Here is a 72,089-nt window from a genome sequence, read left to right on the forward strand (position 1 = left end):
AAGTAACCACTTATATTTTCTGTTTTGCATATTTACATAGTTTTATGTATTTTATAAATATATTTTTACACAGTTTTGCATCTTCCAGAATTTCATGTTGTTAGACTCATACATTATATGGCCTTTTCAGATTGGCTCCTTTTTTTTTTTTTCTTTTTTTTGAGGGAATAGCTGAATTTATTTATTTATTTATTTATTTATTTATTTATTATTTTTTAAATTTTATTATATTTTTAAATATATGAAATTTATTGTCAAATTGGTTTCCATACAACACCCAGTGCTCATCCCAACAGGTGCTCTCCTCAATACCCATCACCCACCCTCCCCTCCCACCCACCCACCCACCCCCCCCCATCAGCCCTCAGTTTGTTCTCAGTTTTTTTTTTTTTTTTTTTAAAGATATACAATTTAAATTTTTTTTTTCAACGTTTATTTATTTTTGGGACAGAGAGAGACAGAGCATGAACGGGCGAGGGGCAGAGAGAGAGGGAGACACAGAATCGGAAACAGGCTCCAGGCTCTGAGCTGTCAGCACAGAGCCCGACGCGGGGCTCGAACTCAAGGACCGCGAGATCGTGACCTGGCTGAAGTCGGACGCTTAACCGACTGCGCCACCCAGGCGCCCCTGTTCTCAGTTTTTAAGAGTCTCTTATGCTTTGGCTGTCTCCCAATCTAACCTCTTTTTTTTTTCTTCCCCTCCGCCATGGGTTTCTGTTAAGTTTCTCAGGATCCACATAAGAGTGAACACATATGGAATTTGTCTTTCTCTGTATGGCTTATTTCACTTAGCATAATACTTTCCACTTCCATCCATGTTGCTACAAAGGCAGATTGGCTCCTTTCACTTAGCAGTATGTGTTTAAGGCTCTCCTCCGTGTACTTTTGTGACTTGATAGCTCATTTGTTTTTACTGCTGAAAAATATTTCATTTTATGGATACCGATTGAGGGGCATCTTGAATTCTTACAGAAATTGGCAATTTTGAATAAAACTGCTGTAAATATTCTTACTAAGGTTTTTGTGAGGACATAAGCTTTTCACTCCTTTGGGTAAATACCTGACTGTGATGGTTGAATTGTATAGTAAGTCTAGCTTTGTATGTTCAGCTTTGGAAGAAACTGCCAGACTTTCTCCCCAAGTGGCTCTAGCATTTTGCATTCCAACCAGCAATGGATGAAAGTTCCTGCTGCCCCACATCCTCTACCAGCACTTGGTGCTCGTGTATTTCCAAATTAAAGTTCTGCCCTCCAATTTCCAAATGTTTGTATGACGATCTTTATTGCATTTTTTGAGTATAATATAGTTTTCTCAGCATCAAGTGGTCTTTTTGGGGAGGAAGGGAGACATTTCACCAGCTGGAATGCTTTGATTCATCTTTCCTGTTTCTATTTCTGTAGCTTTATGTGGATATGGTCAGATTATTTTGCTGTTTCTATTTATTTTTTAAACGTTGTTCCTAGTTTGGGAATTCTGTGTCTTCTCTTTTGTCCTCTCCTCTGCTACTTCTTCTATGAATGGGGCTGGTGTGATAGTTGGAAGGAGGGGTTGATCAGCTTTCGTTTTCTTTTGTTTGTACAATCCTTAATTCCACCCCCTCCACTTTGTTCCTTATTTCCTCTCACTACCTCATTGCTAAACAAGAGTACTCATCTTCTATATATCTGAACATCACCCCAAAGCAGTACTTCTACATGGTCACCACTACCTGCTAAGCTCCTTCACTGTAGCCAGTGCTGTGAACCCCCAAGTTCTAACTTGTGTTCACGATATTGGCATTTCATATTGAACTTTCACTTTCTCAGGTGATTTTGTGCTTTTTGTGTGTCCTTCACCCTCTTATTTTCTTCATTAAATCCCTAAAGCCTCTTGTATTCTGTTCTCTACATCTACAGGCTTACATTAAAGGGGAGAAGCTCATCTGGAAGTTTTAAATCTACTTACACTTAATTTAAAGGTGGTGCTACTTTTTATCTTCTGGTTCTGGTAAACGCATATTATTTTCATTGCTGTTATGAGTTTTACAGGAGGTTGTTGGGAAGATTGGAAATCTGGCAGTTCCTATTGTCTTCAAACCACTAGTTTTGAATTAAAAGTAGAAATTTCAAAACTTCAGAAATGATTTGTCCTGGATACAGCTCTGTGAGAAGGTAATATCCTTAGCTTTCAAAGACTGAGGCTGTGAGCTCCATATTGCCGTACAACAGATGGAAAAGTGAAACATTTGAGATAAGAAAAAAATAGATAGGTTGAATGGATGGGTAAAGAGAAGCATTTGGATAGATAGACATACATTGTGAATATATATATTAGAGGCAGAGGGATGGTGGAGAATTTTCCTGCTTTGTGAAGGATTACTTGGTCCTGTCTATTAACCATAGAGTAGGGGGTTTAAAGAGGAGAAAATTTCCTGTCAAAGAGAAACTGATTCATGGTGTCTCTCTGTCTGCATGTTGCAGCAAGCCAAATATGATTGGCAACTATTTCCAACAAAAGGAAAACAATTAGCAGAAAGTCTAAGAAAGAAGTTATTTTCTTAGGGAAAGAAAAACATTTTAGAGCATTTGTCCCTCTATGGGTGGTATGTCGTAAGTAAGGGGGTAAAGGTCTTAGATCTGACCTGTGCCCTAGCTCTGGAGGACATTCATACCTTGTCTAAAAGTTTCTGGGCAACTAAATTGGTAGACTTCCCTGGCATTGCTGGTGATTGGCGATAAGTGCATCAGGGGTGGGTGGGGAGAGCCAGAAAGAGGGAAAGAGAAGTATAAATAAGGCAAAAGGGGGCCGCCTGGGTGGCTCAGTTGGTTAAGCACTGGACTTCAGCTCAGGTCATGATCTCACAGTTCCTGGGTTTGAGCCCCCCATTGGGCTCTGTGTTGGCAGCTCAGAGCCTGGAGCCTGCTTTGGATTCTGTGTCTCCCTCTTTCTGCCCCTCCCCTACTCTCACTCTGTCTGTCTGTCTGTCTCTCTCTCTCAAAAATAAATAAACATTAAAAAATTAAAAAAAAAATAAGGCAAAAGGAACTGGGACAGTCTGCATTTCCACTACTTGTCAAAGACACAGGAATTTTCCCTGAATGGAAAGGACACTGTGAAAGGCAGCAGAGCTGAAGGCACCTCGTGAGTCCCCTAAATGAGCACCCATACCAGAACAGGAGAATTTAGGCAAAAAATGGAGCAGACCCTCTGTGGCATGGAGAGAAAGAGGAATCATTTCTTTGTTGGTCACCAAAGTTAGGGATCTACTCTAAGAGAAGCTTCCATGAACCCCTAAATAGTCCAAATATGTGTTCCCAAAGATTCCAGCATTTTTTTTGCCAGCAGCTTAGAGAGTCAGAAGGCAGCTAATGCTAGATGAGGAATTTGGGTAGGGAGGATGGAGAAGCAAACAATAAATTTGTCAACTTGTCTGGGTTGTTAATCTCAAGAGCAGACATTGTTTCCACAGGACAAGGGAAAGAGTTCAGGGCCCATCTCTCCATTTGCCATCTCTGTAACATGCACACACACACACACACACACACACACACACACAGAGGCACACATGCACACATGCATGCACACACACTTCTGCAGGTAAGTCTTTGGAAAGTTCTGGTAGTAGACAATTGGAGTATAGAAGGTAACAAGGATATCCAAGGTTGACTACCCAAAATAAAACCATTTTAAACAAGAAGGGAAGAGTTGGAATTGATAATTATCTGAAGAGACCAATGTCCGGTCAGTGCTTTTCTTTCCCACTCTCTTCCCATGTAGTTTGTAGACAACAGAGGCAAAAAAAAGGAGTTAATACCTATTATTAATAGATAAATAAAGTTCCTTGTTATTAAACCTAAAATCCTGCCACTGAAAATTCATTTCCTTTAGATCGTAAAATTGACCAAAACTGTCCTGTGTACCCTCCCATGTTTGTTGAGAAGGATGAAGACAATTGATGTGATTACCATCGTAAGCTGTAAAACACCGGTATCACTATCAAATAATAATAATAGAAATAAATTATAGTGTGTAATTATCAACTAAACCCTGATGTCTCTGTTAAGAGATGTCTTATATAGATTTCTACAAGACATTTTCCTTTCTGTTTTAGCTACTTGGTTTCTAACCCCTCTGACAAATGTGGAACTAATGTGGAGGTCTTAGAGCCAGAGGATGAGGAGAAAAAATAAATTTGATTAAGACTGGATTATAGGTTGAAGAACATTTCAAAGCATATATGTGACACGAGTAACAAAGAAACCCTACGGCCGTTGGAAAAAACAAAACAACTGATATCTTTCCATTTTAATCCAACAAGAAACAAATCCTTTATTATCTGATCCCTATGGCTATGATCCTTCCTGAAACCAGTTTGCCTACCTATGTTGGGTATATTTGAGGGGTCCTTAAACTTCTTTGCACTAAATTTTTGGGGTTTTTTTTGAATACTTAGTGTGTGCTAGGCACTATTTTAAGAATTTCTTGCGTGTCATATTATTTTAATACCTACAGTGAGTAGGTACAACTTTTTTTTAACTTTAGGGAAAAGAAACGGAGGCACAGAGGGATTAAATAACTTGTTTGTCACAGCTAATAAGTAGTACATGTAAGATTTAAAGTCAAGAAGAAGTCTGACTCCAGGCAATGCTCAATTACTGACTTAAACTGCTAATTTTGGGGGTCCACTTTCCTGTTTCTGCGAGAGGCATTTGCAAACCATCGTATTTAGGTGATAATCCAATTGCCTCTAAAATGAAAATTTGTTTTTGTTCTTGCTTATCTGTTTACCCACATACATACTCACTCACTTAAGCATTACCAAGTTCTTTTGATTTGAAAAATGACTAGGTCTTTTGTTGCTTTAATCCTTCTGTGCTTAGTGAATTATGTGTGTTATAACCCTGGGTTTATTTTATCTTTAGAAATTACACAACTAGGGGTGCCTGGGTGGCTCAGTCGGTTAAGCATCCGACTTCGGCTCAGGTCATGATCTTAAGGTTTGTGAGTTTGAGCCCCGCATCGGGCTCTGTGCTGACAGCTGAGAGCCTGGGGCCTGCTTCGGATTCTGTGTCTCATTCTCTCTCTGCCCCTTCCCCACTTGTGCTCTGTCTGTCTCTGTCTCTCAAAAATAAATAAAAATGTAAAAAAAATTTTTTTTAATTACACAACTAAAAGACTCTGATTGTGATACATATGAGAGCACTGTAAAGTAGAATTAGTCCATGCAAGGCTACCATTTACTAGCTCTGTGTGTCCTTGGTTTTGTGCAAACTTTCTAAGCTACAATTTCCTTTTCCTTAAGGAAAGAGAGTTCTACCCACTTCACAGGTGTTTATGAAGGTTATATAAGATACTCTATATAAATTCTAAAGACTTTTACAAATGGATGGTTCATCTGATAACTAATTTGTCTTCTATTCTCTGTATCATCTCTTCATTTCTCCTTGAAAAATGAAACTTCCCTTGATCTCTCATACCCTGTCAATACTCTAGAGTTTAAGTAGATAACCTAAGTTTCTCACATAGTAACTTCATCAGAGAAGTAAGAAATATGTATTTGAAAGTGGAGAAAAATGAGGCCAACGTGTCACACAGGGGAATTGGAACCAGAAGCAGTTCTAACTCATAGTCTAAATTCATTTTCTTTAGATTATAATGTTCTCTTTTTCTCATCTCTGCTTTTTCTTTCATTTCATCATACTGTATTTTCATCTCTTTTCATATCTAGAGAAGGAAAAAAATGAAAACAAAAATTAATTCAGATCTCAATTGAGCAAGATCTTTTTTCATCAGTTTTCAGGGTTCCAACTTCTATGTTTATAGAGGAAGTATAAATTGGTAAGAATTTAAATTTGAGTATGACTTCATTGTTATGTGTCTTTACATGCTTCGCTATATATGTTTTAGAACACTCATTACATTCACTATTCAGTAGAACTCTCAATAATTTGTTTTAAAATGCAGAAAGTAGATGGATTCATTCCCATTTTATAGATAAGGATACGGAAGCTCAAGGAAATTGGACAGGATACACTGCTGGCTGAAGTTTCACAGCTGGTTCAAGGAAAAGACAAGTGAGAAGAGAAGGATCCTTAAAGATAAATCAGAATTCAACTCCTTTTCACCTCAAGTATTACTATTTACTGCTTGATCAAAACTATTCAATTAAGAGTATCTAGTCTTTGACCAGGGAATTTGTAATACATGACACCCAACTGATTGTTGCACTGAAGTACATAGCACTCAAATGGCCAGTGATTTCTGGCCCTGGCTAGGATTTTGAGGTCAATTTGAGATGATCCTCTAAAAAAGAAAAAGAAAAAGAAAAAAGATTAGAGTGGGAGAGAGCCAAAGCATTAGAGACTCTTAAAAACTGAGAAGAAACTGAGGGTTGATGGGGGAGGGTGGGTGATGGGTATTGAGGAGGGCACCTTTTGGGATGAGCACTGGGTGTTGTATGGAAACCAATTTGACAATAAATTTCATATATTGAAAAAAAAAAGGATGATCCTCTATCTGGTAAGTGGTAGGTGTGAGCTCCATGAAACTGCTGGAAATACCCTGGGAAGAAGAGAATTCTGTAGACAGGAAGTGATTTTGAGTATGTGATAGATAATCATCACACTCACATACATTTGAGCTTGTACATACATTATTTGGTAATTAGCATATCTAATTGCTTTCTGACATTAGGAATTAGTTTGCCTGTTTGCTTTGCTTTTCTGCTTATTGCCATTACCAAATGTGTCAGTAGGGTCCACTGGTCCCCAAAGAGCTATGCCTGTGGTCTGGGTCTCCTTTAACTCACAAAGGGCTCATCATATAAGAGAGATGATTTCAGGATTTGCGAATCATCTGTGACCTGTGAAATACTTGAAGAGAGAGCACATTCCATTTTGGTAATTTCCAGGGAGATTATAAATCATGGTGATTATAGTGCATGGTAATAGAAAATAATTAGAGTTTATGCTTAATGAATATGTATGCTGTGTTGCTATTACATAATCCTAAAAATGATCATCATTACATGGCAACAATTCATACTTTTTTGCTGGTGTATACAAACAATGTTCTAGCCCCAAATGGTGATGAGCCACAAAATAAGGTACTATCGGATGGACTAGGGTCAGTAACAAAGAACTTCAGAAGGAGTGATGAATCTTAAATACTTCTGATAGGATAATGTAGTGATTGAGGTGTTGGAATATTTCCAGGGGAAGTTGCTTGATTGGTCTTCAAGCAATCTGATAGGCAGGTAGTACCTTAGAAGTAGAAGTCTTATGGAATAGGAGAAGCTTCTGTAAGTGTGAATGATTAATTTATGTGGCAACATGACTGGGCCATGGGATGCCCAGATATCTGGTTAAACATTATTTCTGGGTATGTCTGTGTGGGTGTTTCTAGAAGAGATTAGCATTTGAACTGGTGGGCTGGGTAGAGCAGATTGTCCTCACCAGTGTGGGTGAGCATCATCCAACCCATTGAGGGCCTCAACAGAACACAAAGGCAGAGGAAGGTTAAAGTTGCGTTTGCCTGTCTCCTTGAGCTAAAACATCAGTCTTCTTTCTTCAGGGACCCTGGTTCCCAGGATTTCAGATTATGACTGGAATCTATACAATTGGCTCATCAACTCTCAGGCCTTTGAACTACACCATCAGCTTTCCTGGGTCTCCAGCTTTGCAGATGATAGCAGATCATGGGACTTCTCAGACTCTGTAATCATGTGAGCCAATACCTTATAATAAATCTCTTTCAAGATAAGTTAGATAGATAGATAGATAGATAGAGATGCATAGATCTAAGGAATTAGATAGGAGATTATCTATCTATATCTTCTACTGGTTCTGTTTCTCTGGAAACCCTGGATAAGGCACTAATATGCCAAACCCTCAGCTTTGCACATCCAGAAACTTGAACTTGAACTCAGTAGAGCTGAGTTGGGTTAATCTAGGAAGACTAGGTCATGCTAAATAAGTTCACAGTAGACTCAAGAATGTATACCAAAATGAAGATGATTAGTTAATTTTTTAGATAAATAAGACATGGTCACCTTGTTGTAAAGTAATAATCAGAGGCTAGCTTGATGAGTATAGATTCATAATAAAAATTAGTCATAAGACTGGATAATTTAATATTATTATTGTGATATACTGTCCCTGAGGAATAGGATATTACTTTAGAACCCTTCCTTTTGATCAGAATTTGAGTCCATATTTGTAAAACATGGATAAGAATTTATTTTTAAATGTGGGACATTTTATATATACTCAACACCTTTGGTTTGGTTAGTGTCAAGTCTTGATTTGGTCTGGGAATTTTTCTTTCCATTTAAGATAATTGGGTATTACTACTGTGATGCACCTTGGGTTGATTTTATAGTTTCCCTCTGAGAAGTTACACTTCTTTTCTCTTAAAAAATACGTTAGTAACATCTCATTTTTCCTCATTGCAACACCCAGAAATATTTAGGAACAGTTGGAATCAACAGAGGTAGATGGAAAAGTTGAGAATATAACCATTATAATGTAAGTCCCTAAGAAGCTTGATGGCATAAATGAGGACTTATAGGTAATAACGAACCATGAGGGTAAAGAGTTTAAGAAGACCAGTGTGGTCTGAACACATTAAAATATAGTCAAGAGTTATGAGATCACTTGGATGGATGCTGGGGAAAGATACATTGGAGGTAGGCAGTTGTAATAGTAAGGTAAAATTCAATCTGCAAAGTAAAAGTGTTATAGGACCTTCATAGGGAGGAATGAGGCACTCTGAGGTCAGTCATGGAATGAACATTCACTGATTGAGAACCACTCTGTCTTTTAGCCCTCTTCTGTTTCCTGGGGACACAGAACTGAATGGCATAAGGAAGCTTCCTGCTATACAGTGTAGAGGAGGAGGCAGACATTAAGCAACTATTTAAAAAATCTGTTAAAGACTCATCAGTGGCAAAGTGCTACAAAAAAAGTTTAGAATTCCATGGCAGGCTATCACAGTGGAATTAAACAGAGTCTGGGCCACAGAGAGGGAGGGTGTCTGGGCTCTGAAGTGACTTTCTGGAATAATAGAATAATAGATTCATTTACTTATAACTATGAATCTGCAATTACCAGCAGGGGGTTAGAATACCTAAAAAGTGAGGTGAGATATTGTTATGTATTGTGTTACTTACTATGGGCTCAGAGGATCTGAGAATCTTCCGTTCATTTTCATTTTTAATATTAGTAGCATAAGCCAGTGTCCTTGAGCAAATGTTTGAGATGTCTGGGTGATAATTGGCCTCCCTGGGATTCCAAGCTATATCTAATTTTTTTTTTCAACGTTTATTTATTTTTGGGACAGAGAGAGACAGAGCATGAACGGGTGAGGGGCAGAGAGAGAGGGAGACACAGAATCGGAAACAGGCTCCAGGCTCTGAGCCATCAGCCCAGAGCCCGACGCGGGGCTCGAACTCACAGACCGCGAGATCGTGACCTGGCTGAAGTCGGACGCTCAACCGACTGCGCCACCCAGGCGCCCCTCCAAGCTATATCTAACTTGAGTGCATTTACTTAGTGACCCTATGCATATGACAAATTCCAAATGCCTATTTATAAGTGTAGGTGTGTGTCCTAGACGGGAATGTGGAAGATTGAACATTAAACTATACTTGGAAATGGAGTAAAACTGAGGGAGAACACATAGTAGGTTGTGCTTGGTCCTCATTCATTCATTCTGCAAATTGTCATCCGTGCCAAAACGTGCAGCCAAGGTTGCAGTGAGATTCCAGAGAGCACAGTGTTAATAAACTATTTTCTCTCTCTTCTCCTGGGTTTGAAATGTCACCAGAGTCCTGAGATGCAATAGAGGATTTTAATGTACATTCAGGTGTATGATTCTTTCTATTATCATTCTGATTATTATTATCATTATTCACATCCTATTAGCTTTTCACCTCGAGCTAATGTGACATTTCAGTGCTATGGAAAATCAATGAGGCAAAAATTTCTCATGCTACCACAAACAATTACTGTGGATTTAAGTACAAAGACTAAATACCACATGGACAATATGGATAAAGAGATTAAAATGCACACACATACATGCCATCCATTATTGAGAATCTTTTAAGTGTTTTTCAAAATTAGTGTTTTCTACTGGGAAGAAAAGATTCCCTTATTGAATGACTATAGCCTGAACTGAAACTTGCTTTCAGCATAATTAGCTATGTCCTCACTTCTGATAATGATACCAAACTTCGGGTTTAATTAGACTCTAATTGCTGTTTTAAATTGTCTCCTGCCTCACACTTTGCTTTCTTGCCATCTCATTCTGTTTTCTTTTTAAATTTTTTTTTCCATTTTCTATTTTTGTTCCTGTATTGACACCACAATACTTAACAAGTTAGTCACAAAACTTCTATCAAAGAGGCTGGTCCTACCAAGAATACATGATGTTTTCCAAGAAGCTTCTCGAACAATGATTTTATGTGACAAAGAGTGGCTGTTTGTCAAGCACATTTTCAGTTTCTTCTGGGAAACAAGTAGCTCATGTTTCCTTACATGTAGGAATGGCCATATGACCAAGTCCTGGCCAATGGAATGTGTGTAGAAGTGATCCTAGTTCATCAGATCTTTCACAGGATCCTCCACTTTCTTTCTTCTCTGGTCTCCTGGCTGGATGTTGATGTCCAAGTGACTATGGAGGTCACATAGGCTTCAAGCCCTGCTATCCTGGGTCTGTCTCCTTCACCCCTACCTACTGGTTCTCATTATGTAAGTGAGAAATAATCTTTCAGTCAGTTAAGCTGCAGAGATTCACCAAATACCTGTTTTAGCAGCTAGCATTACCTGACTTAAAACATTTGGTAATGTCTCTCATGAACCATTGGCTAATGTTTTGCTTTACTCCTCTATAAGTCAGGGTTTTCCAGAGAAACAGACCCTTCAAAAGAGATTTATTTCAAGGACTTGGCTTATGTAATTGTGAGAGCTGGAAAGACTTAAGCCCTGAAATCTGGAGACTCAGGCAGGAGATGATGCTTTAGTCTTGAGGCAGAATTTCTCCTTCCCCTCCTCCTCCTCCTCCTCCTCCTTCTTCTTTTCTTCTTCATGAAAACCTCAGTTTTGCTGTTAATCCCTTTCCACTGATTGGATGAGGCCTTCCCATGCAATTAAGATAACCTCCTTTACTTTAAGTCAACTGATTGTAGATGTGGTTAACATGCTTTTACAGCAACACCCAGATTACTGTTTATAACTCTGGCCAGGAGGACATATTAAACTAGGGTAAGGAAACGCTCTTTGCTTAAATCCAGATGTTTAAACTCTTAGAAATTATATGAGCTTCCTATTAATGTAATAGAAATGCCTAAATAGAAAACTTTATTGCAAGTACAAAGTTTTTCTATTAGCAAAGGCAGATACATACTAGGAGTCACTAAATACAATCGACAGTGGCCAGCCTGACACATACTTGTGTGAATAAAGCTGAGCCTAAGAATAGGAATGGTGTAGCATATAAAAGATTAGAGTAGATCATTGAATTCAAAGGTTTACAGCATTGTGTGTGGGAAAAACAAAACCATCTGTGGGTTGGTTACAATATTTTCTAACCTCTAAATAACATTTTCTCCCAAAAAATATTGTAACTGTTGGTATTGAGTGATTCCACTGGGGTTGGTGATTCAGGAGATCCACAGCAGTTTTGACCTGGAGACATGGAAAATACGGAGAAGTAGGAGATAGAATCTACTCCACACAAATGTAATCCAGATGGGGATAGTGCAGTGTGAGCTGGTGGATGAGGGGACCTATATGAAATTTCCATTGTCTTGGTCTTATAAGACAATGATTTCAAATCAGGTGAACAAACCAACAAACACTGTTTGACTAGACAGTCATGGAATGAGAGACAGCATAGCCTTCAAGTGCCTGCCTGGTCCCTTACTACCTTTGTAACTTTGAACAAAAACATTTTAGGCTCAGTTTCCCCATCTGTCAATTAAAAGGATTGTGTACAATGATCTCCGGAGTACCTTTCAGCTGTAACATCTGTTAATTCTCTGATGTGTCTCCTCTGGGGAGAGGTATGTGGTTCTACTCACTTCCTGGTTGTAGCAAAGTAATGAAAAGTCATTTGGGACTTACCCATCCTTAAAAAATATCAATCGGGAATAGTAATAGCACCTACTAATATTTACCAAGTGCACCTAGGTGCCTGGCACTTTATATGCAACATCATGTAATCATCACAATATTCCAATAAAGTGTGGAAGATTAAAGCCAAGATGCAACAGGTTAATTAATTGCTGAGGTCACACAGCTGAAAAGTGGCAGTGCACGTGTTCACTCTCAGGCTTCACAATGCCAGGAGTCTTAACCATGATGCTGCACCATCCCAGGTAGTCCTCTCAGCCTTTATCCTGATTCTGTGCCAGATGTGTCCAAAGCACTGCTGCCTGCATTTCTTTCTATTCATCTCAGCTCCCTTCTCAGCAAGCAGTGTCCACACCTGCTCCTTATTGTGTTCGCTTGTCTATTTCCCTCCCCATACCCTTGCATAAGTCCCATCTGCCTTTGCCTCCAGTTAATAATGACAGCTAGGATGCTTCCTGCTTGCAAATAGCTTTTCACTTTGGCCATTTCCCAGCTGGTCGATGTGAAGCTTGTAGTTTGTAAAAGCAGCAAAGGGGCAGCTCATGGGTGGAAGCTAGAGAACAGGCTGCCATCCATTCTCCCCTTTCCTTGAAACATGTTTGCAATTGGCTACACAATTTAGAGAAAAAGAGAAAAGTTGAAATGAAACAGTAAAATAGAAAAGCAGAGAGATTGCTTCTGAAAGGTGGTTAAATTGCCTGGGTCAGTGTCCCCTCTGAAAAAGCTAATGGCATCTCCCCTGAAAAAGGCTCTTCCCTCTCTTGCAATAAGAAAAGCTCTTTCAGGACCATAAACAACCCTCTTCTGCCCAGGGTCAAGCCCCCACCCCATGCATTCTTCATTTATTGTCAGATGTCCCCCTTCCCCCAACCAGGGATCATATAGCTATGTGCTACACTGATGGAGCGATGCCTTCATCTGTTTTCTTTTATCAAATGCTTTTACAAATGGACTCTTCAGGCTAGTTCCTTATGCCTAAGATCTCCATTCTGGAACTCCAGTGCTTACCACATGACAAACTCTTGTCTCAGAGGCTCACTGTGAATTCCGAGTATAAAAGGTTACTAATAAAACCCATATATCTAGATTTTGCAAGTCTGCATGGTAATTCTTTTTTCTCCAATTCATAATGGTCTACACCTGTATCTCAACTGATTGTGAGACATAAAATATATTTACCATGTCTGAGAATTTGGGAGAGTGTCTAAATATTGCAAAACTCTGTCCTGATTGTTACGATTCTGATTGTCAGCTCAGCCACCATAGGGCTTGTGCGTTTCTGTCTCCACAGTCGAATGTGTGTGCCTCTTGTCTTTGCACGTAGATTAGTTTTCTGTTGTCGCTAGAACAAAGTACCCTGGGTTCATGGCATAAAACAGCACATGTTTATTATAGTTCTGTAGGTCAGAAGTCAAGTACAAATCTGACCAAACTAGAATCAAGCTGTCTGCAGGGCTTCATTCTTTTCTGGAGGCTCTAGGGGAGAATCCACTTCCTGTTCATTAGGGTTGGTGGCAGTCCAGTTCCTTGTGACTATAGGGCTCAGGTCCCTGCTTTCCTCCTGGTGGTCAGCTGAGGCCCTTCCCAGCTCCTAGAAGCTGTTAACATTCCTTGGCTTATGGCCTCTTTCCTCCATCTTCAAAACTGTCAACAGCAGGTCGAGTCCTCACTTCACAGCCATCTCACCCACTCTTCTGCCTTCCTCTTCTGTGTTTAAACTTCGTGACTACATTGGGTCCACATGTATCATCCAGTATCATCTATCCACATCAAAGTCCTTAACTCTAATCACATCTGCAAATTCTCTTTTGCCATGTAAGGTCACATTATACACAGATTCTGAGCATAATGGTGTGGACATCTTTGTTAGGGCCATTATTCTGCCTCTTCCTGTTATTCAGACATGAGCTCTGATGTCGTTCTCAGAGGGGCCTCCCTTGGTCACAGAAAATATTATTTACATAGTAGTGATCATTACCTGCATTTAATTTGCTTATTTGTTGGTTTTACTTGTTTACTACTTATATCTCCAACCAGAGGTAAAGCTCCTTAAGAGGGGACTTGTTCACTGCTATATTCCAAATACCTGAATAGTTGTTGGTACATGTTGCTACTCAGTAAATGTTTATTGAATGGACAAAAGTGTGCATAAATGGAAATGCTCTTGAACCCATCTGGTGTAGAAGATTCTGCTTTTGAATCTACCAAAATGTTTCCCTTGTCCACGATGGTTGCCAAAATGTTCACTGTCTTCATCAAAACAACTCCTTCCGCCCCCCTCAAATGTCTTTGGCCAGGGCATTAGAACATCATATTCCCAGTGCGGGACATTTCCCAAAGTCTGAGTTATTCAGTCCAGAAGAATAACTCATGGAAGACTTCAGTAGACGATATAGACAGGACTTCAGTCTTCCCTGCCAGATTCCTTTATACATCATGAGGTAAGGATGTACCTTTCAGCACTTCCTCTGTCAGCAGGTAACAATAGCTGGGTCATGCAGATCTCTCAAGAAATTACATGTATTCATGGAGAGAGTGCAGGTTTACCCTTATTTAGGAAAGGTGCATTTTCTTTCTTTCATGAAAAAAAGAAATACACTGTGCAGTGTAGTTTAGCTGGCCATTATCTCAAAATTCTGTCTTTTCCTTTTTGCTTTGCTTTATTATTGAATAAACAAAATATTTTTTATAAAAGATAAAAGAAGTCTTGTGCAAAAGTTGAAATCAGGATCTTGTAAAAAAGCAGGAGAAATATGTCTAGGTATAAAATGGAAGTCCATCCCTAAACACACCCAAACACACACACACACACACACACATACACTTCTAGCAAGAATTTATAAATCTCGGATCCAGTCTCACCAGGACAGGTCTTTACAGTAACATTTATGGAGCACCAGACAAGAAGTGTAGCCTGTGCTAAGGTGGCACATTATTTATATGTATATATAATATATATATAAATTACATTATGTATATTAATTATTTATCAATATATTATATAATATATATATATTTAATATCTCTGGGTAAATGCTGTTACCCTATGTTAAACACAAGGACATTATCTTGGAAAGAGAATTTACAAGAGATATTTTGGACTCCAAACCTGGTTGCTTGATGCCAAAAGTGTTCTTTTCAGGATTTTTCATTGCTCTAAACTTGTCATCCTTTCTTTTTCTTTTTAGGTTACTCTGATTGTCTTCTTTATACCTGCACACATATTACCCTTATGCTGTCCATGGAAGCATCTTTTTCTAGATCTGCCCTTCCAGTGCTCAAAAAATACTTCTTTTCTGTGTCTCAAAACACTGTTTCCTTCAAAAGCTTGATCTCACCAAAGAATCTCTGGGATGAATACCAAGTAGAAAGCCACTATGGCCTGGTCAGAAAGATTTAGAACTTGAATTTGAGCCATGACCCTACAAATTTTGGCAGTAAAGTTTTGGGCTGGGAATGTTGTAGTAAAATCCTTGGGAAATGGTGATATCTTCCTGAGACTAATATTTATCATACCTCTCCTCTAACCTCTGGATCTGGTCCAACACACTTCCATTTGTTATCTCATTTTGCTTTATTAACATTCCCTAAGTAGGGGCACCTGGGTGGCTCAGTCGGTTGAGCTTCCCACTTCGGCTCAGGTCACGATTTCAGGGTCTGTGAGTTCGAGGCCCGCGTCAGGCTCTGTGCTGACAGTTCAGAGCCTGGAGCCTGCTTCTGATTCTGTGTCTCCCTCTCTTTCTAACCCTCCCCCGCTCATGCTCTGTCTCTCTCTGTCTCAAAAATAAAATAAAACATTAAAAAAATTAAACAAACAAACAAAAACATTCCCTAAGCCTCAATTTCTTTATCTCTAAAATAGCATCCAGAACCTTAGTACCTTTCTCACTGGTGTAGGGGCATCAATGTTGTATGTTGTAAGTGTGAAAACAGTTTTCTAAATTCAAATCCTCGTAGAAGTGATTACAAAAATCCAAAGTGAAATGGTAAAAAAAGAACCTTGACCTGTGTTAAGTAACAAGAACATTTAAATCTTGCATAAATGCAAGTCCAGCTGGGTAAGCTCCAGGTGTTGAATGGAATAGAGGCTTTAGAATGTCATCAAAGGGCCTGGGTTCTTATTGTCTTTCCAATCTTCTGTCCTCAGTATTGGCTTCCTCTAAAGCTGGTTTCTTTTATGATGTTAAAATACTTTGCAGATGAAATCATGACCAAAGGAATTCTTTTTCCTGTCCAGCAGGGGCAAAAGAGAGAGAGACCTCCTGCCAAGAAGAATTTTATGTAGTATGCACTTTCCTTTAGTGTGATTGGGCCAATTTATGTCTCAAACCAGGACTAGATAAGAGTTACCATAAGAAGGCCATTCACTGATTAACTCAGAATAACGAGTGGTTATTTCCCTGATTCTCATGGGGACAGGGGGTCATTTGCATAAAATTGGAGCACTGTGGAAGAAAACAGTTGAGTTTGAGGCTTAGGCAGCAAATAAATCCACTTTCATAGGGAACCTCTGCCCCCTTTTCCATATGTCTTCTGTGTTTCCTCCTCCAAAAGGCAGACTAGTTGCTAGTATGATTGACTAGTGCCCAGGATATTTATTACTTGCATTTGCTGATGAGTTGCTTTATTGTACCCTTTTCAGACAGAAGGACAAGTCAGGTCTTGAGAACAGATAACTCTCATGCCTCTTTGTAGGCATGTTCCATACAGTGTATCTTTGCCACTCCTCCTGTCAAGAGGTAAAATTTTTTCTGTACCTTGTGAATCTAGAGTTGTCTTGGAAGTTGCTTAAACCAAAAAACTGCGGTAGATATTGTAAGCCTTTTCAGCCTAAATCTCAAAAGGCATTATAGCTTCTAATCTTGCTTGCTATCATGAGACTGCTGTGTATAAAAGCCTGGGTTAACCTCTTTGAGGATGAGACATCACATGGAAAGAGAGGTCAAACTGACAACTGACATGAACAAAGCTATGATTACTATTTAAAGCCACTGTATTTGGAGTGGTTTGTTATACAGTAACAGATAACTGGTATACAATCTATGGGTCTGGTTATTTAAGAATGAGGGGCATTATATGTATACTTATAATAGAGTATATTATGCTTAATATGTATGTTTAAATTTAAAACAAGGTAAACAATATATTTGAAATGTTTATAGGGAAAGAAAGAATAGAATGAAGGGGAAAGGTATAGAGTTGTTTATTGATTTGAATTTGGAATCATGTAAATATACATAATTATACATCAAAATAAAAATTTTAAATGTAATCCTAAAAATCAAAAGTAAGAGCAAATTAGCTTAAATTTCTATCTAGTGGTAGAACTTTTCATAGTAAATTAAAAACACAGTTGTTTGTCTATCCATCCCTACAGGAAAAAAATAATTGCAAACAAACAAACAAACAAAAAACCCAAAGACAATGAGCAAAAGCAACTTTAAACTTTGTTATTCTAGGAAAAAATATCCATCCCTATTTACTATTTGGGTCCACTGTATCCTTTTCATTCTTCATAATTTCAGGTTATTTTATAAACAAAAGAGTTCAATAGACCCATATGGTAATTGCAAGATAAAATTAATTTTATTCTATATATTAAAGTAAATTTTCTCTTTAATGTTTTTCTTTAGTAGATTATTCCAAGAAACCTGTTGATTGAATGAATTCCTGGATGGATAATAAAAATCTGGGTCTTTATTGCTCCATTTAAGACCTATTTTCCCCTTTGTTTATAATTAACTATATTTTACAAAGGGGAGATTTGACAGAGAAATATGTTAAGGATTTCAAATGTCCAGCAACGGACTTTTTCATAGACTGCATCTGCCTTCAAATCAGAATGACTTCAGGGGAAGCAGTTGGAACGCTAAATAGTAAATGTTCTATCTGGAATACTCCCAGGAGTTTCCTTAAAAAAATGTAACCTTCACCCTTATGAAGAAGGTGAATTAAGAACTCTGAGTTCTCTTTCCTTTTATTCAAGTACTGAGGCAGTACAGCTATGCGTTTAGCAGTGACAGACTCAGTTTTATGAGACTAATTGTAAAAAAAAAACCATTTATTTATTTTTTCTTCGTAAAAAGTATAAATATATGTGAATAGTGTCCCTGAAGACTAGAGAGTTTCTAAATTTTTTTTTAGGATTTCTTTCTTTCTTTCTTTCTTTCTTTCTTTCTTTCTTTCTTTCTTTCTTTCTTTCTTTCTTTCTTTCTTTCTTTTTAATGAAAAGAGGTAGAGTTTAATTTCTTAGAGCAGCTATTCCAGATTGGTTTTGTGTTTAATGGAATGAGCTGATCGAGTGCAAGTGGAGAACTGAGTATCTCTAGCCCAAGAGTCATTATGGACATATTGGAATAGAGACCTTGGTAAATTAGGTATCAAGCTAAAAGCAAACTTAAAATGAATTCTAATCCCATTCAATATAGAAGGTACACTCATGTTTGGCCAGGCACTGATGCAGAAAAAAACATGAAATAAAAATCTCTTTCCTTAAGAGATGGCTTCCCAATGAGGAAAAGAAACATTTATGAAAATAAAATTGACACGTTGTGACAGTGACTAATGGGTACAACATATACTGTTATATTCCAAGTGTTGAATGAGTCCTCTTGAACTAGGTGAATAGAGCACAGATTTAGAGAAGATATTTGTGCTGAGATTTTAAGGGAAAGAAGGAGTTGGCCAGGCACACCCAAAACATTTCTAGACAGAAAAAATAGCAGGATGGAAAGGCTTGAAAATGCAATTGCATTTTGGTAAAGGTAGGAAGTCTAGAATGGTTTAAGCATGAGATGTATGAGACAAATGGGACCATTTAGTGGGGATGAGGATTATGTGTAGTTCATATACATCCCCCACAACTCTTCTGAGCCAATGTATTTTGCAGGGCAGCCAGAGGGCAAAATTGGCAGATACTGTCATGAATTCAGATTTGGGGAAGAATAGAGGGCATGGGTGGTAGAGGTCTTAATAGAATCCAATTAGCACTCATTCCAGTATTTGGAAAGGAACCCCATTCCTTCCTATTTTGCTTGCTCTTTCATAAACAAAATAATGATTAGGGGTCATTCTAAAAAGTTTCTACTTACTAATAAGATATCTAGGGGAGCAATGGCACAAGGACTTCTTAGACAAACTTGGCACTCTATAAAATCCTCATAAGGAGAATGAACGTGGGGGAATATGATGCCCTTTTGCTGATACTGGCAGATTGCCCATGTAGCCTGTGCAATTGGAATAGGAGAAGGAGGGCACAAAAGCATGGTCCCAACACCAATTTTGGCAGATACCCAAAAGTGTGGGGTCAAGACATTGTTTTTAATTTATGGGTTGGCAATAGTGTTAATAGCAGGAAAGGAAGGAGATATGATTACTACCATTATCATATATATATATATATATATATATATATATATATATATATCTTCCCATAGTTGATGTGTGGGTTTTTATATCTTGGTTACAAGGAGTTTACTTTCTGACCGATGATGTCTGACTACGACTAGAGATAAAGCAGCAGATCTGTAATGAATGCATATTTCTATGTATTTTGTATTGTGACTAACTACTATGGCTTATTGTATCCCAAGCATTCAATGCCCGTACTCAGTACATCGGTGTTAAATGAATGAATGAATTCTGTACCTTATATTATACAGGATTTTTGCACAGCAGGATGTACGTTCTATGAACTACAGAATTTTTTTATAGTAGATTGCAAAAACTGGCTTCAAGTTCCTCCAACCCAGGATGTGCTCCTATTTGAAATATGATTTCCTTGCTCTTTCCAGGAAAAGGTAGAGTGTGTGTCTTCGTCTCCTTGGATCTCAGCTGGACTTCTCACTTCCCTTGACAGATGGAATGTAGTAGACATAACATTTTAAAAGTTCTGAGTGTAGGGCTCAGGACCTTATAGTTTCTACTCTCACTCTCTTGAAACTAAGGCCACCATGTGAAGAAGCCAAGTTAGCTTCTTGGGGTTGAATAACCATATGGGGAAGAGGTCAGCAGCAATATCCAGCATGTAGATGAGACCATCTTAGACTATGCAGCCTCAGTCCAGCTACCAGCTGACTGCCATCACAATGAGTAATTACAGGTGGAGTCAGTTGAAAATCATCCAGGTGTATCAAGCCCAAATTGTTGGCCCACAAATTCACGAGTAAGTAAAATGGTTATTTCAAGCTGTGGAATTTTGAGGATGGTTTGTTACATAGCAATATATAAATGATATGCTTTATCTATATTATTCACTGCTGGATTTCTAGAGCCTAGCTAATTTCCCGACACATAAATAGCCCTTGTTAATCTATTACCGACAATAAATTTTGATTCTTACAAGAATCATACAAGGTAAACATTATTTACCCATTTTGTAAGTGAGAAAAAAGAAGTTCAGAGAGATAAAGTAACTGGTCTGTTTTAGTCAAAATGTCAATAGGAAACATAACACACACACCGGAATTAAATTGAGAAGAATTTAGTTTAGGGACTATTTACAAAGACACGAATCAGGAGTTCCAATTATCTGAGAGTTGTAACATGGAATCTCATTGTTACTACCCCAGGCCTGAAAGGCAGAGAAGAAAGAGCAATTGCTGGAACCCAGAAAAAGAGTGGCCACGTAAATGGCTGATTGATAGGAAGTAAAAGCTTTGGTAGAATGATCACGATGGGAAGGAAGATGCAAAATAATGCTATAATCTCACTGTCCTCCGATCCTCTGGTTTCTTGCTGATGCCTTTCACTGGATAAACCTAAACAGAAGCAGAGGTCTGAAGAACCTGTTGATCAATCCATATAGGCAGCCTCCCAGGCACAGAGTGGGGAGAAGTATGGAAAGTATATTTGGAGAGGCAAGTAAATGGCGGATATGCAGCATGGTGCCTAAGACCATTGTCTATCAGGAATCCCAGTCTGATGATATCCAGGACTCTATGCAACTTGCATTTTACTGTTTGAGTTGAGACATCAGATTCCTAGAATATGAGAACTGGTCTCCAACATCTCTTTCATAAACATTTTGTAGGAATAATTGCCTAAAACTTGCCTACGTGGCACAGAGGTCATTCCTTGCACATTAGCAATTTAATTACTCCCAGAGTGGGGCAGAAGGGTGGAGGATACCTGTCAAGAAAAGGAAGCCATCCTATTTATATACACATATTTTATGGTATTTGCACTCCTGGTACCCTTAGGAAGATTATTTCTTATGGTTGGAGAATATTGTCCTTTATAACCTGATCCTATTTTGAGTCTCATGAAAAGATGGAAAAATAGTAATTATAAGGTTGCAGAGAAAAGCAAAGGGAGAGAAGTAATTCTGACACTGTATACTTCCTTCTGGATTGTTAGTTTCATTTCATAAAATGAAAGTAAATGAAGAATGGGTTTCAGCTAAAAAAAGACCTTGGTCATACGGCGTAGTGTAGTGAAAAGACCTCTGGATTTGGGATTCTAGACCTAGCCTCCCTATTGAAAGTTGTAACATGGTGATTCAATTATTTATACTGTCAATGGTTCGATTTTCTCATCTATCAAAATACCAAAATTATACCTGATCTGTCTATGTCAGAGGGTAGGGTACAATAACAGAGTGACATTTTTCTCCATAGCACACTGAAGAATTACAGAATTCTGTATTTGTAAGGTATTCTTCTCAACAAATGCAAATATTTTGCAACCCCCTGGGAAAAAGCAAATGTGTGGTTGTGTTTCTTTGAACAAATTCAGTTACTCTTGATGGCCTCCCTCCTGAACTCTGTCTTTGAAAGCTGTGCTTCGTAGGAAAAGGCGATGAGTTGGCTACAAAGGGCCTTGACCCCATGTGGCCTTCTTTTTGCTTGCTGTCCTAGAAAGCAAAGGACTTAGCCATGGGTAGCCCTCAGGGATCCAACCCTGAGCAAGTGATGTTTGATTCATAGAGTTCTTGAAAAATCAGAGGGGACAATTGAAGCCTGGCCTGGTTTACAAGATTTATGAAAGACAAAATTCGCGAGTGGCCTCTGTCTCCTCTTTCTATTCTGGTGATGGGATAAGAGCTCAGGTTAGAGAAAATAGAGAAGAAAGCAATAGGCAGGTTAGGCAGTGATTCATCATTCTTCTGGTCTGAATCCAGATGGATGTGTGTACACAGCTCCATGTTTTCAGGAAGAAGGGAAGCCATATAGGAAGGATTAGGGACAAGTGCTAAAGTAGGGCCAGCCACTGTGATGGAGACTGCACAATTAGAAATCTCAAAGATCCATTTGGGGGTGAATAAAGTGACTTTATTTTCCTTGCCCACTTTCTCTTATGCTTCTTATACTGTTCAGATAAATGGATAGAGGTAAGCTGCCCCCAATCTCATCACTGGAGAAAGGAGAAAGATTTTTTTTCTCTAGGGTTTTGATGTCAGATATATTAAGGGAATATTTTTTATTTTGCTTTTATTCTGGCCAAATGAGCTGTCTAAACTTAGTACATATGCTTCAAACAACCCAGTGAAATAAGTTGTAACACTAATTTATAGTCCTGGAATACACTTCACTTACTTGCTGATTACTTATCCCCCCCACCCCCACCTTATATCCTATCCATCCTAGTTCTAAATACTTGGCAATTATGTGGATATAGATATATAGAGTGATCAATAGGTGTATGTATATCTACACATCTGTGTGTTTACACATAGGTATGTGTGTATGTGGTTTTTGGCATGTGGTTTCTTGGTGTTTGGAGGCTGGATTCCCTATAGGAACATTGGATTATCTCAGCCTCCCATTCTCAGCTTCCTGTGCAGTTTCAGAGTAGATTCCTGACTTTTTTCTCTGGTTCTGTGGATGCCAACCTCAGATCAAAGCAAATTCAATGGCCTGACACATTTCTGACTCCACTTAGGCAGTACAAATGAGGCACATTCAATCTATGAAACTATGATGACCTATTTTCTTATAGATGGTTCTATGTTTATTTATCTTATTTGGGAAAATAGTTCAAAGCACATAACCATCACTTTCATGAGAAAAAAAATAATGCAGCTGTGATATACTTGCTTGGGATATTACTGTAGTACAGTTTCAACAAATTGACCTTCTGGCTATTTTGCTTAAGACTTCATAGATCTTGGCCTCAGCAAGATGTTTGCTGTTTCTTCAGTGAATGGATTATACAGGGATAACAAAAGAACAAAAACAACAGCTACTTGTTTAATCATACCCGCTAAGTAGGCCAGAGACTTAGTGTATGTATGTATGTGTATATATACATATATATACACATATGTGTATATATATATATATACACACACACAATAAAATATATACTATACATATATAATATAAAAGCATATGTAATACATATATATGTATATATTGTATATGTATGTAATAAGTATATATGTAAATCCCTCAATAACTCATAGACATTTATTTAGAACATAGCAAAAAATTGATGCCAATAGGAGGGAGATCAATTATGTATAGATTGTCTCCACAGTCAAAGCAAAGGTAGGACTTATAAATATTTCAACTCTAAGTGTACATGATATAAGTATATCTGTGCAATGGTAATTAGTATATAATCCAGGTTTTGCACCAATTCCTTCATTATGATTTTTGTTCTCTCTTTGGTTAACTTAGCTAGCAGAGGAAACTATTCATCAACAAGACTTCAGTCTCTTCTTGATACAGTAGTATCAGCTGAATGTTGGCTCAAGGTAATGACTTGAATGGCTAAGAATGCCATTCCTCATCTGGGATGGAATCAATTAAAAGATATTTATTGATTGTCAATCAGATGTTGAGACTGTGCAAGGTCATATAAGAAGTATGCAGGAGAAGATCTTCCTTTGAAGATTGTATAGGAAAACATGGTTGGGATTATGATTTAGTCTCAGTTTAAGTGCCAATAATGTCTCAGCAGCTTTTTGTCCTAGCCACCAACATGGAATATTAGGATTTTTCTTTTCATCAGAGTAGGTACATCCCTGTATCCCACTTGTATTGTATTCAAACTTTAGTCCTGAGAAATGGTACTTACAAAGAGAGGGAGAGGGAGAGACAGAAAAGAAGGAGTCTAAAGGAATAAAGGAATAGACTTTACAGTATCACTTACATTTGTTTTATCATTTTTCAAATGAGTCCATATCATATTAACCATTCACTAAATTGTCATCAGGAAACTGTGCTTTAGCAGCATATTTTTGGCTATTTATGTGGGTCTTTACCATTAAAAGTCATATCCATATCATGTCCATATTTTTTTGTAAATCAGCTCCTATATAAAAGATCATATGAAATATAACATTTAAAATTTGTATTTGGAATGTTCTTTTTCTGTTCCAGAATTATACTTCATTATTTTTCATATTAGGAAAGTGAAATATAGGTGATGATCCTACCTTGGCCTTCATGTTTGGCATGCTTATCTTCTTGATATTTCTAGGATTTTCATTTTTATGTTATAATTTTAATTTTATGGTATCTTATGTTTTCTGTGTTATGATCCACCTCAGGTTATTTTTATTAAGATGAGAAGGATAGGTAGATAGATAGATAGATACTTAATTACTGTCATCAGTAATTCATTCCAGGAAATTAGACATTCAGCATGCAAACAGCTCCTGGGAGTCAGTTTCCCTTTATTTTATGATAATATTTTGTTTCATTTCATTTTATTTTATTTTAAAGTTTATTTATTTATTTTGAGACAGAGAGTTTGCATGTGAGTGGGGAAGGGACAGAGAGAGAAGAAGAGAGAGAATCCCAAGCAGCCTCCATGCTGTCAGCACAGAGCCCAATATGGGGCTCAGTCTCAAACTATAAGATCATGACCTGAGCCAAAATCAAGATTCGGACGCTTAACCAAATGAGCCACCCAGGAGCCCCAATTTCCCCATATTTTAAATGGGACCGATTATAATGGGATCAATCCAAAATCTATTACAAACTTCTTAAAATGTAACTAAACGACCTTTTTAAGGCTCAAACTGTGTTGTTTGAATAGAAGATGCTTAAAACATCACTTTCCAGGGGCGCCTGGGTGGCTCAGTCGGTCAAGTGTCTGACTTCAGCTCAGGTCATGATGTCATGGTTCATGAGCCCGAGCCCCACGTTGGGCTCTGTGCTGACAACTCATTGGAGCCCACTTCGGATTCTGTGTCTCCCTGTCTCTCTGCCCCTCCCCCACTCATCCTCTATCTCTGTCTCTCAAAAATAAACGTTAAAAAAAATTAAAACATCACTTTCTGATCAGCAGTGTATTAATTATGTTAAAAGTTGCCTTGTTATGGAATAACACCTCTTCTATTTTTCTCCTTCACTTTAATTCTTTCTTTAATTTTTCTGCTAATTTTTCTTTAGCAAAATATTCATTGTGTGTGGGTGGGGAGTCACTGAACAGTTTTTGTCAAAACAAGTGCTAAGCATAAAAGATTCTGTGGAAATCTACTCAGGACAAGCTCAGGATGGCAGAAAATGGCTCACAATGGGTGTGAATGACACTGTGATGCCTCTCAGCACCAGCAACTTTGAGACCCACATCCCCTTTGTTGATGCTCAGAATGCTTTTCAAAAGGCCCACTGTGATTCTGATTTTCCATCAATTGTATCTGCGGTGTAACTCATAGCTGTTACCGTGCATTGTCTTTTCACTACGCATTGTAAATGTTGCATTTAAAACTGAGAATGTATACATAAATTTTTCCTAGGTATATTGGCTGACAAATGTTATATCTAGAGATAAGTGCATTCTTATCAAGTTAGGCATTGAAAACTAACAAATGTTTTAGAAGGAAACAATTCAATGGAGAGATTTCACAGACTCTGCCTTTATAATATGTTACAGTTTTCAGAACTGTGGTAGCCATGATTTTAATGGCATGCTCCATGGTGGGGATGAGAATGTAAATGAAAGTTGCACTCAGTTTTGAGCAGCTCAGCTGAAGCAAAATGGCAGTTGGAGGAATGGGAGCAGCTAATGCCCGAAGCAAGAAGAAAAGTCTTTTAGAATTACCTCATATCATTAGAATATAGAGGTCATTAGCCTTTAGATGTATCAGAGATCAATTTTCTTATATAAACTTTTATGGTCGTTCTCTGTTTATAGCATGGGTATGGGGTTTTTCCTTTATTGTGTATATATTTATTTGAATTGGATAAAATAACCTAAATGGCATGTGAAGGAGGCAATCTTATGAAGATATTATGTGAAGAACTAAAGATTTGTAGCCATTAGAATGGTCTTCCATTAACTACTGTGTGATCTTGGTCAGGTTCTTTAACTTTTTTGAGTCTTATTTACCTGTCCATAAAATGTAATTGCACTCAGCTGCTGATAGCTTTTAGTAATTTTTTTAATGTTTATTTTTCAGAGAGAAAGAGGGAGAGAGAGACAGTATGAGCAGGGGACAGAATATGCTCAGAGACAGAATATGAAGCAGTTTCAGGCTCTGAGCTGTCAGCACAGAGCCCAACACAGGGTTCAAACTCACGAATTGTGAGATCATGACCTGAGCTGAAGTCGGTCACTTAATCAACTGAGGTACCCAGGCACACCCCCCTTTTTCTAAAATATTTTTTTAAAGGTTTACTTGTGATAGCTTTTAAAGAGAAGTATGTTGATTAAATTTTCTTCAAATACAGACCACAGGACAAGGACTTGAGTGTGATCATTGGAAATAAAAGTAAGGAGATGTTAAAAGTGACCTGGAGAGCTAAAAACAATTGGCCAATGGAGTACAGTTGCTCAGGGCCTCTTGAAGAACCTGCGTGAAACCTACCTCCGAAAGGTCCCCATAGGGAATGGAGATTAGGGCCCTTTTGTACATTTTCCTCCTCCCCAGACACTTAAACTCCCCCTTACTTTGACTTTGTACTTTCCTACATCTGAGCACACTCCTCATGATGCCATTAAACACTCAGGCAAAAGATGCATACAGATGCATGCACTTGAGATAGGACACTGTCAACATTCTAGATATAATTTATTGCAAAGGTAAATAAACCCAGAAGTAAGGTAGTACATCAATAGTATCTGATACAGATACATCTCTCTCAGATATTCTTATGCCCCATATTAAGTCCACGCTTTCACTGAAGCTTCAGTGTGGTGGCCAGACACAAAATCTAAAAAAGATTTTAAATATGGATAGCTGTCATAAAAGCTACACTTCTCACCTCTGCACCTGGTCCCAAGGCCATTGTTTATGTTCATCAACTCTCTCTATTACTCCCTATTCTAGATTCACCTCACCTTTGGCCAGTGTTTATACTAGTTTGACTTGCTTTTTCTGGTGGGGTGGCTTATACATTCACCTTTGAATACCTGAAAAACAGTGTTTTTCTCAGGCTATGGTTGCTACCTTCCCATTTGCAGCTGTCACTGGACCTGGGTAATCAAGAAGCACTGCAGAGAATGCTCTTAATTCCAATCTTATTCTTCCATGCCCTCACTATGTATCAGATATTTGAATTATTCATGATAATGAAGTTTGGTTATCTCTTGCAAATATATTAACTCCTTTCTTTTCTGCTTTATTACGTGAGTAGTCCAAAACAACCAAGAGGCAGTAGTGAGTTTTGGCTCAGTAGACCCTTACTGTATCTCCCAATGGAAATATCCCTGGCCTGAGTTAACTATTTCTAATCCAGCAAAGACTACCACTGTGGTGTCTTAATGTTCTAGGGCTGCCATGACAAAGTACCACAAATTGGATGACTTTAGACAAAATAAATTTATTCTCTTACAGTTATTGAGACTAAATTTAGCCTCTCACAGACTAAAATTTGTAGCCAAGGGGTTGGCAGGTCTATGCTGTCTTGTAGGATCTAGAGGAGAATCTGTTACATTCCTTTCTCTCAGTTTCTGGTATCACTGGTGGTCAACATTTTTTTTTTTTTTACTTAGAGCTATGTAACTCCCAATTTCTGCCTCCCTGTCACATGGTATTCTTCTTTTATGTGACTATCTTCTCCTCCTAAGGACACTAGTCATATTGGATTAGACTCCATCCCAATGACCTCTCTTAACTGGATTACATCTGCAAAGACTCTATTTCCAGATGAAGTCACATTTACAGGGACTGGAGATTAAGACGTCAACATACCTTTTTGGTGGATACAATTCAACCAATAATAGTGAGTAAAGAAGGTACAATTTCTCCATGTTAGTCACTGGGAGTGACAATGAAAGAAGCCAATGCTACTTCTATCTAATGTAGTTGGGTCAAAGTACATGCCACTCCTAGAGGACAGTGTTGCAACTGTTTGGGTTATTGTCTTCAAGATGGTTCCTCAGATGAATCTTTAAAAGGCCTTTTAAAAGTTCAGTCAGGATAGTAGTATTTGAGTGATGGTGTATGTGGTAGGATCTGTAAATTCCATAGTCATGTGTATTTTTTTTAAGTTTATTTATTTATTTTGAGAAGCAGAGAGAATACGAGCAGGGCAGGGGCAGAGAGAGGGGAAGAGAGAGAGAATCGCAAGCAGGGCCTTCACTGTTAGTGTGGAACGTGATGGGGGGCTCAAACCCACAAACTATAAGTTTATGACATGAGCTGAAACCAAGAGACGGGCACTTAACCAACTGAGCCACCCGGGTGCCCCTACCTTCTTAATCATAAAATGGTTGCCTTGGTCTGAGGCAATTGTAGGTGGTACTTTATGTCAGCCATTCAAATATTCTCTGAGTCTTTGGAGGTGGTGATGGCCTAGGAAACGTGGACAAGGAAGAGAAGGTCATACCCCAAATAAATAATAATCCCTGTGGGGAGGAATGGCTGAACCTCCAGAATTGATGGGACTCAAAAGTGAACAAGTTTGCCAAGTGAATGGTTTAGTCTTGGTAAGGGATCCTACTTATTAGAGATCAGTATGTTTTTGCTACTGACATGCCAGCAGCAGCATTTGCTAGATCAGCCTCACTGGGAGGGAATTCATACTATTGGATCTAAAAATGGCCTCTCTCTGCTACCATGTCTACTTTGTTTTGGAGCCCTTTGTGCAAGCATTAGAGTATTCACAGAAAGTGTTTGGTTAACCACCTCTGGATAGATTTATCCATCTCTTATTCAGTGCTCTATCCAAGGTACATGCTTCTTAATGGCTGTAAAGTGAGATAGCATGACCTGAACAATCTGTACTTATTCTCATAAGTCTATCTATATACTTCTTGTTCAAAATATTCTTGTCTCCAATTGTCAGATCTTGCTCTTTCAGAATCCTCCTTGCCATCTGAGCCATTTCCCACTACCCAATACTGTATGTATGCACAATTCTTAGATCACTTCTGGTATATCAGGGGTTAGGCTAGATAATAAACATTTAAGTGTCTGACTTTGTAGGCCCCGTAGTCTTTGTCGCAACTCTGTTTCAATTCTGTCATTATAGTGTGAAAGTAGATATAGATAATATGGAAAAAATGGATATGGCTATGTTTCAATAAAACTTCATTTGTAAGATCAGGCAGTTGACTATATTTGGCCCATGAGCCATTATTTGTTGATCTCTATTCTATAGAAGGATTCTATACCTCTCAATATTCTCCCTATGGGAAGGGTTTTCCTTTCATCAGAGCTCCTGCAGTCCCTTTTTGCTCACATCAGTGTTTTGAGCTATTCCATCCATGAACCAAGCCTGATTTTCATCCTCATATGTCCAGGGTCTTAGGAGACTACCAGAAGTCCATATTGTGAGTTGAGGGGGAAGTGTTGGTATAGCATAGGTATGTGACATTGGCATGTACAATATCTGACATGTAACTTCCTTTTGCCTTTTAGACATGATCAGCTTGAATACCAGATTTGCTGTTAATCATATGATAGATTGCTTCTGCACCCTTCTAACTGTTAAGTCTTTGAATACCTAGCACATTGTAGGCAGCTACATTTTTATAGCTATTTTATTTCCCATGGTGTAGTATTTTGTCTCTACCAAGGCCCAGTAGTAGATTTTCAAATGGTGAGTAGTGCAGAAGACATGGCTTTGCCCTGGAACACTAGGGATCTTTATTGTAATTTTTCTATTATATTTACTAGAGATTCCACGTGCCATCCTTATCTACCATAGATCCTTTAGCATCAATGGGTCTATAGTGGCCTGAGCTGAAGGGCAAGTTTTACTAAAGCCAATATCTAATGCAGAATCCTTTTTTTTTTTGCTTTAAAAATCACTCTCTGCCTCCAAAATCCAAATTGGCTCACCAAACACTATGCATCTTCCTTAATGATGAAGATACAAAATATAGTAATTTTGTATTACTTCAGAACAGTGTTCCAGCATATCTTAGAATGTGGTAGTTCTTTGAATCCCTATAAGGTTCATATTCTACACTCTCACATGCATGTGTTTTGACAGGGCATCTAAAGTATTTGCCATCTTTTTCTTTTCTAGGCTCAACAAATACTTTGATGTTTCAAATTGAATTTCTAAGGAAGGAAATTCTGAGACTTAAAATAGTGTGCAGGAGGTTTGTTAGGGAGGACTCTTAGAAGAGACACCATAGAAGGTAAATGAAGAAGGCTGATTGGTCAGAAAGTGATAGGCTATGATGCAGTTTTAATAGAAACTCTGAAGCTACAATAAATTTTTTTCTTTAGACTTTTCCCCAGGTGGCGTGAGTCAGTCAGGCCTTCATACCCCCACGCTGATCAGTCATAAGAGTTAGGCCATTCCAGGAAGAGGGCAATGGACCAGGCGAAGGTGGCTCTCTCTAGCAGGGGCAATTCCCAAGAGGACTAAGAGCTGAGGGCTCTTTCTTGGCAGCACTCCCAGGAGCTAGATGTCTTACACTCATCAATGGAGATTTGGGTCATTCTTTACATTATCCTCTCTACTAATATAGAGGACCCAGGGTTATGATATTCTTGAGACTATCAGGGAAGTCTTAGTCCCTTGGATATTACTGTAAGTGAGAGCTGGAATTTTAACATAGCCATTATGAAAGTAAGTAAATTTGTTTTTTTTTTTTTTGTTTTTTTTTTAGAGTTTTTTTTTTTTATATATGAAATTTATTGTCAAATTGGTTTCCATACAACACCCAGTGCTCATCCCAAAAGGTGCCCTCCTCAATACCCTTCACCCACCCTCTCCTCCCTCCCACGCCCCATCAACCCTTAGTTTGTTCTCAGTTCTCAACAGTCTCTTATGCTTTGGCTCTCTCCCACTCTAACCTCTTTTTTTTTTTCCCTTCCCCTCCCCCATGGGTTCCTGTTAAGTTTCTCAGGATCCACATAAGAGTGAAACCATATGGTATCTGTCTTTCTCTGTATGGCTTATTTCACTTAGCATCACACTCTCCAGTTCCATCCACGTTGCTACAAAAGGCCATATTTCATTTTTTCTCATTGCCACGTAGTATTCCATTGTGTATATAAACCACAATTTCTTTATCCATTCATCAGTTGATGGACATTTAGGCTCTTTCCATAATTTGGCTATTGTTGAGAGTGCTGCTATAAACATTGGGGTACAAGTGCCCCTATGCATCAGTACTCCTGTGTCCCTTGGATAAATTCCTAGCAGTGCTATTGCTGGGTCATAGGGTAGGTCTATTTTTAATTTTCTGAGGAACCTCCACACTGCTTTCCAGAGCGGCTGCACCAATTTGCATTCCCACCAACAGTGCAAGAGGGTTCCCGTTTCTCCACATCCTCTCCAACATCTATAGTCTCCTGATTTGTTCATTTTGGCCACTCTGACTGGCGTGAGGTGATACCTGAGTGTGGTTTTGATTTGTATTTCCCTGATAAGGAGCGACGCTGAACATCTTTTCATGTGCCTGTTGGCCATCCGGATGTCTTCTTTAGAGAAGTGTCTATTCATGTTTTCTGCCCATTTCTTCATTGGGTTATTTGCTTTTCGGGTGTGGAGTTTGGTGAGCTCTTTATAGATTTTGGATACTAGCCCTTTGTCCGATATGTCATTTGCAAATATCTTTTCCCATTCCGTTGGTTGCCTTTTAGTTTTGTTGGTTGTTTCCTTTGCTGTGCAGAAGCTTTTTATCTTCATAAGGTCCCAGTAATTCACTTTTGCTTTTAATTCCCTTGCCTTTGGGGATGTGTCGAGTAAGAGATTGCTCCGGCTGAGGTCAGAGAGGTCTTTTCCTGCTTTCTCCTCTAAGGTTTTGATGGTTTCCTGTCTCACATTCAGGTCCTTTATCCATTTTGAGTTTATTTTTGTGAATGGTGTGAGAAAGTGGTCTAGTTTCAACCTTCTGCATGTTGCTGTCCAGTTCTCCCAGCACCATTTGTTAAAGAGACTGTCTTTTTTCCATTGGATGTTCTTTCCTGCTTTGTCAAAGATGAGTTGGCCATACGTTTGTGGGTCTAGTTCTGGGGTTTCTATTCTATTCCATTGGTCTATGTGTCTGTTTTTGTGCCAATACCATGCTGTCTTGATGATGACAGCTTTGTAGTAGAGGCTAAAGTCTGGGATTGTGATGCCTCCTGCTTTGGTCTTCTTCTTCAAAATTACTTTGGCTATTCGGGGCCTTTTGTGGTTCCATATGAATTTTAGGATTGCTTGTTCTAGTTTCGAGAAGAATACTGGTGCAATTTTGATTGGGATTGCATTGAATGTGTAGATAGCTTTGGGTAGTATTGACATTTTGACAATATTTATTCTTCCAATCCATGAGCAGGGAATGTCTTTCCATTTCTTTAAATCTTCTTCAATTACCTTCATAAGCTTTCTATAGTTTTCAGCATACAGATCCTTTACATCTTTGGTTAGATTTATTCCTAGGTATTTTATGCTTCTTGGTGCAATTGTGAATGGGATCAGTTTCTTTACTTGTCTTTCTGTTGCTTCATTGTTAGTGTATAAGAATGCAACTGATTTCTGTACATTGATTTTGTATCCTGCAACTTTGCTGAATTCATGTATCAGTTCTAGCAGACTTTTGGTGGAGTCTATCGGATTTTCCATGTATAATATCATGTCATCTGCAAAAAGCGAAAGCTTGACTTCATCTTTGCCAATTTTGATGCCTTTGATTTCCTTTTGTTGTCTGATTGCTGATGCTAGAACTTCCAGCACTATGTTAAACAACAGCGGTGAGAGTGGGCATCCCTGTCGTGTTCCTGATCTCAGGGAAAAAGCTCTCAGTTTTTCCCCGTTGAGGATGATGTTAGCTGTGGGCTTTTCATAAATGGCTTTTATGATCTTTAAGTATGTTCCTTCTATCCCGACTTTCTCAAGGGTTTTTATTAAGAAAGGGTGCTGGATTTTGTCAAAGGCCTTCTCTGCATCGATTGACAGGATCATATGGTTTTTCTCTTTTTTTTTGTTAATGTGATGTATCACGTTGATTGATTTGCGAATGTTGAACCAGCCCTGCATCCCAGGAATGAATCCCACTTGATCATGGTGAATAATTCCTTTTATATGCCGTTGAATTCGATTTGCTAGTATCTTATTGAGAATTTTTGCATCCATATTCATCAGGGATATTGGCCTGTAGTTCTCTTTTTTTACTGGGTCTCTGTCTGGTTTAGGAATCAAAGTAATACTGGCTTCATAGAATGAGTCTGGAAGTTTTCCTTCCCTTTCTATTTCTTGGAATAGCTTGAGAAGGATAGGTATTATCTCTGCTTTAAACGTCTGGTAGAACTCCCCTGGGAAGCCATCTGGTCCTGGACTCTTATTTGTTGGGAGATTTTTGATAACCGATTCAATTTCTTCGCTGGTGATGGGTCTGTTCAAGCTTTCTATTTCCTCCTGATTGAGTTTTGGAAGAGTGTGGGTGTTCAGGAATTTGTCCATTTCTTCCAGGTTGTCCAATTTGTTGGCATATAATTTTTCATAGTATTCCCTGATAATTGTTTGTATCTCTGAGGGATTGGTTGTCATAATTCCATTTTCATTCATGATTTTATCTATTTGGGTCATCTCCCTTTTCTTTTTGAGAAGCCTGGCTAGAGGTTTGTCAATTTTGTTTATTTTTTCAAAAAACCAACTCTTGGTTTCGTTGATCTGCTCTACAGTTTTTTTAGATTCTATATTGTTTATTTCTGCTCTGATCTTTATTATTTCTCTTCTTCTGCTGGGTTTAGGCTGCCTTTGCTGTTCTGCTTCTATTTCCTTTAGGTGGGCTGTTAGATTTTGTATTTGGGATTTTTCTTGTTTCTTGAGATAGGCCTGGATTGCAATGTATTTTCCTCTCAGGACTGCCTTCGCTGCGTCCCAAAGCGTTTGGATTGTTGTATTTTCATTTTCGTTTGTTTCCATATATTTTTTAATTTCTTCTCTAATTGCCTGGTTGACCCACTCATTCGTTAGTAGGGTGTTCTTTAACCTCCATGCTTTTGGAGGTTTTCCAGACTTTTTTCTGTGGTTGATTTCAAGCTTCATAGCATTGTGGTCTGAAAGTATGCATGGTATGATTTCAATTCTTGTAAACTTATGAAGGGCTGTTTTGTGACCCAGTATATGATCTATCTTGGAGAATGTTCCATGTGCACTCGAGAAGAAAGTATATTCTGTTGCTTTGGGATGCAGAGTTCTAAATATATCTGTCAAGTCCATCTGATCCAATGTCTCATTCAGGGCCCTTGTTTCTTTATTGACCGTGTGTCTAGATGATCTATCCATTTCTGTAAGTGGGGTGTTAAAGTCCCCTGCAATTACCACATTCTTCTCAATAAGGTTGCTTATGTTTATGAGTAATTGTTTTATATATTTGGGCGCTCCGGTATTCGGCGCATAGACATTTATAATTGTTAGCTCTTCCTGATGGATAGACCCTGTCACTATTATATAATGTCCTTCTTCATCTCTTGTTACAGCCTTTAATTTAAAGTCTAGTTTGTCTGATAGAAGTATGGCTACTCCAGCTTTCTTTTGGCTTCCAGTCGCATGATAAATAGTTCTCCATCCCCTCACTCTCAATCTAAAGGTGTCCTCAGGTCTAAAGTGAGTCTCTTGTAGACAGCAAATAGATGGGTCTTGTTTTTTTATCCATTCTGATACCCTATGTCTTTTGGTTGGTGCATTTAATCCATTTACATTCAGTGTTATTATAGAAAGATATGGGTTTAGAGTCATTGTGATGTCTGTATGTTTTATGCTTGTAGTGATGTCTCTGGTACTTTGTCTCACAGGGTCCCCCTTAGGATCTCTTGTAGGGCTGGTTTAGTGGTGACAAATTCCTTCAGTTTTTGTTTGTTTGGGAAGACCTTTATCTCTCCTTCTATTCTAAATGACAGACTTGCTGGATAAAGGATTCTCGGCTGCATATTTTTTCTGTCTAGCACACTGAAAATCTCGTGCCAATTCTTTCTGGCCTGCCAAGTTTCAAAAGAGAGATCAGTCACGAGTCTTATAGGTCTCCCTTTATATGTGAGGGCACGTTTACCCCTTGCTGCTTTCAGAATTTTCTCTTTATCCTTGTATTTTGCCAGTTTCACTATGATATGTCGTGCAGAAGATCGATTCAAGTTACGTCTGAAGGGAGTTCTCTGTGCCTCTTGGATTTCAATGTCTTTTTCCTTCCCCAGTTCAGGGAAGTTCTCAGCTATAATTTCTTCAAGTACCCCTTCAGCACCTTTCCCTCTCTCTTCCTCCTCTGGGATACCAATTATGCGTATATTATTTCTTTTTAGTGTATCACTTAGTTCTCTAATTTTCCCCTCGTACTCCTGGATTTTTTTATCTCTCTTTTTCTCAGCTTCCTCTTTTTCCATAACTTTATCTTCTAGTTCACCTATTCTCTCCTCTGCCTCTTCAATCTGAGCCGTGGTGGTTTCCATTTTGTTATGCATTTCATTTAAAGCGTTTTTCAGCTCCTCGTGACTGTTCCTTAGTCCCTTGATCTCTGTAGCAAGAGATTCTCTGCTGTCAGCTATACTGTTTTCAAGCCCAGCGATTAATTTTATGACTATTATTCTAAATTCACTTTCTGTTATATTATTTAAATCCTTTTTGATCAGCTCATTAGCTGTTGGTATCTCCTGGAGATTCTTCTGAGGGGAATTCTTCCGCTTGGTCATTTTGGATAGTCCCTGGCGTGGTGAGGACCTGCAGGGCACTTCCCCTGTGCTGTGGTGTATAACTGGAGTTGGTGGACGGAGCCGCAGTCAGACCTGATGTCTGCCCCCAGCCCACCGCTGTGTCCACAGTCAGACTGGTGTGTGCCTTCTCTTCCCCTCTCCTAGGGGCGGGATTCACTGTGGGGTGGGGTGGCTTGTCTGGGCTACTTGCACACTGCCAGGCTTGTGATGCTGGGGATCTGGTGTCTTAGCTGGGGTGGGTAGGCAAGGTGCACAGGGGCAGGAGGGGCAGGCTTAGCTTGCTTCTCCTTAGGTGATCCACTTCAGGAGGGGCCCTGTGGCAGCAGGAGGGAGTCAGATCCGCTGCTGGAGGTTTGGCTCCGCAGAAGCACAGAGTTGGGTGTTTGCGTGGAGCGAGCAAGTTCCCTGGCAGGAACTGGTTCCCTTTGGGATTTTGGCTGGGGGATGGGCGTTGGAGATGGCGCTGGCGAGCGCCTTTGTTCCCCACCAAACTGAGCTCTGTCGTCCGGGGGCTCAGCAGCTCTCCTTCCCTTTGTCCTCCAGCCTTCCCGCTTTCTGAGCAGAGCTGTTAACTTATGACCTCCCAGACGCTAAGTCACGCTTGCTGTCGGAACACAGTCCGTCAGGCCCCTCCGCTTTTTGCAAGCCAGACTTGGGGGCTCTGCTTGGCCGGCGAGCCGCCCCTCTGCCCCGGCTCCCTCCCGCCAGTCCGTGGAGCGCGCACCGCCTCGCCGCCCTTCCTACCCTCTTCCGTGGGCCTCTCGTCTGCGCTTGGCTCCGGCGACTCCGTTCTGCTAATCCTCTGGCGGTTTTCTGGGTTATTTAGGCAGGTGTAGGTGGTATCTAAGTGATCAGCAGGACGCGCAGTGAGCCCAGCGTCCTCCTACGCTGCCATCTTCCCTCCCATGTCTCGAAAGTAAGTAAATTTGAAATGCTATCTTTTCCAAGTGAATGAAAGCTGCTTTGATTCTCTTTGCTGTTGGAGATGGAAGAGAACACATTTGTCAGATCCATGACCCCATACGTACTTCCAAGCCTATGTTGATCTGTTCTTTTAAAGATATATTCAGTAGAGTAGATGTGATTGGGAATATCATTTAGTCATGTTTAAATGCTGTTAGCCTTCATCTGCCATGATTCATCTGTTTCTTGAAGTGGCCATTCCAATGAATCAAATGGGGATATGCTGAGTACACTAATCCCTATCCAAACATTTTAAGGTAGCAATTCAAATCCACCTGGGGATGTATATTGCTTCTGATATATTTATTTGGCCAGTGGATCATTTTTAGATGCTTTCATTTAGCCCTTCCCACCAACTTATAAATCCAGGTAGAAGACAAAAAAAATGAGACACAGGATAGTTCTATGTGATATAGACCTGACTCAGTATTTTATTTGTCACCTGGAATCTGCATGCATTCACTGCACCAACAGGGAGTCATCTTAGCATTTCAGGTCTCCTGGTTATCTTATCAACCTCTTTTCTGACAATTCTAAAATGGTGAAAAGTATTTCCTTTACCCAGTGTACCTCCATACTAAGAATGGCTCTATAACCTTTTGGGGGAAGGTTTTGGAGAATATTTTATATATATGCTTATGGACTGTAAGACCCTTCTTGAAGAAAAGATCTTTGATAGATTGGTTCTGGGTTTCAAAATGGCACAAATCTGGAAGCCAGGTGAGAGATTGCTGTGACTGAATTCACCAGCTTTCAAAATAAGTAGTTCTTTGTTGCCTGTCCGTTTCATCTCCAAAAATACCATGGCTTATCAGCTATTGCAACCATTCCCTGAGTGTCAAGGCCCTCTTGTTTCCATTCCAGGTTTATTGCCTGTTACAGTGATCTATCCACCTTACTTCAGAAGGTTAAGTGCCACCATCTTGCCTCTGTTCTCTGGAGTTCTACCATCCTCGCTGATACTAGGGAACCCAGATCCATTGCAGCATCGTTTATTATATTAATCTTGATCTATAGAGGACAGACACCACTATACTTTTCAAATAAGCCATTGTCCCTCTCCCTTACTGGTGTAGCCTTCTTGTTTTCATAAACGTAGTTAATTCTGGACTGTCCTAGGGAGTAATCAGCTGTTGGGGTCACTGGTTTCACATAATAAATCTATTCTAATGCTCACTTCTTGATTCCTTATTACCTTTTTTTATACCAAGGCATTACAGGCACAAAAACCTCATTTATTGTAGGTTACTGTCCTGTTCAAACTGTGGGAGCCATACCATTGTAATGTTTGGACCATGTCCAAGCATCCTTGCCAGGATATTAAATTCTGGTCATGGGAGAGAGCTGCTATGTCAATAAATTCCTCCATGCAGTCTCATATTCCATACTTCCTAGGCAACCCGGTACTGTCTCACTAGTCATTGTTGGTACATAGTAACTAGTTCTGTAATTCTTGGCTAAATAAATTTTCTACCAAAGTAAGACTGTGCTTCTCTGTGTTATTCTGAGATCTGATTCTAGTTGTTAGTCTAGAGGCAATGAGGAGAAATAGAAGTAGATACTGAGGAAGTCAAGCATCACTTTGTGAGACATACACCTCATATGAGGTTATTACCTGTCCTTAATAAGGATTTCACTTCAGATAGGAAAGCTTCCACTGTTGTAAGTCTTTATAGCTCTACTACCTTTATGATCAAGTACTTGACTTGACACTCCTGCTGCAGGGAATGGGATTTTCTTTAAAATCTGATGGGAATGGCTCCTGATTTTCAGAAAATACTTAGAGTGAATAACTGAGTTATTCTTGCCATTATTTATTTTCAAGTCTTCTAGGACAGTTAATGAAAGCCAGTTGACTCCACTATGGTACGCATGTGTGTGTGTGTGTGTGTGTGTGTGTGTGTGTGTGTGTGTGTGTATAGTATATATATAACATTTTCTTGGTATGTTCAAGAATTAGAGGTATTACATAGCCAATATATATCCCTTTCTACTTGTATCTAACCCTTAATCAACCCAAAATGAGAGTTTTAGTAATAATGGCATCACCGCTTTCCAGATACCATCATACCACTTAGCAGCAGAAATGGGATCCATTGACCATTGAGTGATCAATCCCAGGATCTCATCCTAAGAGTTTGCTTTCAGGAGACTTTTCAGTACCAAGAGTTAAAGTTTGAATTCCCCTAAAAGCAGATCCTGAAATAAGGATACAGACATATATATAGTGTACTTTTGAGATGATTCTATGAAGTATACATGTGAGAGTAAAAAAAGTGAGACAGATAGGAGTAAAGCCAATGAAATCGGTATTAGTGTTTGGATACATTAGTTACCTATTGACATATAACAAATTACCCCAACAGTAAGTGAATTAAAATAGCAATAAATGTTTATCACATCATATAAGTTTCTGTTGGTCAGAAATTTGAATAGCTTAGTTGGGTAATTCTGCTTCAGAGGCTCTCATGAGCTTGAATCAAGATGATTGTTAGGGGTGCAGTCATTTTGAAGGATTGACTGGGGCTGGTGGGTTTGCTTCCATGATGGTTTACCCACATGGCTAGTATGTTACTGCTGGCTATTAGAAGGAGGTCTCAGTTCCTCATAACATGTACCTCTGTAGAGGGCTGCTTGAATATTTTTAATACATGGCAGCTGTCTTCCCCCCAGAGTAAGTAAACCAAAGGAGGCCAAAGCTAAAGCCTCAGTATGACATATCCTCAGAAGTCAGGAAATCTAACTTCCTTAATATCCTACTGATTATACAGATTAGCCTTCATCCATATGGAAAGGGAATATAGAGGACAGGTTAACCTGGAAGAAAAGACCATTGGGGGCCATCTTGGAAGCTGGCCACCATGGTTGACTGTTTCTACAGGAAAGTTTTCCTAAATTCCATGGAGAAATTATGAGATGTAATATGCCTCAAAATTGTCCCACAGGATTGCTGGGATGCTGGAGTATGTACCTATAATCTCCTATTCCTCATTGGTTAGCTGAGCGCAGGACTTGTACTTGCTCATATTTGTAAGGTGCACTCACGTGTAACCGAGAGACCTCATAGACAGAATCAGAGAAGTTCATTTTCTTCAGGCAGAAAGCTATCAGCATACTAAAAACTACCTGCCACCACTTCAGGCAAATGCAGCAGTGGTTTGAGAGTATTTGAGATGGGACAGCCACTCTGTCCCATGAGAATAAATGTGAAATACTGAGGCTCAAGAAATAGTACATTATTGTTTTGTTATTATTTTATTGTTATGATTTTATTATTATTATAATTGATTGTTATTTGTGATAATCATGTTATATAAAGTTACCATTAACACTAAATTAGCAAATACTGAACGATTCTTTCTGGCAGAAATACAGATTTAGAGTCCTGTGAGCCTTTGCTTGTAATATTGTTGTCAACCAATCAATACATAACCTTGCTTTATGTCTGTCTCTGCTGAAAGATACCTCATTTCATAATACTCCTGATTCATTAACATTGGGCTCAGAGCCAATAGCACTGTAACTCATATCTAAATGAAGCTTATCTAACATGCATATTTTCTTCATGAGGCATAGCATAGCCTTATTGCATTTAGGAACACTAGAAGCATTTCAGCACTACACTTAGGGGAACATTTTAAACAGCAAAATCACTAACAAAAAGCACAAAAATGTGAAAAATGGGGAATTTAGTAGACCACAAAAAGACACTGGTTACAGTATGAGAGCTGAAACAAGAGGGTAGAGCATCACCTTTTTGGACCTCAGCTGGAAATATGTACATTCATTCTATTCTGTGTCTTTTTGCCTACTCTGTATATGTCCTTGAGTAACACCCCAAATATTGATTTGGAAGTTACTAATATATTTTAGCATAAAGATGACTTTTAAAATATGGAATCTAAAAATGAATGAAGATCAGCTGTATTATTAGATACTTTACTATGTTAACCATACTTAGAAAACCCTGAATATAAAGATTAATTATTACTGATATTTATTAATTGCTTATTATAAGCTAGGCACTGTTCTAATTGATCTATATTTTATTTTATTTATTTATTATTTTTTTAATGTTTATTTATTTTGAGAGAGAGAGAGAGAATGTGTGCATGTGAAGAGGAGAGAGTCAGAGAGAGAGGGAGAGAGAGACTATCCCAAGCAGGCTCCGTGCTATCAATGCAGAGCCAAATGCAGGGCTTGATCCAATGAACTGAACTGTGAGATCATGACCTGAGCCAAAACCAAGAGTCAGACACTCAACCAACTGAGCCATCCAGGTGCCCTGAGAGAGAGAGCTCTGCATTGGACTTCTCCACCATGATTTTGGCAGTGGAAAACCAAACTCAACATTCCAAGCAAAAGCTCTTTGAGTGAAAAAGCTTCCCCTGCTCTGCCACTGATAGGAACTGGCTCACCATTTAGAGAAGTTGTTTAGGACCTGGGAAATGACCTACATGATATACATTTAAAAGAAATGTTAGCCCAGACAAGTCCATAACTACCATAGTTTTCATTTGCATAACTCCCAACAGGATGATGCCCCAGAAACTATCTTGTCTCCTGAAGGCCTGATTTTGGGACATTTTCTTATCATTTCCTCAGCTCCCATTCTCAGGGGCTTATACTTATTCATCAGAACCTAACTGGTGAAGACTGTCTTATTAACCACCCCTGAAGAATGAAGATTGTTCTTGCCTTGAGGTCAGTTGACACTTTAAAATGTCGACTTCTGCTACAGGAAGATTCCTGCTCTCTGCTTCCTTCTCTTTTTGGTCATAAAATAGCAGTTGCTCTCTTTAGTAAGTCTTCCATTTCACATACCCTAATGTACCTTTATTAGTTTAAGCAAGTGCTGCATTATTATTCCAAGTTTTACGATGCACCAAAAGTATTTCTTTCTAATGATCTAGCTCTATTAGCAGCTACTGATTTAGGAATATCTCTGTTTAATATAGGCAGCTATTTTTAGAGATAAACTCTTTCTAAGCTGTATGAACAATTTCTATCTTTCATCTATATTTCATTTACTACCTCTCTTAACCTTTTGTGCTTCATGTTCTGGGATAACATCCAGATCCACCAAAGGGAAAACAAATCAGGACAAGTTTTATTTTCATGCATGCCACTCACATGCATGCCAAGCATTGTAGGAAATAATTGAAAATCCAATGGGAAAATTGATAGTATATTCATATTAATTTTTTTACAGGAACATAAAATTTGGATAAAGTATGTCTCTTTAGAATATCAAGCATTAGGAGAACTAAGTGAGCTAACAACAAGAAACCAGAGAAGGGTTTGATGTTTTATTTATTTGATTTCTATTTGTGTGTGCATGTGTGTTTTCTCACTGTTTAGGATTTTATATTTGACCCTGAAATGTGATTAGATTTTTCCATATGAATTCAGAATTGCTCATTATGATTGTTATTGGCACATAACAAAGACATTTATTTAAGAGTCTTAGAAGTCTAGATGTGAAAGACACTTTATAAATTCACCTTCATATGTTAAATGGTACAAAACTGAGTTTCAGAAATTTTAAACAATGTACAGAATGTCATACTGTGGCAAAGCCAGGACTGGAAACAGATTTTTAGTTTCCAATCAAGAGTTTATCCTGCTGGATCACCATTTTATGTAAAGAGAGAAACAGAGAGTGGGGAGTTCAAAACCATGAAGGAGGAAGGGGAGTGTTTTATAGTCCAGAAAGATGTGAGGTTATTTGGGCCAGGGTGGTGGTAATGGAAATAGAAGTATTCAAGGTATGTTTAGATGTAGCATTCAGAATTTGTTAATGGAAGTGGAAAAGGAGAGGGAGCCGTCAAATATGACTCCTAGGCACTTGATATGCAGAAAAGGATAAACATAGAACCATTCATTGAGAGAGGAAGAAACAGAAAAAGATTTTAGAGTATAGAATAGCTAGTGATTCCAGTTTTGGATGTGTTCAGTTCAACATGTTTGTAAATTGTCAAGAGGGTAGATGGAGATAATGTGGATCGAAGCCCTGAGAAGGATTAGCAGTCATCAGATTGAAGCTGTGGCTATAAATGAGAATGTTTTAATTTATTTACTGTATTTTCAGATAAGACAGATAAGAGGAATGAAATGTAATTGAGAAAATTGTAGTATTAATGGTGAGATAAATAATATATGGGGAGGAATAGGTTATTTCCTATGAAGTTCGATAAAAATGGAGACTGAAGCATAGGTGAGCCATCTACAAGAGAAGCACACAGCTTCGTTATAGTAAGAGAGAGGTAAAGGGGCTCAGGGCAAGAAGAAGGTAGTCATATGAACTGGTAGTGAGCTATGAAGGATTCCTATCTTATGTCAGACACTTCTCTTTGTATCAGGCAATGAGAGTGAGGTGAGGACCTACAGAGAGTTTTGTGGGAAGCACAAAAATTTAACATAATTGTTGTGGAAAGTAGAAAATATTTGTTGTCTAGAGAAGCGACTTATTTCAAGCACACATTAGGGCCTTTTGCAATTTGAAGATCATGGAAAAACTGTAGCATCAACTTGTTCTTCTGTGTAGTTTTCTTAAGCTTTGTTGAGTTGCTTGGGTGAAAGCAGAAGGGAAGGGAATGCTTAGTTTCATTTAGGGCTGATATTCTTCAAAGTGGGTTTATAATAGAGAGGAAAAAGTATTTAGCAAGACTATTTTTGAAATGGTGAACCAAAGAACCTAAACTGCATAATGAGAGCACTTGTAAAAAGGCAAGATTATTGGGTTGGGAAAAAGTAAAGGGAGTTATTATTAGTCTAGGTATAAAGAGGTCAGTTGAGTAAACAAGCTGGAATAGGGAGCTGTGAGCAAAGGGACTGGAGTAAAGGGTTAAGAGTGGATTCTAAATGAGGAATTAGGAAGGAAATTTTGTAGTTAGAAATATAAAGTTGATGTTATTTGAGACATAGTGTTGGGTGGGGTGGGGAAGATAGAAAGAAGTGAGGTTAATGATTTTGGAAATGAAGCTGTTTCAGGTGATGGTAAGCTCTAGTATGTGACTTTGAGATTGGGTGGTTGAGGTATCATGTTGGAGAAGATCATCAGAGTTGAGGAGCTCAAGAATGTTGAGGCCAGTGGTCTGAGTGGGTTGACCACATGAGTGGACAATAAAGTTATAAGGAAGAATTTTCAAAATGGTAAGGTATCTGTTTTAGGAGAGGCAAGAGGAGGGCTACTGAGAATGATGATACTAGGAGAGAGGAAATGTTTGAGCGAAATACCTATCACTGTCAAGGAGAAGATGTTTTATAAGACACCATGGGGGCACCTGGGTGGCTCAGTCGGTTGAGCTTCTGACTTTGGTTCAGGTCGTGATCTCATGGTTTGTGAGTTCAAGCCCCACATGGGCTCCCTGCTGTCAGCATTGAGCCCACTTTGGATCCTCTATCTCCCTCTCTCTCTGCCCCTCCTCCACTCACACTTTCTCCCTCTCCCAAAATTAAAGAAAACATTCATTTAAAAAAAGACACTGGGGGGGCGCCTGGGTGGCGCAGTCGGTTAAGCGTCCGACTTCAGCCAGGTCACGGTCTTGCCGTCCGCGAGTTCGAGCCCCGCGTCAGGCGCTGGGCTGATGGCTCAGAGCCTGGAGCCTGTTTCCGATTCTGTGTCTCCCTCTCTCTCTGCCCCTCCCCCGTTCATGCTCTGTCTCTCTCTGTCGCAAAAATAAATAAACGTTGAAAAAAAAAATTTAAAAAAAAAAAAAAAAAAGACACTGGGGAAAAGTTTCAGAGACTGACTAACCAATCCCATTTCTCCTTCTTGATCACTTAGGGTGACCTCAGTCCTCATCCTCTCTTGCAGTTAGATGGGACCATGTGACTGAGTTCTGCCCATCGGTAGACAAAAAGAAATGATATTTTCAGTCTTTTAATGAGATGATTAAGTAGCCAGTGTATCTTCCCTTTGATTTCTTTTCTCCATAGGTCAGTTGAATGTTTTCAGAATTAACTTAAACTCTAAAACATAAAGACCAAAAGATAGAAACAGACTGATTTTCGAGTCACTTTTCAGAAAATAAATGTTCAAACTGCATTTGTTGGACAGGGCAGTGGTGTGATTAAGAATAAAAAGCCTCCTGGGGCACCTGGGTGGCTAAGTAGGTTAAGCATCCGACTTCGGATCAGCTCATGATCTCATGGTTCTTGGTTTGAGCCCCACATTGGGTTCTGTGCTTACAGCTCATATCATGGAGCCTGCTTCTGATTCTGTTTACCCCCCCCATCTGTCCCTCCCCTGCTCACACTCTCTGTCTCTGTCTCTGTCTCTTTCTCTCTCTCTGAAAAGTAAATAAACATTAAATTAAAAAAAAAAAAAAAAAAGAATAAAAAGACTCCCAAAGGGAGGAGCCTGAAGCCCATGGAGACCAATGGGCAAGAAGTGTGTCCCGAGAGCAAGAATCATAAACCCTAGGGTAGAGATTTTTACTATGTATGCCCAGCAACAATGCAGAATTGTAAGAGTGGTAAGAGTGGTGACTTTTTCATTCTTCACTTTGTAAATGGGAGTATTTTTTGCTGATATCCTATCCCTGTTTCACTTCCAGATGTGGTGTGTATGTGGGTGGGGAGAAGATAACTTATCCTTTTAGTCCAAAGTTTATAGGATCATCATAAACCACATCTGAAGATGACAGAGATGGCTGGACCTCATGCACTGATTCCAGAAAGCCAGATTCCATGATTCCATTTAGCCAGAGGCAATGGCTGAATGGAGACTGGGTACTGGAGTGAGAATTTCTTATGTGTGGAAGGAATATTGAGACAGATATTTATTGACCAGAAGGTTGTATTGTAACAGACACTGGCTGAATCTCTCATCAATTTTATGTCCTTTTCCTAGGCATGGAGAAACTAGATTTCCCAATTTTCTTTGCCTTTAGTTAGGAGTCATAAGATTAGTTGTGATGAAGTGAATGTGAGCAGATATTATATAGACTCTTCCTAGGTCTGAATTCTCAAAACACTGAAAACTCTTTGACCCTTCATCTCTCTTCCCAGTTTTGTGGATGGAAACAGGATTCTATAATAGAAGACAATAGGATCTGAGTCACCACTTAGTGGAAGCTGCCAGGAAATCTTAACTCTCACCATTGAATATGGCAGGAGAGAGAACTAAACTTATATTAAGTCACTGAGAGTGTGAATACTTGTTCAGCAGCTGGTATCTTTGATCTTAAGCAGAAGTGAATCGATACCACAAAAAATTCTTCACAAATATATGGCCCTGGCTTAGTGGTAGAAAGAAAACAGGGAAGACATGATATTGGAAGAAGGTACCTCATGTTATGCTGGGAGAAAACATTTGGAAGATTGTCACTTTTGGTAACATTTCGGAGGCGGATCATTCACCTAACTGACCTGCTAAGTCTAGTGGATGAAATTTGAAAAAAATCATATAATTCATGTGAGTGGGCTGTTATGGATGACATTTGGCAAAGTATTATAAAAAAGGGAGGACATAATGAACATTTGGCTAGTTTTTTGAAAAAAATGAAATGGGATAGATGGAGTAAAAAAACTGGAGAACTGGTAGGGTCAAAAAAACTTCTTTCTGACTCCAAATAGTAAGAAACAGGATTTTTTATTGAGTGTCAACATCTAATTCAGCTTGTCATTTTATCAGAATGTTTCAGGGTGAGGATGAGACAGATTATATGATCTGTATTTATATTTATTTCAAGAGACCAAGGTAATAGTAATTAAACATAGGAAAATTCACAGCTCAAGCATTATATCTAGAAAGAACTTTGGATATGGCTGTTGGACCATGGATGGACTAGAAAAGGACAAAACCCAAGCCTAACAAGTTTTTTTTTTTTTTTTTTTTTTGGAAATATATTGCCAGAGAAACCTCAAGACCAGACTGAAAATCTCTAATGCTGTTCAAGCTATTAAAACAGCTTCTAGTCTCCTAATTTCTCATAATCAAGAGGCAGCCTTTAAGTCTGCATTGCCTCAAGGAGGTCACATTAATCCCTATGTAAGATGTGGCCAAGTATGGTAATGGGAAGGAGAATACTTCCCAAGAGAAGAGCTTGAAGTCATGAAGAGCTATGACCAAAATAGATCTTTCTAAAAAATAGACCCATTTCATGGAATCTCCACTACCTCTCAAACAAGGACAATTTCCATTGTCTGGTCTCCTAAATTTCAAACTTACTATGGACCCATGACTGCTTTGGGTTTCCCCTTGTCTCCCTACCTCTTTCTTCCTTCCTTCCTTCCTTCTTCCTTCCTTCCTTCTTCTTTCCTTCCTTCCTTCCTTCCTTCCTTCCTTCCTTCCTTCCTTCCTTTCTTTCTTTCTTTCTTTCTTTCTTTCTTTCTTTCTTTCTTTCTTTCCCTTTCTTTCAGAAGCACACTATGATAGTTAATTTTATTTGTTCAGTGCTCATTTGTAAGCACTAAGCATGGGCTTCAATTCTGTGAGCCCAGATTCATATATTTAGGAAGATATAAGCAAACTGATCAATGTATATGGATGAAAAACTGAAGAAAGGCTCATAGTTAATCACATTGTAGTTTTAAATTTCTACAGCCAAGAAGCCAGAAGTCACAGGTCTTTTAGGTCTTTCTGGATGTCCCACAAGATATCTGCACTTTTCTTGAGCTGAGTAACCTCATCATCCTTCAGCTTCTGGTTGATAACACTGGTTAACCCCTGAACTTTTAGGATACATGGAAGGCTCAGGAAGATTTCATTCTCAGTGCCATACATTCCCTTCACCATTGTTGACACTGGATGAATCCTGGATTGAGTTTTCAACATTCAACGAGATCAGCCATACTTAATCCAGTAGTCCAGTTGGTATATCCTTTTAGTTTGATGACTCCATATGCACTTTCAAACACCATCTTATGTACTTCCTTCTAATTTTCACTGTCATTGTCTGTTCCCATTTCTGGGTTCAGTTCCTGGAGAGAAACACCTGCCACATTCACTCTGCTCCACGTAGCCACACTTGAGTTGCCTTGTTCTCTCAAAATGCATCCATGGCAGCTGCTGGGATGAATGCCAAGTTTTTCAGCCATAAAATAGTGAAATATAGCAAAATTCAGATTACACCCACTTCCAATCACTTAGCTTGGGTAGTCCACTTAGCTTCCATGTAATGTATGTGAGAATATCCACTGGGTTGGAAACCACCATTATGACACAATCAGGACTGTACTTGACTATCTGACGAATAATGCATTTGAAGACATTAACATTCCTCTGCACCAGGTTGAGCCACTGTCTGCCTCCTGCTGGCAGACTCCTGCAGTTACCACCACAATCTTAGAATTGGCAGTCATGGAGTAATCTTTATCTGTCACAAAATTATCAATTTTAGATGTCTAAAGAATTAAGGTCCTATGTTGCAGATCCATCATTTCTCCTTTGTGTTTATCTTCCAAAACATCCACCAGGGTAAGTTCATCAGCCAGGGACTTTCCCAGAATGCTGATGGCACATGCCATGCCAACTTGTCCAACACCCACTACAGTACTCTTATTGTTTGGGACGGTTGACTCTTCTTCTGTGACTGACACAATCAGTTTTTCCTTAAGAGTTGCCATTGTGCCTAGTGAGAAACAGCTGTAAGAGTCATGTAAAGAAGATAATGCCAGCTGCGTCTCCTCCTTACCTCTTTTTTTTTGTATGGAAGTGTCTGATGTGCATATCATCATTGTATATTGAAGTGAGACATATATTTTATCTTTATGGAAAGGAGCCACATGTGGACTTGATGTAGAGGAGTGGAAATCACCAGGAGAATCTGATTTTGAGGTGAAAACAGTGGCAAGATGGTAATTTAGCCAGTCTGTTTTAGGAATAAAGAGTGTATTCTATGTATTGGAAAAAGGATAAAAATAGATGTTTGTTGACCAGAATATTGAGTTGTCACAGATACTGACCAGTATTATTTTCTCTTCTTGGGAACTCTAGGGGTCTATATTTGAGAGCCGCTTTTTCATTTAGGTTGGTGCCATATTCCTGAGTATGGCTATTGGAATGTAAGCAGAAATAACATGTCGCATTCTGACTGGGATGAGTAAATATATAGCATGTATTCCCTCAGTTTTATCTCTATTTGTTGGCTGAATGATGCCAAGATGATCTTAATGTCAGAAAAGGGTGGAACAACACAAAGAAACAGATGATTTGAGGGAAGTACTTTGACCTTCTCATCAGACTGTGTTTTGAGGGAGGAATGAATATTTGTGTCACACTATGCCATTTCAGAATTTCTTTGTTACTGTGGCTTATTATAGCCTATCCTGACTGATACAGGGGAGTAACACTCTGTGAATATCATGGCTTAATGGACAGGGAAAAACTGTCTCCTCAAATTTATAATACATAGTCATCATGGAAAATTCTATCTGTAGGAAAAAGCAATGTTTTCATTAAAGCAAGGAAGTAAGGAAAGAGATAAGGAAGAGTTTAAAGATGAAAATGAGTTTATATCTTATAGAGTCACGTTTTAAGATAGGAGAGTGAAAAGTTTAGAAAGGTAAGCATAGAGTGCAGCTGGTTAGATTCAGGGAAATATAGAACATCTTGATGGTAGCAGCTCTAAAGATTGCAGGGCCAGGGTGACAGAGATGGGTGACAGTGCCTAGACAATGGTGATGAACGGATAGGCCCAGTGTATACTGTTGGTGTAATCAAACTGTGACTACCAGGCTTAATTGCTGGAGGCATTGTGTGACTCCATTTGGGGTGGACTGCTGCCAGCCCTTTTTTTCTTGGTGTCCCTGAAGCCCAGAGTGGTGGCAGGCCCTGAAGCTGTCATGCTTGGACAACATGATGACAGCAGCAATGATTTTGATTCCTGTATTTTGTTTCCCTCAATTCTTGGACTGACTGCCCTAACCCTTCTCTAGAGGCTATTCAAAGGTCAATGTGTCATTGAGATGGTCAGTGGTTTCTTGAAGCATCTTCAGGTCAATTATCAACTTTGCCATGATGCCATTAGAAATCCCTGGTTGTGACAACTGTTTCCTGAAGGTATTGTTTTTCATAATTTGAAGCTGGAGAATAGTTTTCAAAAGGGACATGATTCCTTTCAGGCTTGTTTTTCTCTGAAGGCCTCAAGTTCGATTTCCTTCTAGCTTTTTGAACCTTCTATTTCTCTAGGGAGTGAAAATGACATTGTTTACCACATTGCATAGTGCTCCCTTTATCGAGGGCTTGATGTAGAAATTTTCCATGATCTTGGTATTAATAAAAAGTGCTTTTCCTGGAAAACTGGATTGTTTAATTCTTCTCTAGATTATCATGTTTACTGATGGTGTTGGTGGTTAGTGTTCCTGTGAATCTGTGGCTTATCCCTTGAATGGAAAGTATTTTGAGTAATAATACCACCTTGGGTCCATCTGCTTTTTTTTAACTTTTATTTTTCCAATTGTCTTGATTTCTTCAGTTTCGCTTTATTTTTTAAATGCTCCTGGATATATTAAGGTGAATTTAAAGACTTTTATGGTGGCTGTGGTGTCAGAAAAAATGAAAGAGACATAAGGGAATGAGGCAAAGAAAATAAGGACTAGAGTAAGAATGAAAGAATAATTACTGTCAGCGTTTTGTTTATACTCCTTCAGACCTGCTATTTTAGTGGGGCTCGGCTGACTTCCAGCTGCTAGTATCTGTATCTGTGCTGAGGCCATTTTCTGGAACTGCTAAAGTCCATGATGCATATGTGTGTGGAAGGCTAGAAGTGCCAGAGAATTAGCTTTCCCTGTGAAAATGTTTATCAGTGTCTCTCAGGTTAGTATATAAATACCCCACCTCCCTCACCCCTTGGTTGGGTTATATATGAGTTGTTTTGCATCATTTCCCAATTTGCCCACTGGATTGAGCTTTGGTCACTCATTGTGTTATTGAGCTGCTTTTTCTTCCATGTGTCTCTTCTCCATTCTGCTATCACTCTTCCTTTTAATTCTCAGAGACATCCTTGCATGCCATTCATGTGTCAGAGCTACTTCTAGGGAGACCCAACTAACAGAGGAAAAAGAGGAAGAGGGAAAGAGGGAGAAAAGAAGAAAGGAAGGGAAAGAGGGAAAGAAATAGAGAGAGACATAGGAGAGGAAGGAGAAGGGAGGAAGGGAGACAGAGGGAGAAACATAGAGAAAACACATTATATTAATGATATATGGGGCGCCTGGGTGGTTCAGTTGGTTAAGTGTCTTACCTCGGCTCAGGTCATGATCTCACAGTTCATGAGTGTGAGTCCCACATTGGGCTCTGTGCTGACAGCTCAGAGTCTGGAACCTGCTTCGGATTCTGTGTCTCCCTCTCTCTCTGACCTTCCCCTGCTCATGCGCTCTCTCTCTCTCTCTCTCTCAAAAATAAACATTAAAAAAATAAAAAAATAATAATATATGTTCACTTTGCTACTTGAAGGATCCTCACTCTTTAAGCAAGGTGTTTTATAGCCATAAGTATGTAATTTTCTCTTTTAATGAAGGAATAAAACTAAAACAATTTGACTCACCTGTTTAGATGTTTGAGATAGTAAATAAATGCTTATATAAGAGGTTTATCTATTTTATTAATTAATATATAACTCTAAAGGCTTATCTGATTATGAATGCTGATTTCATTGTTTTTATTCATACTCTTTTTCAGAACCTTAATAAGAACTAACTTCATACCCAATCCCTCTCTTGTGCACTCTCATAAAATGTGATAAGCCAGGTTCTGCCACTCCCTCAAAACCTCATTCATACTTAGCTCTCTCTTGGGTACAGGTACAATTTAGAAACATATTCCTTTAGAATTTGACAAATTCTAGGTAATAAAAGATCTTACCTCATGACATACACCTTCAAGTATTAAATTTATCTATCTATCTATCTATCTATCTATCTATCTATATCTCCAATTTTTGTTATATGTGTATTCTGAACACAGCATTGATGCATCCGGATGCAAAAATGCATGGGCCATGGGCAATTTAACATCATTTTAAGAGAAAGGACATAGCATATATATTTATTCATTTGTCCATTTTTTCAAAGCAGAACACTCAATTAGATACTGTGAAGAATACAAAAATACATCAGACACTAGCCAATAGAAATGCACTATATATGTGCAACTGAAGACTGACCCAAGAAGGGACCACTATTTGTAATATCCCACAACTGGAAACAAGTCAATTGTACATCTACAGAAAGATGGATAAACAAAGTGGGATACATTTATGCAATGAAACAATACAGTAATGAGACTGTATACATTACAAGGACATGAAATAACATGGATGAATCTCATAAATATAAACTTGAGCTCCTCACCCCCCCAAAAAAAACAGATACAAAATAGTACATTCATTTGATCCTGTTGATTCAAAGTTTAAAATTAGGCTATATTGATATAAATCAGGATTTTAGATTTCCTTGAGGCTAAGGGTAGAGACTGAATGGGAATATGAGGTGACTTCTGGTATTCTACTAATTTATTTCTTGATCTTGATGTTAGCTACATGGGTGTGCTAGCTTTGTGAACATTTACTTATCCATGTGTACACTAGTGATTTATATACTTTTCCCTATCTATGATATTGAAATATGTATATATATATATGTATATATATACACATATATACATATATAAATCAGACATATTTTTTCTTTGAGTTTACATCTGCTAGGAGAGATGTGGTATGTAAACATATACCTTTAATTTTATAACCCTTAAGTACAATATAGCAAAAGGTCCTAGAATTAAAGATGAGAAAGAACTGCTCTTTGACCTGCAAAGAATCAGAAAGGCTTAAAGGAAGTAATGAACACATTTTGAGATTATCCTGGAAGGGTGAGTAGGGGCTGCCAAGTGTGTGGAGAGTGGAAGGACCTAAGTGGAATAAGAAGGACCTAAGCAGATTAAGAAGAAATGTGCTGGAATATTCTACAAATAAGTTTCCTGTGAGGTCTGGACATTAAGAACTGTGGAAGATAAACCAGATGAGAAGTTGGTGCTGGATGACAGAAAGCATTCAACAGTAGACTGAGGAATTTGAGTATGTTTGGTGGAGTGCCAATATTTTTAAGCATAGTTGATATGATCAGAACCATAGCTGGAAAGAATATAAGGACACTGTGAAATATAAAATAGGTTGATGTGATGGAATCCTGGATGAGGGAGGCCAGAAAGGACATATGGAAAGAATACCAACTCATTAGACTTGACGATTGATTTAGGTGACGACAAGGACCCAAATTGAATGTATATTTTCATGGTTGAGTGACTGTCATTTGGAGGGAAGGGAATTATATGACTCCATTTGAGGTAGATTGTGTTTGAGGAATCAGCAGGTTATTTAGAGGTTGAGCATGTACTTTGTAAACACAGGACTGGAGCTCAGGAGAGAGGGTGAGATTTGAATTTGGGTCGCATCTGCATAAATGTGATTGAAGTAGTCAAAGGCCAAAGTGAAGAAAAGAAAATAAACACTGTGCTGTATAATTTTGACTTTATATCTAATAACATAGAGGATTAAAGTGAAAGTATTGGAAATATAACTAATAGTACACACAACAATAGCAACTACAATGATACTATACAAGTTTTTTGAGCATAGGGAATGTGTCTTGTTAACCATCGTTATCTACAGTCCCTTCACAGCTCCCAGGACATGATAAATATGTTTTTTAAGTTTTATAAATTTTATATGCATTGTACTTTACCATTTTTAAGTTCCATTATCAATATCCTCACTGTCTCAACAGGTTTGTAATTAATACCATAGAGATATGATGGAACAGTTACATTTCTATACTTAGGAAGAATGTATTTGTCCCTATATATTAAAATGGAATCATTATTGTCATCTCATATTTTCCTATAGCTAATGAGCAAACTTTTCCCGTTTATCTTGGCCCTAGTATCAGTCAGATATATTTCACAGTGACCATGATGGGAGAAAGTCTGAGAAGGAGAAGCGTAACTGGCCTCGCTTCAGAGAATGTGTGTTTTGTCACACTGCAGATCAACATCTATCAAAAGTTAGTGCTAAAATGCAGTTTGTAAGGGCGCCTGGGTGGCTCAGTCGGTCGAGCGTCCGACTTCAGCTCAGGTCACGATCTCGCGGTCTGTGAGTTCGAGCCCCTGTGCTGATGGCTCAGAGCCTGGGGCCTGCTTCCGATTCTGTGTCTCCCTCTCTCTCTGCCCCTCCCCTGTTCATGATCTGTCTCTCTCTGTCTCAAAAATAAACGTCAAAAAAAAAAAAATTTTTTTTAAATATAAAAAAATAAAATAAAATAAAATAAAATAAAATAAAATAAAATAAAATAAAATAAAATGCAGTTTGCAGTTCTATGCTTGTGATAGAGAGGCTCCTACATGGTGTTATAGTGCAGTTTTTGCAGAAAAATAGTTTTAATTATATGAACTTCACAGGGGTATTGTGAGGGGGCAGTTGGGTAAAGCTTGTAAATACAAAGTGCAAACTCTCCAACACCCAGAAGAGGTGACACAAATGTTAGTTTCCTCATCACTATTAGAAAGTTCACCAGTCATCTGGGTAACAGCAGTATTCTCTTCCAAGAATATTCAAGGTAAATCCCCTAATAGAGTAGCATAAATTTACTGGCAGCCCAGGAACACAGGTCCTAATTAGATCATTGCTCTGGTGGCAAAATTCTTGACTTACCTTGTGTTTGGAATGTATAGGCTATAGATTATTACAGCTGTCACTTGTTAGGATTTTTTTTTTTATTTTTTTTTTCAACGTTTATTTATTTTTGGGACAGAGAGAGACAGAGCATGAACGGGGGAGGGGCAGAGAGAGAGGGAGACACAGAATCGGAAACAGGCTCCAGGCTCCGAGCCATGAGCCATCAGCCCAGAGCCTGACGCGGGGCTCGAACTCACGGACCGCGAGATCGTGACCTGGCTGAAGTCGGACGCCTAACCGACTGCGCCACCCAGGCGTCCCATCACTTGTTAGGATTTTAATGACAAACATGATTTCTAAACAGAAGTCTATTATTCTCTTAAATGCCAAACCCACAACATGAGTGGTAATAGCATGCATTTGATAATCTGATGACAAAAATATCTACAGTAAACACTGGTCATAATCTAATCCCTTATTAGGGGCATTATTGCAGTCTTGTCCTATTTTATTTTTAAATATTTACCCTTACAATCTCTTTGTATTACAACATATCAACCAGAGTAAATATCATGGGACTGTATTCCAATTTCCACATTCATCCAGATGAATTAGAACGATAGCAATGAAGACACAATTTTGGTGTTAGGAATTATCCTCATATCTTCCATTCATCCCTTTGACATTCCCTTAACCATCACTGGCAGTCTCATTGCTTTGCCTTTGGGCTTCCACTTATTTTTCTCTTTATCCTAACTAACAAAGATAGATGGATAGATGACTAGATAGATAGATAGAAATACATATATGTATGTGATGTGCAATATGGTTTATACACAAATGTTATTTTCTTCATGTTTTTACTTTGCAAAAGCAGAACACATAGAACATATTATTCTTAGATCTTTTAATTTCACGTAGAATATTATTTGCAAAACACAGACAACTTACAATCTCCTTTACTCTCCAGATTCTGTGAGACTTAAAGGACACATATATTCATGTTTGTCAGGTGAAAGGCTGAAGTTTATAGATTCTAAGTGACTTGCTGAATTTCACAGTCAGTAACATACAACTAGGTCTTGTATCAATTAGGGTTTTGTTTTTGTTTTTGTTTTTTGCTTTTGTTTTGTTTGGGGTTTTTTTGTAGAGAGCAAAACAAACCCACCTAAAGGCAAAAATGAATTTGTCAGACAGACTTGGAGGTGTCACAGAAATCAGAAAAGCTGAAGAATCAAGTTCATAAAATAACATAGACTCAGTTTCATGACCACTTCACTCATCTCAAGAGCATTGCTGGAGTAAATTATTTCTTAATATTTTAAGTCTGCTTTGTCTGCCAAGATTCAAATTCTAAGAAAGAGGGTCTGGTTGGTCTTGTTTGGGCAATGTGTCTACTTTTTCAACAGAAATGTGCTTGGCAACTTGATTAATAGACCCACCTGACTGTGTCTTACGGGAAGAAGAGTCCTCCCCCAAAGAGGTAGAATAAAATGCTAGATAACCACAAGCCACAAATGTCCCTATAGCCCTATATTCTTGGCTTTCTGTTCCTAATTTTAATGCCTTTACTGTGATAGGAATAGATTTTTGCTCATTGGAATCAACATCTCTGATAGCTACAGACATATTGGCAGTCAATTTCACAATTTGAGACATGAGCTAGAGAGTTAGAACTTTTAGAATTACGTAAGATGCGGGGCGCCTGGGTGGCGCAGTCGGTTAAGTGTCCGACTTCAGCCAGGTCACAATCTCGCGGTCCGTGAGTTCGAGCCCCGCGTCAGGCTCTGGGCTGATGGCTCAGAACCTGGAGCCTGTTTCCGATTCTGTGTCTCCCTCTCTCTCTAACCCCTCCCCCGTTCATGCTCTGTCTCTCTCTGTCCCAAAAATAAATAAACGTTGAAAAAAAAAATTAAAAAAAAAAAAAAAAAGAATTACGTAAGATGCATGTACCCTGTTGTTAACACACACCTCACCACCAATTCCTGACTACCCTTTCATGTTTGTGAGGACCAATCAGATTGCTCTGGGTGGTCCCATTCTAAATAGAATGAAATACAATATAATTGGTAAAAGGAATAATATCATAGTTCCAGCTTAGGGTAAGTTATATATAAATGATAAGTTGTATTGAAACAAGGTATTATGTTCTCCAGATTTAATTAGCTTGGAATGTGAGTTATAACTTCTTGTGAGGGAGAGGATTAATTAAATTCTTGCAGGAGGGGGAAAAGCAGTCTGCATATTTTCAACACAAATAGGTAATATTTTTTCCATATTAATTGCCAGTTCTCATGATTTAAACATCAGGGTCATGATTACTACCCTTTATTTTTCCAAGTAGAGGACAAGGCAAATGAAAACAGGAAACAAGATAGAATAAGAAACAAAAAGACAAAAAAAAAAAAATACAGAGTACTCAATAAACTTTAACTCTGCTGGCAGTGATCTCTATAGCCTACCATTTATCCAATTATAAGTGCTAATATTAGGAAGGAAAATAATTTTTCCACCATCCTTCTGGGTTCTTGGCCAAGGACACCCTCTGTAATAAAAGACAAATTAACAGAAGGAAAACAAACAGAAGTTTAATAACAGGTATACCTCCAGTGTACATGGGAGATACCCGGGAAAATTGAGTAACTCCCCCAAATGCCCAAGCCTCCATCTTAAATAACATCTCCAGCTAAAAACAAAAGAAGACGGTGGGGGTTGGTGGAACCAGTTATTATATAAGGCTATCAAGAAGGCATGGTAAACAAGGGTATGGTTGTTAAGCAGATTTATGTCTGTGCTTTCTTCATTGATAAAATTTTCTAGATTTGGTTATCCTCTTCTTCCTGGTACAGAGAAGGAGACACACTTAGAAATGGAGATTTCCAATTTAAATGTGTGTCTTACAAAAGGGTAATTTTTACGCAGTTTTCAGAACTTCTCTGATGTCTTTAGTTTATTAAAAACTAAAAAAAATCAGCTAAAATAATGAATATGCTAAGGAGACATAAATTGGGATGCCACATTCTTTCACCAATTCACAAGTTTTCTAAGGAAGCTGAGATATCAGTGGTAAATACATGTCTCTGAAGCTATCCAATCATTTTACTTACTAAATTTATTAAATAACAGGTTCATATGTTTCCAATTGGTAGTCAGTATAAACACACTAAATTTAGGTACTGAGAACCTCACCAGTTGCCCAGACCCAAATCCAAAGAAGTTATGAGTAGAATGATAAAATAGCATGGCTTCAAAGTAACATATCTGGGTTATTTGGTCCCTGATACTTACATAAGCTTGGAAAAGTTTTTTAACCTCTGAGCCTTAATTAAATCACCAGTAAAATAGTGATAATAATACACATCTCATAGGCTTATGGAAAAATTAAATGAATATGTGAAATTTCTCATACATATAAGGTAATTGCAGACATTTGTTCAAATCTGATCAAATTTGCCATAGAGAATACAAAGATATTTAAGACCACAACAGTAATTTAAGTTCTAATTAGAAAGCAAAATAATACAGAGAATTACTCAAACCAGATTCATATAAATCAGGAATCTTATACAATGGAAAGCTTTAGTAATAACTTTAAGGACAAAAGTAATTATATTACACAAGAAAAACCAGAAATTTCTAGGGCCATAGTTTCCCAGACCCCTGTTTGTCCCTTCAGAGGCACAATAACCCAGTTTAACATGAGATTCTTAAACAATATGTATTGTTTGCGTCACTTAGAAGACAGCTATCTCAGACATGAAACATTTCTGTGTTATACTGTTAAATCGCCTACATGACATTTTCCAGGAAGACATGTTTTCTTTCATAGTTGTGAAAGAAAAGTTGATAATTTAGAATTTATTAAAATTAAAAACTTCTGAAAAAGATAGTGTTAAGAGAATGAAAAGGCAAGCCACAGATGTGGAGAAAATATTTTCAAAACATATATCTGATACAAGACTCATATCCAAAATATACAAAGAAGTCTTAAAACTCAACAATAAGAAAACAACCCAACTAAATATGGGCCAAAGATCAGAACAGACACATCACAAAAGGTTAAGTGTCACACATACATAAGAAAAGATATTCAATATATATGTCATTAGGCCATTACAAATTTGAGCAATAATGAGATGTCACTATACATCTATTAGAATAGCTAAAAAGTGAAACACTGAAAATACCAAATGCTGATGAGGATGTGGAGCAACAGGAACTCTCATTTCTTGTTGGTGGAAATACAAAATGGCACATCCACTTTGAAAGACATTTTGACAGTGTGTTACAAAGCTGAACATACTGTTATCATATGGGTTATTATTTGTGCTCTTAGGTACTGATGTACTTGAGTTGAAAACTTATAGCCAACAAAAAATGTGCGTGTGAATATTTATGGTAGGTTTTTATATAATTGCCCCAAACTGGACACAACTAAGGTGTCCTTCAATAGGTGAATTAATGTATAAGCTGTGGTGTATGCATAGAATGGAATATTTTTCAACAATTAAAAGAAATGAGCTATCAAGCCAAAAAAACATGTTTAGGAATATTGAGTACACATTTGTACATGAAAGAACCCAGTCTGAAAAGGCTACATATTATATAATTCCAATTAAATGTCATTCTAGAAAAAGACAAAACTATGGAAACAGTAAAAAAAAAAAAAAATTAAAAAAAAAAAAACAGTGGTTTCCAGGGTTTCAGGATTCAGGGGAGAGTTAAATAGGTGAAGCACAGGGGATTTTTATGTCGGCAAAACTATTCTTTGTGATACTCTAATGTATCATACATGACACTATGTATTTTGAAAAATGCAGAATATTACTGCACAAATAGTTTACCTTAATGTATGCAAATACAAAAAATCATTTAGAAGCTTAGGGTATCACAGGCAAAACTATACGGTGTGTCAAGAATATCTATCTGTATTGTAAATGTATGAAAAAATCTCAATGAAGAAGGTGGCGGTGGGTGGGGAATGCTGACCTAAGTAACCAGAAATTAGTGGATTTTGCAATACTGAAGGCCAAAGGAACTGTGCCTGCTCATTGTATTTTGGTTGCTAAAGTTGTTTCCCTTGAGGGAAAGAGTAACAATTCTGATACTTCTATGCATGTATACTGGAATTGAACAGCTAAGTAAATGCATGGTGGATGGTGGGAGCCAGGTTTCTCACTGTTGGAGTGGGAATTTGCAGAAAAATAAGAATAGGAGGGTAGGATAATTCATGTGGCGATGGCTTAAAGCTGGAGATATTGGTAAGATCTCATGTTTAACTTAAAATAGATGTATATGTGGTTACATGTGGAAATAATACACAGATTTATTTCTTTTTTGCTGTCTGCTGAGAGGACCTAAAAGAAGTAATACCACAGTAGCAATGAGCACACTCAAGACCCAGATCTTGGTTTCTAATACCACGTACTAGTAAAAAGAACCAGCCCCCCCTGGAGAAATGACTGATTCTGGGCAATATATGAGATGAACCTGAAGAATCTTACAGTATCAGAAAATATACAAGTGCTCAAACAAAGAAAACCACATTATGTCAAAGGGGCACAGAACCCAACCGAAAGAGCTTCCAGTGGCCAAAGCTGGAACATTTTGAGGAAAAAAATACATGAAATAATATTAGATTATAACCCAGAGTACAAAATGACTATCTGTGAATCCATGCTGATATAAATCTCAACTAAATTAATAAATAGGAGAGAAGAGACAAATCTAAATAAATTATGCAGATTCTCTGTTCTCAAAGAGAGGGATTATAAATCCTCACTCTTTTTTTTTAATTTTTTAATGTTTTTATTTATTTTTTAGAGAGAGAGACAGAGCAAGTGAGAGAGGGGCAGAGAGAGAGAGGGAGAAACCGAATCTGAAGCAGAGTCCAGGCTCTGAGCTGTCAGCACAGAGACCAATGCGGGGCTCAAACTCACAAGCTGTGAGATCATGACCTGAGCCGAAGTCAGATGCTCAACCGACTGAGTGACCCAGGCGCCCCTAAATCCTCACTCTTTAAATGTGGAGTGTGCACAGCAACTTCCTTCCAAAGAGTATAACATGGAAAAGGGAGAAACTAGAATCATTTTGTGGCGCTGAAATCTGACAAACACTACTTCAGCCAGCTAATCAAAGTCAACATCAACAGTCATAAAACATGTTGATAGAATGTACCTTTGGTATGATAAGAATGCACAAATGAAAATGTATACAGTATTTCAGTCCCCGATAGTGCTGGAGAGCCAGCTGGAGTTGCTTTCATTTGTGTACCTTATAACTTCTTTTTCTTTCTTTCTTTCTTTCTTTCTTTCTTTCTTTCTTTCTTTCTTTCTTTCTTTCTTTCTTTCTTCCTTCCTTCCTTCCTTCCTTCCTTCCTTCCTTCCTTCCTTCCTTCCTTCCTTCCTTTGTTTCTTTCTTTCTTTCTTTCTTTTACATAAGATGAAATCACCACTGCTTTGAACAAAGTCACTTTTCATTAAGTTTCCTTTCAGTTGCATCTTTACACCATACTGTATAAAGTCCAACATTTTTCTGTTCTGAAAATGGTTGTGAAAAGTGTAAACTAAAATGGATATTTTTGGGGCTTTTAGAAGCACGATTCTAATAATGGACTGCATTTGCCATAAAGAAAGTATTCTTTACCATTCTTTTGTTCTGTTTTTTAATAAAAATTTACAGATTAAGAGGGTCATTTCCCCCTTATCACAAGAAACGGGGTTCTATGAGGATATGAGTTTCTGTCCTCTTTTTTTTTTTGTTGTTGCTGCAGTATTTCCATCACCTAGAGAAGCACCTATTAAAGAGAAGATGGTCAATAAATATTTGATAAACCAGTGCATCATTGCACTATCTGCATTTGCCTTTTAAATACTTCGCTGTACCTGGGGAGATGCTAATTGAAGTCATGGAAGTGGCTGAGATTGTTATGTTAAAACAGATTCTTGGCATATGTACTATACTTTGGGTTAAATGAGGAAGAAACAGTGATAAAATAGACAGAGATAGTATTAAAGAGATGGAGGAGAACTCATGATGTAGTGTCATGGCATCCAAGGGAAGCCAGCATTTCCAAAATGAGGTTCTCAATAATAAATATTTCAGAGAGTAATTGAGAGCAAGCTGTTAGATTTGTTTATTTGTAAGATAGTGACAAATTTTGAAAGGTCTCTTGAATGATGGGAATAAATCAAATAGATCCCAAGATGTTAGTAAATAAGAATAGTTGGAAATTGAGGCATTAGTAAAGGAGTTTCTTATTAACCTCAGGATTGTGTGTTAATGTGTAAGGTCATATATGTTATGCTTCAAGTATTTCTCAGCACACAATAAGTGTTGTTGCTGTTCTTTATTTAATAATTGCTATTTCAAAATGTCTTTCTCCTAGTTTCAGCTTAAAAGTGAGGAAATGTAGGGGCACCTGGGTGTCTCAATTTGGCTCAGGTCTGATTTTGGCTCAGGTCATGATGTTGAGGTTCATGAGTTCAAGCCCTGCGTTGGGCTCTGTGCTGACAGCTCAGAGCCTGGAGCCTGCTTCAGATTCTATGTCTCTGTCTCTCTCTGCCTCTCCTCCACTCACGCTCTGTCTGTCTCTCTTTCAAAAATAAACATTTATGGGGTGCCTGAGTGGCTCAGTCAAACATTCCACCTTTGCTCAGGTCTAATCTCACCGTTTGTGAGTTTGAGCCTTGCATCAGGCACCATGCTGACAGCTCCTGAGGCCTGCTTTGGATTCTGTGTCTCCTCTCTCTGACACTCTACCGCTCACACTCTGTGTGTCTCTCTCAAAAATAAAAAAATAAATAAAAAAAAAGACAGTCTCTTTAACAAATGGTGCTGGGAGAACTGGACAGCAACATGCAGAAGGTTGAAACTAGACTACTTTCTCACACCATTCACAAAAATAAACTCAAAATGGATAAAGGACCTGAATGTGAGACAGGAAACCATCAAAACCTTAGAGGAGAAAGCAGGAAAAGACCTCTCTGACCTCAGCCGTAGCAATCTCTTACTCGACACATCCCCAAAGGCAAGGGAATTAAAAGCAAAAGTGAATTACTGGGACCTTATGAAGATAAAAAGCTTCTGCACAGCAAAGGAAACAACCAACAAAACTAAAAGGCAACCAACGGAATGGGAAAAGATATTTGCAAATGACATATCGGACAAAGGGCTAGTATCCAAAATCTATAAAGAGCTCACCAAACTCCACACCCGAAAAGCAAATAACCCAGTGAAGAAATGGGCAGAAAACATGAATAGACACTTCTCTAAAGAAGACATCCGGATGGCCAACAGGCACATGAAAAGATGTTCAGCGTCGCTCCTTATCAGGGAAATACAAATCAAAACCACACTCAGGTATCACCTCACGCCAGTCAGAGTGGCCAAAATGAACAAATCAGGAGACTATAGATGCTGGCGAGGATGTGGAGAAACGGGAACCCTCTTGCACTGTTGGTGGGAATGCAAATTGGTGCAGCCGCTCTGGAAAGCAGTGTGGAGGTTCCTCAGAAAATTAAAACTAGACCTACCCTATGACCCAGCAATAGCACTGCTAAGAATTTATCCAAGGGATACAGGAGTACTGATGCATAGGGGCAATTGTACCCCAATGTTTATAGCAGCACTCTCAACAATAGCCAAATTATGGAAAGAGCCTAAATGTCCATCAACTGATGAATGGATAAAGAAATTGTGCTTTATATACACAATGGAGTACTACGTGGCAATGAGAAAAAATGAAATATGGCCTTTTGTAGCAACGTGGATGGAACTGGAGAGTGTGATGCTAAGTGAAATAAGCCATACAGAGAAAGACAGATACCATATGGTTTCACTCTTATGTGGATCCTGAGAAACTTAACAGAAACCCATGGGAGAGGGGAAGGGGAAAAAAAAAAAAAAGAGGTTAGAGTGGGAGAGAGCCAAAACATCAGAGACTGTTAAAAACTGAGAACAAACTGAGGGTTGATGGGGGGTGGGAGGGAGGGGAGGGTGGGTGATGGGTATTGAGGAGGGCACCTTTTGGGATGAGCACTGGGTGTTGTATGGAAACCAATCTGACAATAAATTTCATATATTAAAAAAATTTTTTTTAATAAAAAATAAACGTTTTTTAAAAAGTGAGGAAATGAATATTGTTGTTCAGATAGTAGTTGTAATCTTTCATAGCCTTAAGCATAATCCTTAATGCACAATAAACTTTTAATAAATACCACTTCACTTGTCATATTAATGATTCTATATCCCATTTTCCTTTTTCTTGAAATCCATGACAGTCTTCTATTGCAAAATAATGGATAAATTCTATTTAATACATATACAGATAACAAGTTGACACCTCTAGCTAGTAAACAGACAAAAATGTTACTATAGTTTGGGAATAGTATGCAATAATACAAAATTCACATGTGAATCCTTGAATAATTGCCAGACCACCTTAACTTTCATTGTTTCAATGAATTTTATTGCAACCCTATGAAGAACAAGGTATGAGGGTATTATTTTGAGAAAAAGTAGTAACGTTTATGATTAGGTTGGGGTTTAGATTACTTCTAGTGCCATTTATCACTTATGATCTTTGTCAATTTACTCAACATTTCTAGCTTCACTTTCTTCTCTTCTGAAAGAGTTCCCTCCATAGACATATTGAGACAATTAGACAATCAAGTACACAAACTCTTACCTTTCCATTGCCATGCCACATATACAGGCAGATAGCAATAAACCAATTTCTAATTGATTTAAAGTGAATATGGGCAAAACAAATAGAATATGTACTTGGCAAATATAATAGCTGAAATTAAACTCAATCCTTTGGATTCTCAAAGGCTTTTTCTTATGCCTTCAGTCACTGATATTTGGAAGTGCTAGCATGTTGGTATATTCTTTACTTATTACATATTGCACTTGAGTTTTAGGTCCTGAAATTTATTCAAGAATATTTTAATAATCATTCTGCTGAAAAATCTAATGTGAAGTTTGGCTCTCCAAAGGTATATTTCCACTCTCTTAATAATAGCTAGAGAAATTACTCAGAAGTTCCTTTTATTCCACAATATCTCAGAAATTGAGAGCAGATAATGAGAATGTATTTGCAGTCTTAATGTTGTAATTCCCAGTGGAGATCTTCACATTTTTAATTATTTAACGATGTCATTTAAATATTATCTGTCCTCTATGAATATTTCATGTTCATCAAAAATTCCCTGAAAAAGTAAAAATAACCTGTACATTTGTTAAAGAGGACAGTATCAATAATAGCATCCAAATGGTACTTTACTGCCTTTGGCTTGGGGAATAGTTTTTAATCCAGTGGTTCCAATCAGTCATCTAACATTTTTGTAAGAGTACACAGACTGAGGGCATGTTAACAAAGAGACTCCTGGAAATAGGGTTTGAATAATACAGTAGAACTGGAAATAAGCTCTGTCTCAAGATGAGGTGTTCTTCAGGAATATGTAGAAAGTCTCTAAAAGTCAAAGCTGAACCACCTGCATTGATTTGATCATTTCCAATGACATGTGTTATGGACTGAATTGTGTTCACTCCAAATCTATACATTGAAACCCTAACCCTGCAACATAACTGTATATTTGGAGATAGGGAATTTGAAGAGGTAATTAAGGTTAAATGAGGTTGGAGCCTTAACCCAATATGGCTGGTGTCTTTGTAAGAAAAAGAAGAGACAGTAGGGATGTGTGCACACAGAGAAAAGGCCATGTGAGGATACAGCAAAAGGTGGCTATCTGCAAGCCAAGGAGGGAAGCCTCAGAAAAGGCCGGTGTCTTTATCTTGGACTTTTAGCCTTAAGAATCATAAGAAAGTAAATTTCTGTTGTTTAAGCCAGTCAGTTCAGCGTGTGGGATTTTGTTAAGGCAGCCCAAGCAGACTGACACAACCTATTTCCTTTAGGAGGTACCATGGTCTGTGGAATATTAAAAGCAGAGGTATGAAGTTAAATAATTATAGGAAGTATAGTTAAGTAATATGAGTTACCATATATAAAACATCTAATTTGTTTTGAGTGATTGAAACAGATATCTTTTATTTCCAAATAAAACCTATAATGTTAGCATATTTATTCTCAGTATATGGATGAGAAAACTGAGGGTTTGAAGAATTAAATAACTTTCTCAAATCAAAGAGATAAAAATTAATTGAATGAAGATTAGAACTTAGATTATTTTTTTATTTTAAAGTGATGACCTTGCCAGTGTGCCATATGCCCCCATGTCTGCATCTTTCTGAGACTGGTTTTCACTCCATCATCTTGTACTTTTCTTAGTCCTCCACGCCCCCCCCCCCAACCGCCAGTGTGTGTGTGTGTGTGTGAGTGTGTGTGTGTGTGTGTGTGTGTGTGTCTGCCTCTGTCTTTCCCTCCCTTTCATTCCTCTCTGTCTCTGTCTGTCTCTCTCTCTCTCTCTCTCTCTCTCTCTCTCTCTCACACACACACACACACACACACACACACACACACACACACACACAATCTCTCTTGTCTCTTCTGTTCTGCTATCATTCTTGCCCATACATTGTCTATGCTTGGTAAATATGGTGACCTACACTAAATACACCAAATCTCCTTCAGGTTATGGAGTACGAGAAACCAAGAGGTAGATAATAGAGTCAGGAATAACTTTGTTGTGGCTCTTCTTATTACTTACTGAGGACAACTTGCTGTCAGCTCAACCTTCAACCTATTTTGCCCACTCCTAACCATTTTGTTTGCAATTACTATTTTACCTTGGCAACAAAGTCAGAAACTTTAAGTGCATTAGTCTCATTGTTAATTCAATTAAAATACAGCTTCTAATTACATCCTCTCCAAGGAACTAGGAAGCAAGTTGGAAACCACTGAAAAGTGGACTATTGGAGAGCTTTTGAAGGTTATCAGAAAAGTTAAGAGGTTGGGAAACTCTGCTTTATGAACCAAAAACAAAATAATTGATAGTAGGCATAGGTCTTTCTTCCTATTCTATTCTTCCTCCATTGACCTTTATCATCTTTCCTCTACCCTCCTCCTGCCCCCTCACCTTCTCCTCTCCCATTGTGGTTTCTTTGTTTGGAAACCTCTTTAGTTTGTTTCTAAAAATTCTTCAGGGATGAATGAAATTGAGCAATTGCATGTGTGCATTATTGGAAAATTTTCCAAAGTTTTATGTTGCTTTGAACTAAGGAATTTTGATGGGAATGATTTGAGATGCTTCCACTCATTAATACAGTCCTTAAATGTATTATCTCTTTTACTATTGCTAATGACCCAAAAGAATGGTTGCATGGATTATTCCCATTTGTCAGATGTAGAAATTGTGTCATGAAGACATTTAGTTACTTGTCAGAGACACACAGCCTGTAAGGGTAGAACTTAGTAGCCTAAATCTATAGATTGTACTTGTCAAAGTTCTTTATACAACATAATGAGTGTCTGTATATTATGCAATTTATAATAGTTACTTTAGAAAATAAGAAAACTACAGCCCTCTTCTTAAATTTGCACTAAGCAGTATATTTTTACATGGTAGGCTATTCAAAATGGAATTTATCTATTTACTTCTTAAATCTGATGATCCAAATTTTTTATTTTTGTGTAAATGAGTTTCTTAAATTTACTCCTGTTCTTATCTTATTATCATATTTTATAGTCAGATGTACATGTACATATGTGTCTCCTTTTTTTGAGGGTTGAAGAAAGGAGAGATAGCTAACAGGTCCACCAGCTTTGGAGTAAAAAAGTCCGAGTTAATCCAGTAGTAAACATGTCATTTTAGACAGTATACTTATCCATTTAGGTCTCAAGTTCTTAATTTGAAAATGGGGAGAATCATAGTATGTGCCATACTGTGTTCTATGAAATTAAATGATAAGGAACATATGTAAAACACATAATCCTTATCACACAGCAATTACTCATTAAGAGCTAGCTATGTTTCTTCCCATAGCACTTTATTTCTGGATTATTTATTCTGTGAGAAGGATGGCTTACAAGATAAATTCTCATGGCAATAAAAGACTGTCATTTAAAGTGTATATATTCTTTAGATGAAACTGAAAATAGTAATGGTAATGATATCTTTTGATTATCAGCAATTGGTACCAGAAATTAGCAGTTCTAAGGAAAGAACATACTAAATCTTGGATGTCAAAAGTTGGAAGATAATCAGAGTTTCTTCAGTACTTCAGAGAACCTCGAATTTTGCAGGTGTAGACGTGATATGGGTGTAGATGTCCTGTTTGTGTAAACATCTTCCGTGAATGACATCATGCACTTATGGATGAAGAAATCATATGTTAATTCATTTGTCTTTGATCCATAAAATCATAGAGAGTCATTACACAAATAAAAAAATATCCAAGTATAAAATGTGTAATGCTCAAAGTTAAACAAGGGTTTGAAAAGATGAAAGTAATTCTGTATGGCACACTAAAGTAATTAGCTGTCTGAAGTCTTTAATTAGTATATATTTGAATTTAGAATTAATATTGTAGCTATTAAATTACTGCTTATTTTGGATAATTCTAGTGGCTAAATCAAATGCAGTTGAATGCAGTTAGATGTTCTCAGTGCATTATGTTGTTTTTATTAATGAAAATTAATTTAAATTTAGATTGCATAATTTTCCTGTGTATACAAAGTTAAATTTATAATTGCTAATAGATACCAATTCAAGAAATATCATGAATTCAAAATTTTAAATGAATTTCATTTCCATAGTCCCTAATAAAATTCTCACATATGTTAAATATATACAAATATTTCTAGCATTTATGATCTTTATATGTGAGGATCATTCAAATTTATTTTTGGTGATTGATGACATCAGGTCCCTGAAACTTTATTATTTCAGCATAAAAGTGAACTGAAAAAGCAGTGAATCCTGAATTGACTTGTTTTGTGATTTCTGTAATGTTAAAGTGAATTTTTCTCCAATAAGATACTGTATTTTTTGTTTTTGTTTTTGAGACACAGAGAGAGAACATGCATGTGAGTAGGGTGGAGAGAGGGAGAAAGAGAATCTTAAACAGGCTGCACATTCAGCATGCAGCCTAATGTGGGGCTCAATCCCATGACACCGGGATCATGACCTGAGTAGAAATCATGAGTCAGAATTGTTCAATGGATTGAGCCACCCAGGCATCCCCCATAAGATAATATATTAAAACTAAATTCTGAATGTCTATATGTGCACACTCACACAAATTGTTGTATGTATTTAGTTTATATTTTATGCTGGTATGATCCTTTTTCACTATAGAAGATATGGTTTCAGGATATATTAACAAAGGCTGTTTCTTAACTTTGGAACAAGTCTTGAAACCAAGATTTAGTATATTTTGCTGGATTTTCTATCTTTAACAAACTAAGAGGACTTTTTTTTTTTTTTTGATTTTTGACTCTCTTGAAAGAGTAATATATATATATATATATATATTTGCTGAGAAGAATCTAATTTAAATATATAGAATAATGGGGCGCCTGGGTGACGCAGTCGGTTAAGCGTCCTACTTCAGCCAGGTCACGATCTCGCGGTCCGTGAGTTCGAGCCCCGCCTCAGGCTCTGGGCTGATGGCTCGGAGCCTGGAGCCTGTTTCCGATTCTGTGTCTCCCTCTCTCTCTGCCCCTCCCCCATTCATGCTCTGTCTCTCTCTGTCCCAAAAATAAATAAACGTTGAAAAAAAATTTAAAAAAATATATAGAATAAAAAATCCATTAAATAGTTTAGTTGCAAATATATTACTATTTTCTCAACAAACTGACACTAATATTCAGACAGAAGCCACTTGTGCTTTCCCTGCTACTGTCAAAATCTTTTTGTTAAGGTAATGTGGTGAACCTCTTAGCCTGGAATGGTTTATGATTATGAGTTTGACCTAGTCCTAATTTCTCATTCTTTTAAACTGTCCTGGTTCTCAAACATCTTTTGATTCCTCTTGGCATTCCTTCCCAGTTCCAGATAGCCACTTGTTTATATCAGTGTTAAAACTTTAATTTCCCATTATTCTTTGTGTCTACCTAGGCTCTTTCAAAGTTAATACATTTTGGTACAGAACCCATTACCTACATTGTCATTAGCTAGTTTACTGTTTCCATCCTTATTTGTTATTATACTGATTCGTGTAACTGTTAAAAATTCCTCCAGTTGTTAATATTTACTTTCTAGTAGCTTTTGCTACTGCTTAGGGTAGGGATTCTTTGTTTTTCTGAGCCACTGCAGTAAATGGCCATCACATTGTAGCCATGTACTTTCCAAAACCAGTTTCTTTTTTTTTTTATGAATATAATTTATTGCCAAATTGTCTTACACACAACACCCAGTGCTCTCCCCAACAAATGCCCTCCTCAATGCCTATCACCCATTTTCCCTCCCCCCCACCCCCCCCCCATCCACCGTTAGTTTGTTCTCTGTATTTAATAGTCTCTTGTGGTTTGCCTCCCTCCCTCTCTGTTTGTATCTATTTTTTCCCTCCTTCCCTTCCCTCATTGTCTTCTGTTCAGTTTCACAATATCCACAAAAGAGTGAAAACATATGATATCTGTCCTTCTCTGACTGACTTATTTCACTCATTATAATTAATACCTTCCAGTTCCATCCACGTTCCTGTAAATGGCATGATTTCATTCTTTCTCATTGCCAAGTAGTATTCCATTGTATATATAAACCACATCTTCTTTATCCATTCCTCAGTTGATGGACATTTAAGCTCTTTCCATAATTTGGCTATTGTTGAAAGTGCTGCTATAAACATTGGGGTACCCATACCCCTATGCATTAGCATTCCTGTATATGTTGGGTAAATTCCTAGTATTGCTATTGCTTGGTCATAGGGTAGCTCTACTTTTCATTTTTTGAGGAACTTCACACTGTTTTCCAGAGTGGCTGCTCCAGTTTGCATTCCCACCATCAATGCAAGAGGGTCCCCATTTCTCCACATCCTCACCAGCATCTGTAGTTTCCTGATTTGTACATTTTAGCCATTCTGACCAGTGTGAGATTGTATCTCAGTGTGATTTTGATTTGTATTTCCCTCATGATGAGTGACGTTGAGCATCTTTTCGTGTGTCTGTTGGTCATCTGGATGTCTTGTTTGGAAAAGCGTCTATTCATGTGTTCTGCCCATTTCTTCACTGGACTATTTGTTTTTCAGGTGTGGAGTTTGGTGAGTTCTTTATAGATTTTGGATACTAGCCCTTTATCCGATATGTCATTTGCAAATATTTTTTTTCCATTCCATTGGTTGCCTTTTACTTTTGTTGATTGTTTCCTTTGCAGTGCAGAAGCTTTTAATCTTGATGAGGTCCCAATATTTCGTTTTTGCTTTTAATTCCCTTGCCTTTGGAGATGTGTCAAGTAACAAAGTGCTGTGGCTGAGGTCAAAGAGGTTATTGCCTGCTTTCTCCTCTAGGGTTTTGATGGTTTCCTGTCTCACATTTAGGTCTTTCATCAATTTTTAGTTTATTTTTTGAATGGTATAAAAAGTGGTCTAGTTTCATTCTTCTGCATGTTGCTATCCAGTTCTCCCAGCACGATTTGCCAAAGAAACTGCCTTTGTTTCCATTGGATGCTCTTTCCTAGTTTGTCAAAGATTAGTTGGCCATACATTTGTGAGTCCAATTCTGGGTTCTCTATTCTATTCCACTGGTCTGTGTTGCTGTTTTTGTGCCAATACCATACTGTCTTAGTGATTATAGCTTTGTACTAGAGGCTGAAGTCTGAGATTGTGATGCCTCCTGCTTTGGTTTAATTCTTCAATATTACTTTGCCTATTCGGGGTCTTTTGTGGTTCCATACAAATTTTAGAATTGTTTTTTCTAGCTTTGAGAAGAATGCCAGTGCAATTTTGATTGAGATTGCATTGAATTAGTAGATTGTTTGGGGTAGTATTGATTTTTCAACAATGTCTTTCTTCCAATCCATGAACATGGAATGTTTTTCTATTTCTTTGTGTCTTATTTAATTTCCTTCATAAACTTTCTATAGTTTTCAGCATATGGGTCTTTTACATCTTTAGTTATGTTTATTCCTAGTCATTTTATGGTTCTTGGTGCAATTATAAATGGGATCATTTGCTTTATTTCTCTTTCTGTTGCTTCATTATTTGTGTATAAAAATGCAAGCAATTTCTGTACAATGATTTTGTACCCTACAGCTTTAGTGAATTCATGTATCAGTTCTAGGAGTCTTTTGGTTTAGTCTTTTGGGTGTTCCATTTAGAGTATCATGTGGTCTGCAAAAAGTGAAAGTTTCACTTCTTCGCCAATTTTGGTGCCTTTGATTTCCTTTTGTTGTCTGATTGCTGATGCTAGGCCTTCCAAAACTAATTTAACAACAGTGGTGAGAATGGACATCCCTGTCATGTTCCTGATCGCAAGGGGAACGCTCTCATTTTTTTCCCCATTGAGGA

At 38.0% G+C, this 72,089-nt stretch overlaps 1 pseudogene; it reads right to left on the reverse strand.

Moving 5' to 3' along the window:
• Positions 1 to 47,580: 47,580 nt before the first annotated feature.
• Positions 47,581 to 48,653, reverse strand: LOC112864945 (L-lactate dehydrogenase B chain-like; annotated as a pseudogene).
• Between the last annotated feature and the right edge of the window lie 23,436 nt (positions 48,654 to 72,089).

The sequence above is a fragment of the Puma concolor genome, chromosome D1 (assembly GCF_028749965.1).
Source record: "Puma concolor isolate L17-30 chromosome D1, mPumCon1.1.hap2, whole genome shotgun sequence".
Lineage (NCBI taxonomy): Eukaryota > Metazoa > Chordata > Mammalia > Carnivora > Felidae > Puma > Puma concolor.